A 70,127-nucleotide genomic window follows, 5' to 3' on the forward strand; every position below is an offset into this window, starting at 1 on the left:
CAATTTTTTTGTTCAGGTAGATAGTATTTGAGAATTATTCCAGTGACCCCTTAGGGTAGTAAGTGGCAACTCCCTTCCTGGCTGTGCTCACTGGGGTAGGCAAGATGCCATGTTCTTACAACATTCGTTAGCTTACTTGTAAGATTCGCTAGATTACTGCCATAGTAATCTGCCAAGATATACATTCCAAAGGTTCTCTTTTCTTTTCTTTTCTTTTCTTTTCTTTTCTTTTTTCTTGTCTTTTCTTTTCTTTTCTTTTTTGAGACAGGCTTTTTCTGTAACTTTGGAACCTGTCATGGAACTAGCTCTTATAGACCAGGCTGACCTGGAATTCACGGAGATCCGCCTGCCTCTGCCTCCCTAGTGCTGGGATTAAAGGCACGCACCACCACCGCCTGGCTCCATTCCAAAGGTTTTAACTAACAGGCACAAAGATGCACCAAGAATGTTAGAAACCAGCATCTGAGGTACTAGGGATGTAACTCAGTTGGTAGAACACCTGCCTAGCACTCGTGAAGCCTTGGTCTGAACCCCAGCCCCATTTAAACTGGGAACAAATGGCTCAGAAGAGCCCTCAACTTTCCTGACATGTTACAGATACCCCCAAAATAGTTCAGTAGAACTCCAGATTTGCTAAAAAGATCTTCCCAGCTGGCAAGTCCTGTTCTCCAAGTGGCATAATTGATAGATGATGGGTTTTTCCCTTAAAGACATGGATCACTCTAGGAAATCAGATTTCATAGACTGAAGAACTCAAGCCATGTTTCCTCCTAGAGCTAACAGGCCCCTTCTGAAAGAATTAAAATCCACATGGGTCTTTGTAGGGAAAAAAAAAAGCAAAATAAAGAAGCCCTAAGCATGTCTCTGAGAAGCTTTAGCTGCAGGAATGGCAGTGTGTCCCTCCATCTCTGTAGTCCCTGTCTGGGAATCATAGTCAGGTTCCCAGTGTCTTCAACAAGACGCTCTCTCCTCTGCTGCCGGTTGCTATGTCTCACTGTTTAACAGGAACGGCCCAATATTGCTCAAACACTGAAAGGCAAAGTCAGCCACCATATGGCAACTCCCCGAAGTGGTTCAAAAGAACCCCAAATTTCTTCAGAGAGCCAGAAGGCAAACAGGAAAGCAAAGCCTGGGGTGCTCCAGCTGGAGAGACACTTGCCAAGGACCCAGTTTTCTGGAGAATTGGAAACAGAGTTGAAACTTATCCCCCTGCCTCACCAGGAGAGTAAAGGCTGTTGAGGCTGATGAAAGCAGAGATAGGGAAGTGTCGCTGGAGAAAACTGACCCCAGAAGCTACTGGGAATTTCCCAGTATTCTCTGTATTCGGGGTCAGCTTATTTGGAGTGGCAGGCAATCCCAAAATGTATCTTTTGTCCCTTTACGGTCACTTTGTATCCAACTTGAGGGTCATAGACTGTCCCCTAATCCAGGTTCAGTCACCCATCCTTCGTAGGTGAATTAAAAGAGCCAAATTAATAGTGGAGAGAGGATATTTATTCAATGTCTGCAGTAGAAAGGGGAACAAGATCCAGAGCACACTCACCGAGTCTGTCTTGGGGTCCTGGAGTGAGGTTAAAGTTTAAATGAGCGCCAGAAGTTTGCACGTTAAGCAGTTCCAGTCACGGTGTGGCCCCATATCACCCGCCCATCCTTGTCTGGGCTTCAGTCTCGCCCAGCAAGGCTGTTGTTAGAAACCGGTGAGAACTTTCCTGGAAACAGTGTTCCCCTCTGGCTGGGGTTGTTTTCTTCCCCCAGCATAAGATGCCTCGACAAATCCCCATTTCTTTGGGGTCCACTGTTTCCAAAGTCAGATAGTCCAATTGAGAGATAGGAGTGCCCTTATAGAATGTCTTCCTTTCTGGCAGGCAAGTGTAAGGATACACAAGGTAACAAGATTGGGAAAGAACAAGCAGACACTGTGGAGACATTCCCATGGTGTGTGTGTGTGGTGTGTGTGTGTGTGTGTGTGTGTGTGTGTGTGTGTGTGTGTGTGTGTGAAGGGCAGAGCCTCGGCATTTTACCCCCTCCTGAAAGACTGATTTTTAAAAGGTTCAAGAGGTCACATGGTCTTCCCAGGACCCTGGCTCTGAGACACTGGAGTTTAGACACTTGTCTGGGAGTTTGAAAGCAATGTGCCCCCCAATAGTTCATATGTTGGAAACTTAGTCCCCAGTTGGTAAATCCAATCACTGAGAAGTGACTGGACCCTGATTTAACCTTTGGGTGGCTTCCAGAAATGATGATATTATTGGAAGGTGAAGCCTACTTCACTGGAGGTCACTGAAGGTACAAACCGGCAAAAGTCTACACTGTCTCCCAACACTTCCCACACACACCTCTCACCCTGCTTCCAGGTGGAAAGGAGGTTAAGGTGAGCAGCCTTCTCCACCCTGCCCTGCAGCCTAAGTGTTCTGCATTAGCACAGGTCCAGAGAGCTGGAGCCAGGGGACCACCATGGGCTGTGATCTTGGAGCCCAGGAACCAAATAAACACTTCTCCTTTTGTTTCCCTTGGGTGTTTACTGAAACAATGAAAATCCAATTAACACCACGTGTGAGGCCTTAACTTTGGCCTTTTACATTATAAAGAAGGAAGGGAGGGAGGGAGGGAGGGAGGGAGGGAGGGAGGGAGAGAAGGAGGGAAGAAAAGAGGGAGGAAAGGGAAGAGTGAAGAGAAAAGAAAGAAGGGGAAAGGAGGAGAGGGTGGTGAAGAGACAGAAGGGAGAGCAGGGAGGGGAGAGACCATTTGAGCTAAAGTGTTGGAGGAGGGCTCCTGCAGAGGGTATTGGAGTAGATGAAGAAATATGAGGAAGGTCCCACAATGGAAGAGCCCAGGCCTGATTGCAGGTGTTAATCCCACAGATGGGAGGAGAAAGACCACAAATCATGGCCAATTTAATTAAAGCAAGATTTTTAATTTGTTTACGTGGGCCGTCTCTCCCTAAGTCAGGGTTCAAGAGATCAGCTTTGGACATTGGGAAAGAAAGGCTTTTGATAGCTTAGGAGTAGGGGATTTCTAAGTGGGAGATCTGGTAGGAAAGTAGGCATGGTTACAGGAGCAAAAGACATGGCTGCAAGGTGATCATAACAGCTTTTTAAAATAAAGGCATGGTTGCCAGTTCCCAGAACAGGCAGTACAGAACCATTTGTAGCTAAGGTTACAGGTGGGACATAGTCCAATCCTTGAGAAACAGAGATTTAACCATAAACAGGAATGAGCCTTGTTTGTCATAACCATGAGATCACTTTCAGGCACAAGATGAAGGCAGGCTGGTTCATCACAGGCTGGACACACAGGGAGCTAGGGGCAGGCGAGAGGTACAGGTTCCATTTTGTTTGAACGTATTGACCTTTAGGCACCCTGATTCATATGAGAAAATGAGGCTGGGCCCTTGGTGCTATCAGATGGAGACAAACATTGTCCTGTGTCTAAACACAGAGAGGCTCTTGCGAGCACAGCTCCTGTGAGCCCTGAATCTGCAGGTGATGCTTGTCACATTACAAATGTGAATGGGGCTTAGGATACAGACCTTGGCCACCAGAAGCCACATCTCCTGGTTGGCCAAAGGGCACACTGTCTGTGTGGTGGTAAAGTATTGGTCACTGTTTAAACACCATTCTGCTTCTTTGGCCTGCTTCAGATGCCAGAGACGGCAAGTCTGAGGCTGCCCATCACAGTCACCTCATGAGGAGGGACCAATCGCTCTCCTCAGGCATTGGGAGCTCCTGGGCACCAGCTGAGTCCTTTGAAGTTGGCCCTCAGGGTCAACATCAGCCAGACCTCACATGCACCGTGCTTCATACTGCTTGCTTTACATGTTATCATTTTTAACCGTGCATGTACAACAGGGACTGGGGTTCAAATGCCACTGTATGTGTGGAGGTCAAAGGACTATCTGAGTGAGTCAGCTCTCTCCTCCTACCACGTGGGTCCTAGGGACAAATGGGTTGTCAAGTTTAATGGCAACCCCGTTTACCTGCTGAGCTGTCCTACTGGCCCGACTCTGCTTGCTTTTCGCTTGTGTTTATTCTTCCCCTGACAATCCTGAAGCTCTCCACATAGAGGGCTTAGGATGTTGGTTCCTCTTCCTTCCCCACACAAGCCATACTGAACACGTTTCTTCCTTGCCTTGTCTTCTGTCTCTCAAGGTGGCAGGTGTCTGCATCTGATGTTCTGGGACCCCCCAGAGTCAGGCCTCCAGCCTAGAAATCTGACGACATCCTGAAGGGGCTAAAAGAAGTAGACAAAGCAGGGCAGAGAGGAGTCCATTGTCATTGGCCACAGGAGGATTCTGATCTCAAGCAGTGTGGCCTGTTTCACAGTGGATGCGTCCATCAGACTTCTCCGTGGCTCAGGGAAGAAGCCTGCCACATGGCCATATTCCCGAACAATCTCTTCTCTCTCACAGTGCTCTAGGATTTGCAGTTCTGACCCCTAAGACTCAGAAGACTAGATGGAAAATAAGGGGGTGGGGGCTGGAGAGATGGCTCAGTGGTTAAGAGCATTGCCTGCTCTTCCAAAGGTCCTGAGTTCAATTCCCAGCAACCACATGGTGGCTCACAACCATCTGTAATGGGGTCTGGTGCCCTCTTCTGGCCTGCAGGCATACACACAGACAGAATATTGTATACATAATAAATAAATATTTTAAAAAAGAAAATAAAGGGGTGTCCTTGGTCTTGTTTGGTGGATGGAAAGGCCAACTTTAGGAAGATCATAGCCCCAGGGAGCTTCCCTGAAGGGTGAGGATTTGAGGCCCAGGTGGTGTAGAAGTTCCTGCTATTTGTATGTTGCTTTCATTAGTTGAATAAAGAAACTGCCTTGGCCTTTTGATAGGGCAGAACTTAAGATAGGCGGGAAGGACAGAACAGAATGCTGGGAAGAAGGGCAGTGAGGCAGATGCTATGAAGCTCCTGCCAGAGACAGACATAGATTAGAATCTTTCCCAATAAGCCACGATCTCATGGTGATACACAGATTATTAGAAATGGGTTAGATCAAGATGTGAGAGTTAGCCAATAAGAGGCTAGAAATAATGGGCCAGGCAGTGTTTAAATGAATATAGTTTCTGTGTGGTTATTTCGGGGATGAAGCTAGCTGGGCAGCCGGAACCGAAGGGCCCACACTCCCATCAACACCCAGGTGGAGAAAGAAGAGTTGGAGTGGGCCACACACAGAGCAAGCACATGTGCTCCACCCACACAGTGGAATATTATTCAGCCTTTAAAAAGGCAGGACATGTAGCCGGGCACTGGAGGCACACCCCTTTAATCCCAGCATTTGGGAGGCAGAGGCAGGTGGATCTCTGTGAGTTCGAGGCCAGCCTGGTCTGCAGAGTGAGTTCTAGGACAGTCAAGGCTACACAGAGAAACCCTGTCTTGAAAAAACAAAATAAATAAAAAAATAAGAATAAGTAAAAGAAGACTGGACATGATGAGGAAACGCAGTGTATAGGAGGAGGACAGTCATGAAGGAAGACATAAGCTAATTGTTTTTCTAGTTTCAGTTTCATCACGGGTTTTTATTTGGTTGGTTAGCTTTTGTGGCAGTATTTGACTTCAGCTTTCTAAGTACTGAAGTAGCAAGAACCACCTTTGCACTCCAAAAGAAGACATGTGGTAGTCCTTTGAGGCAGTGACTGTGAAAGCTGAGCTTTCTTTAGAATTCCATTGGCCTGCAGTGCAGCAGGAACAAGACACACTTAGTCACTGAAACATATGTTGACCTGACATATTCAGAAAAAGTGATCTTTAAAAAAAGTTTGAGTCAGGCGTGGCAGCACATGGTTTTAGTCCTAGTGCTTGGGAGACAGAGGCAGGTGGATCTCTATGAGTTTGAAGAAGCCAGCCTGGTTTACAAAGTGAGTTCCAGGACAGCCAGAGCCGTTACACAGAGAAACCTTGTCTCAAAAGAAAGGAAGGAAGAAAAGAGGGAGGGAGGGAGGGAGGAAGAGAGGGAAGGAGAGAGGGAAAAAAGAAGAAAGGGAAGAAAGAGAAAGAAAAGAAATAAATAAAGGTCTGTTCTTGCCAGGTATGATGGTTCATGCCTTTAATTCCAACACTTGGGAGGCAGAGACAGGCATAACTCTGAGTGTGAGGCCAGCCTGGCCCAGACAGCCAAGGTTACACAGAGAAACCCTGTCTTGAAAAAAAAAATCAAACAAACAAAAAAGTTCTTGGAAGATGGATTTTGTAACTTTAAATCCCCTACCACCTTTTAAAAAGGTAGACATATATAAGTATATATGTGTGTATATGTATGCATATATATACAAAATATACATACACATATACATACACACATATCACTCTGTGTCTCAACTATATAGAGAAAATCTTAATATATAGCACATATACTTCATATCTATAGAGAGAATATCTTAATATATAGTACATATATGATGATATAGGAATATCTTAATATATAGTATATATGTGAAGATATATGAATATTTTAATATATAGTACATAAAGTACGACAGACAGACAGACAGAAAGACAGACAGAAAGACAGACAGATAGACTCTGTGTGTACCCAAAAAGGCCAGAAGCGGGCAGAAGATACCCTGGAGCTGGAGTTACAGGTGGTTGTGAGCCACCTGATGTGGGTGTGGAAACCAAATTTGAATCCTCTTGAGGAACAAGGGCTCTTAACAGTCGCACGATCTCTCTAGCCCCTAAAGTATGGCAACATCATTTGTGGTTGATGTTGGAAATGGCAAGCCAGCGGTCGAAGGAGCGAATAGACTCCTGAAAGTTGTCCTATGACTTCCACACTTGAGATGTGGCCCATGTGTGTCTGTATTCACACACACATATCAGCCACACACAACAATCATGAATCTGGTGATGATGATGATGAAAGCCTTTTCTCCTTTACTCTAGCTCTCCAGGGATGGAGGTGAGAGGATCAGGAATCTAAGGTCAATCCTCAATTACATAGAGAGTTCGAAGCCAGACTGGGCTACCTGAGAGTCTGTCTAAACAAAAGGAAGGACGCTGTACACTGCACACAGCTCAGGACTTCATGCTGAATAAGCCAATCACTCACACACACACACACACACACACACACACACACACACGTGTGAGCCCACCGGCACAAGTGAGGATTATTACCCTGGCCTGCTAGGGCGGGTTCTTCTGTAGTAAGAACAGTGACTCTTGACCCTGGCTGGCCTGGAATGACTCCTCTGCCAACACAGCAGTTGGCTGCTCTGAGAGAAAGGACTAAGGCAAACAATCCTGCCTTGATGGTGTGTGAGTGGACATCATCTGTCCAGCACTGGCTGATCAATCTCTTATCCACACAAACATGGAATGATCACCAATGGACACATCACACTGAATCCCATCAAAGCCACTGTAGGGAAATCGGAAGCTTGCAACACAGCGGCTGATGACTTTGTCCCTCACCTGGATGAAAGAGGGCTGCCAAACCCTGGGGTGAGGCAGCATCCACCCGCCCTGCATGCAGAGTGTGTGTCAAGGATGGGCCGGTGGTGAGCTTAATTTTGTACAGCACTCGCTGTATGGTCGGAGCTCTGTATTTGGAGCTCTCTCTTTTGCCAGAACCTGCTGGGTACCTTGGCAGCCAATGTGGGAACAGCTCGGGGCTGGTTGATAAGGTCAACCAATATGACCAGCTGAGGGTTAAGTGAGGTCAGCAGACTTGTATCAGTTCATCCTCTGGTTTAGGGAAGCCTCAGGGCCCTCGAGAGAGCTGTTTCACCCTCTCTTAGCCGTTCTGTTGTTTTGTTTTTTGAGACAGTTTCTCTGTGTAACCCTGGCTGTCTTGGAACTTGCTCTGTATCGGGAGCTACTGAGTACCAGCCTCAGTATTCTCTCAGGGTTCAGAACAGGACTTGTACAACAAGTGAAAACTGACTTGGGAATGGGATCTGAGGGGTAGAACGAAATGATTGGCGTAGGCATGCTTTTCTTGTATGTTTCTTTATTTCTTGGGGGAAGATAGAAGAAGGGAAAAGAAGCAGCAGCACCATAGGGGCATTAGATATAAGGGATAAGGGGAAAGGGGTAAAGGATAAGGCATAGGGCATAACGGTTAAAAAAAAAAAAGGTGATCTCCACAAAGCCTTCAGTTTATACAGGCATACGGACAAGTTAGCAATCCCGTAGGCAGTAACAATAGTATCAAGCATGCATTTACACAGAGTCATGAGAGTGGTGGATCTGCCAAGGAGGTGCTTTACATCTCAGAGGGGGCATGGCTGCAGCTGGGAACACAGCCCCCTGCGGTTGGTAGCTATACTAACCTCTGGGCTTGATTTTTCATTAGCATCTACCTGGGTGAGTTAGGAATCTCTTCTGGGGACCTTGTTTTTGATCCAGCAGGGTGCCCAGGTGAGAATTTTTCTCTCAGAAGCTAGTTTTAGCAAGTCAGGCCTTTTTTTCTGTATAAACAATTCATTTCCTGAACTATCTTGAAACCAAGGTAAAGGGTAATGCAGAATATTAGTAGCTTGTTTAGTCAGAGCAAACCAGTAAATTACACCTTCCTGAGTCTGCTATTAGAGCAGACATACTACCTCCTTTCTTATCAGTGACTACTGTCAAGAAAGAAAGTCTGTGGGGGACGATTTTTCTGTAGATTTGGCTATGAGAAAAGGACTTGACTGAATCCTTTTCTCACCATGGCTTCATGGCGTGGGGGGAGGTATCCAGTTGCCCTACAGGAAAAGTCAGGTTTATGCATTGCTGGGATACCATAAAAGGGAGAAATACCTTGATTTCACAAGATTTCTACAGGTTTGACAGTGACTTATCCAAAAGGACAGATGTCTGCAAAAACGGGTTACTCCAAGTGGAGTGTACGTATACACTTCCTGTGGCTAGTCCGATAGATCTATCAGCTGTCCATTTACTGTATAATACTGTGGGCTCACCACAGCTCTGTAGACCAGGCTGTCCTCAAACTCACAGAGGTCCACCTGCCTCTGCTTCCCAAGTGCTGGAATTAAAGGTGTGTAGCATCACGCCCGGGCATCTTAGCTGTTCTGTAACCTATGTTTCATGAGTTTGATAAATAATGTTTAAGATTGGAATGGGCCTAGAGAGAAGCCTCAGCTGTTAAGTCCTCCGGCTGCTCCTTTCTCAGCATCCACATGGTGACTTACAATTGTCTATAACTCCAGCCGCAGGGAGTCCAACACCTTCTTCTGGCCTCCGCAGGCAAAACACTCATAGGCATAAATGAAAACACCAAAACATTGGAATGGAGTGAAGAACTCCTGAGGGGCAAGACTGCAGTTACCAAGCAAGATCAAGAGAAAACGGGGAAACTGAGGAACTGACAGACTGGTCGTTGTTCAATAATCTCTGCCATTGTGGAAAGACGGCCAATGTCTGCCTATGTTAATGTCACAGTAGTCTACAGCAGTGAAACAGGTCAGTCAGATTCGTGGGAATCCGACTGCAGAGTGATGGTTGGTGTGGGGGAGGGGTGTGGAGAATGGATTGTTGGTAGGGACAGAGTCAATGCGTGAAGCAGAAAGAGTGCTGGGGAGGGATGGTGTGTGGGTGATGGCTGTGCCGGAATGGACTCACGGGAACTGAGAGCTACATTCAGGAAAGGTTAAAAGGGGACAAAGGAGTGAATGCCTGCCAGGGCCGGTGACAAAGTTCATGGAGCAGGTGAGGGGGTGAGACAAAGTGGACCAATGGCTGGACTCCCGTACTGAGGCATCATTGGGGGCCTGAAGAAGTTGGGTAAGGTGTGAGGAGACAAGCAGCCAATCTGAAACTGAACTGTGTGGAGGACATGGGGTGCCGGCTCAGGTCACAGTTGCCCTGACTTACCCATCCATCCCAACACAATTTTATCCCATTTTTGCCCTGGGCTGAGTCAAGCCTGCCTGCCTCCCACTGCAGAAAATCTCCCTGGGATGATCCAGACATCTAGCAAGCTGGCAGGTAGCTGAGAGCCTCCAGGCAGTCAGGTCCTGGGTGCAGGGTTGGGAAACTGGGTGAAGGATGCTGGCATTCCTGTATCCGGCAGGGCTGAGTGGGGCAGCGTCGTCCTCAGGAGCCTCTAATCACCATCTGGACTCTGTGTGGTCAGAGCAAGCCATTCACTGTATATTTCCAGTCCTGTTAACATGAAATTCAGCATCTGCCTTCTTCCTTCTGAAGGCGTGTACAGCATACAGCGCTTCTCATCTCCCTCCTTCCTTTTTGCATTGGTGAAGAGTAAACCCAGGGCTCACATACACGTGGCAAGTGCCATACCACTGAGGGATACCCTCAGCACACAGTCAGTTCTGATTTCCCCTGATGAAAATTAGCCAATTCCAAATCAATACAAAGTTACATTTCTGCAAATCTCTTGTTACAAACCTCTTTTGATGCAACTATAATTTTTTTTGCTGTTCCTTTTGCATTCTCTCTCCTTTAAATATGTTTTTCTGGTTTTGTTTGTTTGTGGACAGGGCATCATGAAGCGCCCAGGTAGTGGAAGATGCCCTTGAATTTTTGATTTCCCCACCCATTTAAATGGATTCTTTCTGTAAGAAACACCCCAGGATCCCTGATCCGGGGAACCCTAGGCAGAGTTTCAGATAAGGAACAGTTTACTTGTAACAGTCAAAACACTTAAAAGAATGTCCCCAGTGTGAGAACAAGGCAGTTACCAGGCCAGAAGGACACCGTTTATAGCCAGAGAACCAAACAAGAAGGCTTGCTACTTGCCTTCTTCCAGAGATGGACGTATGTATTGAAAAGTTCACATTCATACTCATCTTTGTGCATGTCCACAGAAAACTCACAAGTGATGGCTTACGAGTTATAATTAAACTTTAGCAACTAGGCAATAAAAAAATGCAAAATCCATGACTACTAAAGGAGTCAAGTGTTTGCTTCCGAGCTGTTCTCAATCTCTGGGCCAGTGAACTGGGTATCTCCTGCTGGGTGATAGTAACCTCTGTTAGGATCTCTTGGAGATGTGCTATAGGCTAAAAATCGACCCCTGACATTTGCAAGGCCCTGAGCATGGCCGTCAGCTATCACAGATGTCTGGACTGAAGGATTCCCGGAGGCAGGAAAAATCCAGGAAGTGCCTTCATCTCTTGTCAGCTTCTTGTCCAGTGGCGGTGACAAACTAACTGATGAAAGCAACCTAAGGACAGAAAGGTTTATTCTGATTGTTTATTACATCGTGGGGCGGGGGGGGAGGCAGAGGAAGAGAACACAATGGACAACCAGCCAGAGCCATTCCTCTTCTTCCTCTGAAGGATCCTAGCATGGAAGGCAGGTCACCATCCTTGGCAGTAAGCCTCCTTATCTGTTGAGCCGACTTGCTGGCCAAGGACTTGTTTATTTCAGCAGTCTGAGGTATTCATATCTGTGGTAAGGCAGGGCAGAGAGCAGGAAGCAGCCGATGGCATTGCATACAACCAGGAAACAGAGAAAGTTGCATGCTGGTCCTCAGTTGCCTTCCTCCTTTGCAATCTGGATCTTCAGAAGGACACCCCGGGACACCGTGGGATGATGGCACCCACATTGGTCTTGGTTGTCCCTCCATAGGTAAATGGGAACTCCTCCCACGCATAGTCAGAGGAATGGTACCTAGGTGGTTTCAAATCTACGCAAGTTGAAGAGCAAGGTTAACCGCCGTAGTCATCTGAAAGTTTGTATGAAAATAGTGTTGTTGTTTTGTTTGCTTGTTTGTTTAAGTCTCTCCAATAAGCTACACAGACTCTTTGTTTTGTTTTCTTTTCTTTTATTATTTTTCGAGACAGAGTTTCTCTGTGTAGCCCTGACTGTTCTGGAACTTGCTCTGTAGACCAGGCTGGCCTCAGACTCACAGGTAACTCAAACTCTTATTTTTAAAAGATATGCTTATTTTTTTTATTTATGTTTGTGCGAGTCTGCACAAGTATATATTCATGTGCATAACGGAGCCCTGGGAGGCCAGAAGAGGGTGTTGGATTCCCTGGAACTGGAATTAGAATGGTTATAAATTGCCATGTGGGTTCTGGGAACTAAACCTCTGTCCCCTGCAAGAGCAGTAAGTGCTCTTAGCAGTTGAAGCATCTCTGTAGCCCCTCAAAAGTGAAGTTAAGCCGGGCGGTGGTGGCGCACGCCTTTAATCCCAGCACTCGGGAGGCAGAGGCAGGCAGATCTCTGAGTTCGAGGCCAGCCTGGTCTACAAGAGCTAGCTCCAGGACAGGCTCTAGAAACTACAGGGAAACCCTGTCTTGAAAAACCAAAAAAAAAAAAAAGTGAAGTTAAAACATAAATTACTTAATGTAACTGCATACTAAAATCTTAATTGTTTTTATCTAAATAAAAGTCTGTTCAAGCCTATTGTGTCTTCTCTTTCTTAGGCATTTAGTTTTTAATAGTGAAGTGTCATTACCTCATGGACTCAAAGGCAATATGAACTGTTCTACAGAAAAGAACACCCAGCTCTTGCCAGTCAATCCCACAGTGTATTTTGAGTTAAACACCAGAGCAGTGGGGAAGCAGATACCTTTTATCTTGGGAAAGAATCCTTCATTATTCAAGCTTGAACAGACTCCCTGTTATCATGGGGACCTGAAAGTCCAGCAGGGCACAGCCACAGGCCCTCTTACCATGGGCAGAGTTGTCGCTTGCTTGTTTGAGTGAACAGATGGTAAAATATGGAGAAACTCCCTAAGGCCAGAATGGGGAGTTCAGCTCAGGAGATGAGTCAGCTTATGCAAGGACCAGAGGAGAAGTATGGGCATAAGGCAGACCCAGAGACTGGGATGGGGACAAAGGGTGCTCCTAGCAGGATGCTAGCAGCTGTCTTCACACGTAGCCTCACAATGAACCACACGCATCTGTGTTTCCTCCCTAGGACTGGGAAGCAGCCCGAAGCTCGGAGTGGTTGAATGATGCTCATCAGGTGTGAGGCAGAGAGCATCTCTGTGTCAGCACACAAGGATGGCCAAGAGGGCAGTGAGTGGAGAACAGGCCCTTACATTTTTCTACAAGTTAGAAAGGAGATCAAAAGAGGGATGTGGACAATAGGACACATGAGTCACGAGAAAGGATGCAAAGCTATTTTTTTTTCCTAGTTTCAACTCTGTCAAAGTTTTCCCCTCTCCATAATGGACATGGGACTTCAACTCTGGGTACTGGAGTACCAAAGAACCATTTTTGCATTGCAAAAGATTCCAGCCTGTGTTCTTCCTTTGAGCAGTGACTGAAGAGGGATATCAAAAAAGTATTTTTAAAAGAAATTTGTTCTGTGGAGTGAGGGGTTTTAAAACTTAAACGTTTTCTCTTTTTCCTTCTGCTTAACATTGTATCAAATTATCCTACTATAGGGCCGAAAAGATGGCTCAGCGGTTAAGAGCGCATGCTGCTCCTCCAGAGGACCTGGGTTCGAGTCCCACCATCCACATAGTGGTTCATGACTGTAACTCCAGTTCCAGGGGCTCCAATGCCCTTTGCCATGGGCACCAGACATGAATGTGGTGCACAGATATGTATGCAGCCAATGGGTACACAGAAAATACTAAAAATAAATTTAAATAATAGAGTAATATGCAAATCGTATTGCTATACATAAAATAAAACAAAATATGGCTTTAGAATCTAAGCAAACTGGTCAAAGATACTTTGTGTCAGAAGCCTGAACAGGCACAGTCAGGACCAGAAATCATCTAGTTCCCTCAACTAGCTTCTAGTTCCCTCAACTCTTGCCTTTATTGACACCTGCCAATCTCAGTTTTTATTTTGAAGTGCCACTTTGACATGGAAACTTGAGGCCCTGCCAGGTGGTGCCATCCTGTTATCCTAGTTACTTATGAGGCTGAGGCAAGAGGGGCAGAAGTTGAAGTCCAGGCTGGGGTAAAGACTGAATTGAAAGCCAACCGAGTAACTGAAGGAGACAGCGTGTCCTAAGGAAAAAAAGGACGGGAGTGTAGTGGGTAGAGCATTTGCCTAGCATGAAGGAGGCCCCTGGCTCAGCTCCTAGTACTGTAAAATTAAACAAGGGACTGGAGAGATGGTTCGGTGTTTGAGAGCACAAGTACTCTAACTGGAGTTCAATTCCAAGCACCCATCTGATGGCTCACAACTGTCTGTAACTCCAGTTCCAGGGCTCTAACATCCTCTTCTGGCTTCCGTGGACACTGCATACCCGTGGTGCACAGACATACATGCAAACAGAATATTCGTGCACATGGGGGGAAAAACCCTTAGAATCTTTTTAACAACGAAAGAAAATCTCCTGCCTCTCTCTATGAATTGAAAACGTACAGAAATCAAAATAAATAACTGCAAAAACAGAAAACCTGCAAGAAAATAAAGGAAACAATCATTCCTTTTTAGATAGTGGCATCTCCCTTGTAATAAAGGAAAGGAGAGAGTGTCCCGGGCATGCCATTCAGGACCTTAAAGAAAAGAGAATGAAAAGAGCCATTTCTGTCTAGCAAGCACCCAAGCCTAGCGTTTGGGAAAGCCCACGAGGGCAGAGGCGGAGCAGGAGTCCTGTAAGCCCATTGGGCCTCTCTCTAGCTTATTTGCATGGTCTGAGTGGGGCGGGGCATCTGGTGACGTCATCCAAGGACTGCCCGAGTTGCTGCCGCTCCCTAGGCTCAGAGCTGCAAACAGGGAGCGGAGCTGAAGCTGAGCTGCAGCGCCACCCTGAGCGCCGAGCACAATGTACGACCCAGAGCGCGGCTGGAGCCTGTCGTTCGCCGGCTGCGGTTTCCTGGGCTTCTACCACGTCGGGGCCACGCTGTGTCTGAGCGAGCGCGCCCCGCACCTCCTCCGCGATGCACGCACCTTCTTCGGTTGCTCGGCCGGTGCACTGCACGTGGTCACCTTCTTATGCAGTCTCCCTCTTGGTGCGTTCATGGCCACCACCCAGGCCCCGTGCGGGAAGGGGCTTTCCACCTGGGGAATAGGTGACACCTTCCGGGGAACCTGTTCAGATATCTCTCATCCTTCCCGGTGCCGTGGAGCCCGGCGTGGGATTTCCGAGGGCGGGAGGCAGCGGGCGCGCTATGCATCGGAGACGCTTGAGCATCTTCTTCCCGCTCCGGTGCCCTGGTTTGAAATGGGTCCTGCACCCGGGTCCTGCCAGCTGGGCCATCCCGGATCAGGAGAGAACAAGGTGCAGGTATCAATGCAGGGGGCGGGGTCCTCTGGTCCCTGTCATCAGGGCCGCGGAGGGTTTGTCTTATGTGTCTCTGGCTAATGTACCATGGTGGGTGCTACCAGGGGGGCAGAAGGTACCCAGACTTGAACACCTTTGGTGGCAGTTCAGCTCTCTGGTCGCCTTGAGAGGTGGCTGCTAGGGATGGGGTGCGTGGCTTAGGAAAGTATTTGGAATCCTCCCTAGAGATTGGAATGGATTCCCAGACAGGTCCAGTTCCACCCTCTTCTGTCTTCACTGACCTGGGCCAAGCCGCCCCTCCCAGATCGATGTCACTGGCAGTGACATTCTGGGCATTTGAATCTTGGCCTAATTAAACATTTGTCCATGCACACATCCATGCGCAAGAGAAGGTGAGTTTACTTCTCTCACCCCCCAAACTATTAGTATGCAATGCCCTTCCCAGTGTCACAGCTGAATGCTTTTGAGGTTGTGGGCAGGGCCTGGCTAAGTGCCCCCCTCGAGGGGGGGAGCCGCTGACACCCAAAGGTCCCCAGGCAACATGATAATACCCCTTATTAACCTTCATTGATCCGGGCCTCTTTAATGCTTTACTCTTTGTTCAGCTGGCGGGAGTGACTTTGGCAGACACATGAAAGCCCCTGCTGGTGAGCCAAGCTCTGTCATTGGATAGAATCAGTGAGCAGACCCTGAGCTGATGGGACTCAGGGATAAGAAGACAAGTCTGTCTGGCTGTGTGCCTGCTTGCTGTCTTCCTCAGAGAGGGAGGGAGACAGGAGCAAAGGTCAGAGAGAGTGGCCTCTGGGAAGGCTTGACCAGCCTAGTGGCCATTGCACTGGGCTTCAGCACTGACCAAAGGCATTTCTTACACGGAGGCCTCTGGACCCCTGTATGAATGGATGATTATTGAGACAAGGTTTAAATGCATTGACCCCAGGAATCTAAAGTATAGCCACTTTGATATAGAGCAGTGTTTCTCAAACTGTGGGTGCAACCCTTTGGGGGGAATCAAACGATGATTTCACAGGGGTCGCCTAAGACCATCAGAAAATACAGATACGTCCATTATAATTTATAACAGCAAAATTACAGTTATGAAGTAGCAAAGGAAGTAATTTTTATGGTCTGGGGTCACCACAACATGAGGAACGATATTAAAAGTTTGCAGCATTAAGGAAGGTTGAGAACCCCTGGTACAGTGGTGTTAACAGGGACAGCCTATGGCTGTCCTATCAGGTCACAGAGAGGCCAGAGGTACAGGTTACCTCTGGTGGGGGCTGCTGAGGTACATTGCCCAGGGCTGTGACAGGCACAGGCCCTTGGGGCACCTGAGCGTTGGCTAGATTTGGCAGAGGAGGTGGTAGGATCTGCCAGTAGTGTGTAAGTTCACTCTCAAGCCAGGCTCAGCAAGCGGGTGGGGTTTGCTGGGAGTCAGGGTTAGAGTTAGATCAGGCCAGGCTGGGATATGTCTGTCTTTGTGGAGTTCAGGATTTGTACTGCTTGGTGCTAGAAGAGGTGGTCGTGGTACCAGGATAGAGTGGATTGGCCAGAGAGCGCTGGGCTGGAGAGTGAGGGCAGACGAAACACGAATACACCATGCACCCATGGTGCAATCTGGGAATTCTGGGCTTAGAGGCTCCCGTGGAGACTAGCCAGCCACTTAAGCAGCCTTTTATGAGGTGAGCATTTTATAGATGTTGTTTTACTCAATCCTTTCTGTCTCCGAAAGCAAGTAAATTTTACTTTTGTTGAAAAAAGGCAGTCTAGTGGCTGGAGAGACCGCTCAGTGGTTAAGATCGCTTACTGCTCTTGCAAAGGACTCAGGTTCAGTTCCCAGTAAGCACCTGGCAACTTACAGCAGCCTGTATGTAACTCTAGGCCCTGGGAATGTGACACTCTCTTCTGGCCTCTGTGGACTCCTGTACACATATGCATGTAAGCTTATGTACGCTCACTATAATAAATAAATCTTTAAATATATTTTTTCTTTCTTTTCCTTTGGTTTTCAAGGTAGGGTTTCTCTGTAGCTTTGGAGCCTGTCCTGGAACTAGCTCTTATAGACCAGGCTGGCTTGGAACTCACAGAGATCCGCCTGCCTCTGCCTCCCGAGTGCTGGCATTAAAGGTATGCGCCACCACCGCCTGGCTAATCTTTAAATATTTTAGAAGGCCATCTGAGGGATAGATGGGTGGCAGAGCACTTTCCTCAGTAAGGGGTGGAGTTGAGGATAACATTCAGGTCCAGGCCTGCGTTGTTTCTTCTGTACCCACTAATGTTCAGTCCATTTGTGCCAAGGTTGGGGTGCTAATGTGTTGGTGGCTTGTGACTTTATGGACACACATGTAGGAGTTTTCACATACATGGGCCACTGGAAGGCCTAGCTCAGCACCATCCATGGAATACAAACCACACGCCATTCCGGCCATTTTATATTTCTTAGTTGCTCCATTGAATAAAGTCAGGCAAGGGCGAAATTAAATTTTTTGAGCCATACCCAGAATATTATCACTTTGTAAATGACTGTAAACCACTGTTAAAGAGATAATGTCACCTAGTAAACCTCTGAAATGTAGCCTCCTCCAATGTGCTCAGTATGACCAAAATACAGGGTGTGTTTTATGGTATCTTAATTGGGATCAGCCACAGTCCAGAAGTTCTGTGTGGTTTCTGGCCTCCAATGTGGCATCCTATTCTGTGTGTTTGTCTTCTGTCCCCAGATCACATCATAGAGAGCCTCATGGACCTTGTGCGGAAAGCCAGGAGCCGCAGCATTGGCTCCCTCCATCCCTCCTTCAACATTAACAAGTGCATCCGAGATGGGCTCCGGGAAAGCCTCCCGGACAATGTCCACCAGATCATTTCCGGCAGGGCTTGCATCTCGCTCACAAGGGTTTCAGATGGGGAGAATGTTCTTGTGTCTGATTTCCATTCCAAAGATGAAGTTGTGGATGTAAGTATAAGTCCTTTGCCTCTCTGGGTGTAACCAAATGAAAAAGCTGTACAGGACTGTTGTCTCACTGGACTGGGGCCATACGAACATTGTTCATCCGGTGAATTGGATGGAGCACCTGGAAGTCCTACTATATCAGGACTTTAATTCTCTTAATTTTTCCAGAGCTGGGGATGGAAGATAGATGTAGGCAGATTTTTCTGTCCCTCTAGCCAGCTCCCAAATAACAAAACCTCTTATTAATTACAAAAGCTTGGTCTTAGCTTAGGCTTGTTTCTACCTAGCTCTTATGACTTAAATTAACCCATTTCTATTTACTTATGTGTTGTTGCATGGCTCATGACTTGTTGCCTCTCCCCTTGCATGCCCTGCTTCCTCTGCATCTGGCTGGCGACTCTCTGCATCTTTGCCCTTCTTCTGAGCATCCTCTCTGCCCCTAAGATCTTGCCTAGCTATTGGCTGTTCAGTTTTTATTAAACCAATCCAAGTGACAAATCTTCACAGTGTACCAAAAAGATTATTCCACCAGATAAGGCCTTGGGCATATCAGACAAGTGTTCTACTGTGCAACTTTACCCTTTAAAAAGTTTCTCTTCCTCCTTCAAGACTCAGAGAGTGTGCCCCACTCCCCAACCTATAAATGTTATGCAGTGAAGCTGGGTTTTTTTGAGTGAAGCTTCTCCAGGGTGGGACCATTCTTATTTGCTTCTAATCTCAAGATCAAGCATAGAGAAGATAATTTACCATATCAAATGCCATGTTGGGCCATATACACACACAAATACATATATGTCTATATGTGTATGTATGTGTGTGTATATATATACACACACATAGACTTTTTATAGTTCTTGAATGAATAACTGCATTTGACAGAATGTGAGTCCCTATGAGGCTGCAGATGTGGCCAGCAACCCTTCATGTGTCTAGTTCTCCTCTTGAATTTCTAGTCGCTTCTAAATTGCCAACTCTTATCTGTTCTCAGTGGATAGTATGCTGTCCATCACAATGATTCTCAAAGTTTGGTGTGCGGAACCACTGGGTCCATATGGCCTCTAACTGTCTGCAGGAGAACCCTGAGAGAGGGCCCGGGTCTGTGCTTCCTGTAGCCCCCTAGGCAAGATGTGTGGTTCCAGCCCCTTCTGCCACTGAGTCAACAGTGTGGTCAACCTGGGGTCAAGCACAGAAGATTGAAGAGTGCAGGCAAATGGTTATAAGGAGCTGGTGTTGCTAAGATCCAAGGGCCACAAATACTAGTGTGAGTGGCATTCGTTCACCCAGGTGTTAAACAGCCTATTGTGTGCCGCAAGCCTCTCAGTGTGCTGTCACTGGGGGTGTAGAAGGGCGCAGGGAGGTGCTAGTCCTGTGACTGCCATGCTCCTTTGTCCTCACAGGCCCTGCTGTGCTCCTGTTTCATCCCTTTCTTCTCTGGTCTAATCCCTCCTTCCTTCCGAGGAGAGGTAAGTGTATATGTTGGGGGGTAGAAGTGGGGGTGCAGCTGAGTGTCTGAGGCCTCCTTTGCAGTGACCTTGGCTCGAGCACCCATGACTCTATCTAACTGCAGAGCTGGGATCTTTAGCCTGGAGGACAGAATCCATCCCTGGTGTTCCTATAGGATTGATCCAGACTCACACCCCAGCAGTGTCTTTCACCTCCCTGTCTGCTGTCTGTTGAATACATTGGCCTGCTTCCTTTAATCTGCTCTTGAGCACCATGGGGATCCTCTTGGTGGCCTAATTAAAGTGTAAGATGCTTAGGAATTAAATTACTCTTGAAGGTAGTTGGTTTGCAGGGGGAATATAGGATGGCTCTGCATTTCATCTTTTTAATCTTTTAGACAGGGTATACGTGTGGAATTTTGGCTAGAATCCTCCTAAGTGCTGGGACTAAAAGGCAAGTGCCACCACACCCAAGAGTAGAAAAAAATCTACTTTTTTTGTGGGGGCGGGGTGTATGTACCACATGTGTGTCCTTTGTGGGCATAGCCCTGGAAGGGACCCAGGAGCATCTTGGTGACGTCCCATGACTTTCTAGAATGTTTCTCCTTAGGAAGGACGGTCAGGAGTTCAAGGCCAGCTGTAGCTACCTAAGACTCTGTCACGAACACGGAGACTTGCATAGGTAATCCCAGCAATCAGGAGACTGAGGCAGGAGGAACGTGAGTTCATGGCTCATCCCCTCTCCCCGAAAGAAAAGTGTTACAAGAAAACAGGCTTGATTAAATGCCTTGTTCTAGATCTCTTTCTTTTTTTTTTTTTTTTTGGTTTTTTCGAGACAGGGTTTCTCTGCAGCTTTTTTTTTTTTTTTTTTTAGAGCCTGTCCTGGAACTAGCTCTTGTAAACCAGGCTGGCCTTGAACTCACATAGATCTGCCTGCCTCTGCCTCCCGAGTGCTGGGATTAAAGGCGTGCGCCACCACCGCCCGGCTGTTCTAGATCTCTTAAGCAGCAAAGGGAGTCTGGATTTGAACTTGTGGCCATGTGTCTCCTTTGAGGCAGGGTTCATATCGCACTCTGTCCCCAAGACATATAGCACCCCTAGTTTATATAGTCCCATTATACACATGATAGCAACTCACCTATGGGTATCCACCTAGCCTTGGGACTTGCCAGGCACAACAACATGGGGTGCATTCCCATCTGCACATGTCTCTCTGCTGGCACTTTTGCACAGCGGGTATCCTATGCAATAGTACACAGCGACCTTGAAAGCCAGTAAGAAGTCTCTGAAAAAGTTGTTCCTGGGCCACCATCTCGGCTGCAGTGTCTCGGAAAACAGCATCATCCCTTCCCTCTTCCTTACAGCGGTACGTGGATGGAGGCGTGAGTGACAATGTCCCCCTGTTGGATGCCAAAACCACCATCACGGTGTCCCCTTTCTATGGCGAGCATGACATCTGCCCCAAAGTCAAGTCCACCAACTTCTTCCAGGTGAATGTCACCAACCTCAGTCTCCGCCTCTGTGCCAGGAACCTCCACCTGCTGACCAGAGCACTCTTCCCACCTGATCTCAAGGTGAGTGGGGTGCTAGGGTGCTGCTCTCTGCTTTCCAGATAGCTGGGGATCCCTGTTAGTCCCTCCACGAGCAAACAGGATTAGACTGTGCCATGACGGTGACTTAGAAAGGTTGCTGTCCTAGAGCTGGTTGGTCATTCCCTCTGACAACAGCCTCCACTGGGGATCACATGGATTGACCCAGAGTTCAGACTCCAATTCTAGGAACTGGGGTCTAAAAAGTCAGGGGTGGGGGATGGTGTCTAAATTTTTTTTTCTATTATTGTGATTTAAAAAATCCTGACAAGAGCAGGTTTTCTGAAACAATTTATTCAGGGAAGTCATGCGGCAGCATCTTAACACAGTTGCTCATATTAAGTCCACAATCAGGAAACAGAGTTGTTGCAAGGAACCATTTGTTTGCCTGGCTGCCCAGAACCAGTATAACCACACAGAAACTGTATTAATTAAATCATTGCTTGGCCCATTAGCTCTAGCTTCTTTTTGGTTTTTCGAGACAGGGTTTCTCTGTAGCTTTGAAGCCTGTCCTGGAACTAGCTCTTGTAAGCCAGGCTGGCCTCCAGCTCACAGAGATCCATCTGCTTCTGCCTCCCAAGTGCTGGGATTAAAGGCGTGTGCTGCCACCGCCCGACAGCTCTAGCTTCTTATTGGCTAACTCTTATATTAACTTAACCCATTTCTAGTGATGAATGCATGCTGCCTCCCAGCTTCCTTTCCACTTATAAAATCTACGATCCCAGCCTAGGGAGTGGTGCCACCCACAGTGGGCGTGCCAATTAACACAGTCACTATAAACCTTCCAGAGGTCCTGAGTTCAATTCCCAGCAACCACATGGTGCCTCACAACCATCTATAATGATATCTTCTGGCCTGCAGGGACACATGCAGGCAGAACACTGTATACATAATAAATAAATTAATTAAAAAAAAACAACAACCCATAGACATACTCAGAGCCCATCTCCTAGGTGACTCTTGATTCTCTCAAGTTGACAATTGGCACTATTCACAGTAGGGTAGGTGGGGTGGTACATACCTGTATCCCATCACCCAGGAGACTGGGGCAGGAGGATGGAGACCTTGAGATCAGTCTGGGATACCAAAAAAAAAAAAAAAAAAAAAAAAAAAAAAAAAAAAAAAAAAACAAAAAAACCTTTAAAGAAAAGAAGAGAACTGGAGAGAATGGCCTAGAGGTGAAGATCATACTCTTGTGGTTCTTGTGCAGGACCTAAAATTGACTCCCGACACTCACATCAGGCACACAACTGCCGGTAACTCTAGCACCAGGGAACCCAATGCCTCTGGCTTCTGTGAGCATCTGTATTACATGAACATACCTACATAAATAATTAAAAACTAAAAATGAATCTTGAAAACAGACACACAAGCAAGGCATGGTGATGAGCCCCTTTAATTCCAGCTCTCAGGAGGCAGAAGCAGGTGAATCTCTGTGAGTATAAGCCCTGCTTGGCCTATGTATGGAATTCCAGAACTACAGAGAGAGACCCTGCCTAAAAAACAAACAACAACAACAACAAAAAAAAAAAAACATGGGACCTCAAGATGACTCAGTGTGTAAAGGTGATTGCTGCCAAGCATGAAGACTGAATTCATTCCTGGAACCCATATGGCAAGAGAAAGAACCCATTCCTATAAATTGTCCCCTGACCTCCATATGCATATGTGGACACACACACACACACAGAGAGAGAGAGAGAGAGAGACATAGAGAGAGAGAGAGAGAGAGAGAGAGAGAGAGAGAGAGAGAGAATTTTAAAATGAAGCAGGGGCACTGACCCAGACATTTGTGTTTTCTTTTTTTTTTTGTGATGCTGAGGATGGAAACCAGGCAAGGATCACTGCACTGAGCCACGTCCCCCAACCCTCACTGTGGGATTATGGACGAGGTGTCACAGCTGAGCCACGCCTTCTGACCCTCACCCTCACTGGTGGGTTCTGGGCAAGAGCTACACTGCTGAATCACACCCCTAATCCAGAACTTGTTTTCATTTTGGTTCCTAATGTGATTCTGATTTTCACCCTGGTGAGGAGCCACCACACTTGGAGCTCCCTTTTCTGACTGGTGTTTTAGTTCAGTCACCATGTATCCGCAGGTCTCCGGAGAGAACCAGGCTGCATGTACCCACTTTGCTCACTAAGCATGATTCTCAGCCATGACTGTCCAGGGACACTTAGGGCAGTACCATGTTGGCTAGAGTGACGGCTTAGCCCCAGCCCCAACCTGCCTGAAACACAGCTCCTGCTGGCAGAGTCTCTGTGGAGAGGACATTGGCACTGAGACCTAGGGAAGCGCAGAGTCAGGCAGAGGGGCCCTCTAAGCTTTGGCTGTCTTTGGTCCTCAGAGGACATGGCAGTCATGGTCCCTGTGGTTCACCTGCCTGATTTGCTCACAGGTGACGGGAGAGCTGTGCTTTCAAGGCTACCTGGATGCCTTCCGGTTCCTGGCTGAGAACGGTAGGTCCTGGCTGGGAGTGACTGCAGAGTCCCTCAGTTCTGTCACCCATCCTCATGGCCTTTCCCGGAGTCTCGCTCTGCCCTCCTCTCCCTCACCTCTGTGGGACAGGATGCAGGCTGGAGGGGAGAGACCAGCAGATCGGAGGCAAACATCCTAAGGCAGAGCTGGGATTTGAACCTGGGCAGCCTGACCCCAGCATAGGGCCCCTCCTCTGCAGGCAGCTTCTTTCTTTCCTTTTGTGCTCTTTTGTGGGTCTTTAGCATAATGGGCTCCAGTTTGACAAGGTTTGGGAGCAGTTTCTGGTCCCCAGGCCATTATGGGTCCCGCCCCTGGATGAGTCTTCTTAGCAGGAACCTGTACTTGAGTCATCCAAGCTCACCTGGGTGACCATGGATATGTAGTCACACAGTGGAATGACATTTTGACATCAAGTCTATCTTAGTTTACACAGGTATGATCCACGGTCACACAGTAAGGAAAGCTGGCTTTCTTTAAAAAAAGAATATGTGCCCTGTCATAAACTGGGCCTAGTAACATCGACCTGTCATCTCAGCTACTCAGGAGGTTGAGACAGGAGGATTACGGTTCAAGACCTACTCTGTTTGCCAAATGAGTTCAAGGCCAGCCTGGGCTACTTACTGAGACCCTTTCTCAAGAAATATAAAAAAAAGAATTTGTATTTATTTATTTATTGGTTTTTTTGAGACAAAGGTTTCTCAGTAGCTATGGAGCCAGTCCTGGAACTCTCTGTAGACCAGGCTGGCCTTGAACTCACAAAGATCCGCCTGCCTCTGCCTCCCGAGTGCTGGGATTAAAGGCGAATACCACCACCACCACCTGGCAACAAAATGTTTTAAGAAAGAAAGACAAAAGGCTGAGGCTGGGGCTCAGTGCCAGTGTTGCTTACCTAGCAGATAGAAGTTACTAGGTTCAGTCCCCAAGCCCATCAGAAAAAAGAAAGGAAGAGAAGGGACGGGAGAAGAAAAAAAAGAGGGTTGGTGGAACATTTGCCTAGTGTGTGTGGGTTTGAAGCACATTTATGGAGACAGGAGATGGTGCTTTTGTAAGGACAGATGTGTGTCCTTTCACTCAGAAAGCCACAGGGCCGTGACCAGGAACTCTGGGTGATTGTCCAGGCAACAAGATGTCCCTGTCAATTCTAGAGTTTTGGAAGTTGCTTACAATGCACTTCCTGTTTACTTAGGTAATATTATATCCTTCTGGAGTCTTTGATGAGTTGAAGAATTTATAGTTATAGTTTTCCTTAGTTATGATAAAAGATAAAGTAGATATAAATATTATGACTGTGATTATTGCTTGATATTTAGTGAGACCTTGACTCAAAGGAATGAGTCAAAAAGCATGAGAGAGGGAGAAGGACAGACCAGGATTCGATATGGCTCTGCCTGCCTCTCAGTACTTGGAAGTCATATGGTGGAAGGGTGTCATCTTGGACACCAGACCGGCTCTGCCAAGTAGTGGCTGTGTGACTTCGGATGAGTCTCTGTGCTTGTGATTCCTCGGGCGACATGGAATTGATGATTCTCATAGCTGTTGAATGGCCACTGTGCTGTCGTTCAGGGCCTGGAATGTAGAGTGCTCAGCCTGTGGGAGAAGAGTTATTTCTTCACTGTAGTGTTTGGCTCTGAAGCAGAGAGAATCCCACATAGCTAAAGCGTGAGCGAGCACACGAGGCAGGGACTACACTCCCATCTGCTGGGCTGCACGCACGGCACTTCTAGCTCTGTGGGTCCACCTTCATCCACGCCTCGCGTTGGGTGGTAGCAGGCATGACGTTGCTGTGCTGGCTCACCTCCCCTGCCATCTGGGTAGCTGGTAGATGACGACTGTCTCTCATCTCTGCCCTCGTGCCAATCTCCTTGTTCTTTGCAGGCATCTGTAATGGGCCACAGCCCAGCCTGAGTCTGTCCTCAGAGGAGATGGAGCCAGAAGCCACGCCTCTCTGCCTGGAAAACAGCAACCTTGTGGGGGACCAGCTGCCAGTCAGCCTGTGCCTTACAGCTGTGCCCTGGGATGACAGCATCAAGGAGACCCTGTCCCCCAAGCTCAGCACAGGTACTGCTGCACTGAGATGGAATGAGGACAGGGCGTGCCAGGCAGCGTAAGCAACTGGGCTGCTTGCTGTATGTGACGGGTAAAGGTGACATTTCTCCAGCAAGAAGCCTCTGGGGACAGGCCATAGGGACATCATAGAGATCTACTGCACAAACTGGCCACTGCCACCTATCCCTGTACCTAGAATTCATGACCAGGAGGAACGCTGATCCAGTTGATCCAGGTTACTCACATGGGCTCCAGCCAGGCAGCCAGGCCCAGACCCACCCTGCCAGGCTGCCTCCTTCCTCGTTCCAGCTCTGATCAGGGCCGTGGATATGAGAGAAGACCTGGGGTCCAGCCTGCCTCCCAACTCTTCGTTCAGAATGCCTTTGGGGTCCCTGCTGTCCACTTGTCTACTTGTCTCTCCTTAGCTCCCTTTTTAGCTTAGCTCAGCCACCATTTTTTTTGCCACCATGTGATATATTTTATGTCATTGTCATTGGCTGCTGAGTAGACAATGACATGTTCTAAATGTTTGTGTCCCTCAAAATTCCTATGCTGACAGCCTAATGTGGTATTTTCCTTAGGAGGTGAAGCCAGGTGACTCAGGAGTTCAGGGCAAGCCTCGGCTACATAGTGAGCTCTGAGTCAGCCTGGGCTACATGAGACCTTAGCTCAAGAACAAAAATGACTCTCATCCTGAAATCCAAGCTCCCGAGGGGATGGTATTGGCAGGCAGGCACTGGGACCACTCCTGAGGGCAGAGTCTTCCAAATGAGATTGGTGCTGGAAAGAGGCCCAGTAAATACGTAAATACCCTCCAGTCCTTTGGCCGCAGTGGTCTATCTGTGACCTGGCTCTCACCGCACACCATTGTCTGCTGGAGCTAACACTTGGTCTTCCAGTATCCAAATCTGTGAGGAGTCAGCGCTTGTTGTTTCTAGGAGTTGCAGGGTAACTGTAGCATGTGACCATGGTCTGATCTGCCACGTCAGGCAGCCTAGTCCACAGACAGCTTCCAGCCAGGCCCAGGAGAGACTCAGGCATGAACTGAACCCAGTGTCTGCCCTCCAGGCAGTAGCTGTTCAGTGGGAGGTGTCAGGAGGTCATCAGGGGATAGAGGGTGAAGAGGCAGCTGAGGGGTGGAATGTGGCCAAGGGTGACTGGAAGCTGTGTGTGCCCTCATCTGGAAACATGAGAGAACCTTAGGCCTAAATATGGGCCAGCAGAGGGAAGTGGGGAGGGAGAGATGGGGCTCTTCCCTTTGTTCTTTTCTCTCTGAGACCATCTCACTGTGTAGCCCACACTGGCCTCAAACTTGAAATCCTCCTGCTTCAGCTTCCCAAGTGCTGGGATCAGAAGCCTGAACCACCAGACCTGGCTAGAGTTTGACCTTTGCATCCATCACCTTTGCTATGAGAGGAACGGCTCACAAACCTCAGTGTGTCCCATCTGAGCCCCTGCCAGTCCTTAGGCTCCAGGCTGGTCTGACCCCTACAGACAGAGGGGCTTGGATCCTGGTATTCTCGGGAGCCATACAGATAGGAGGTTCCAAATTGCCATTTTCAGCTGTGAGCGAAGCGATTAAGGACAGGGACGGCTATCTGAGCAAAGCCTGCAACCTCCTGCCCATCAGGATCCTGTCGTACCTCATGCTGCCCTGCACTCTGCCCGTGGAGTTGGCCATCGCTGTGGTCCACAGGTAAGCATGGAGGCATGGTGTGGCAGTTCAGGGAGCTGACAGCGGCTTTGGCCCAGGCTGGCTGTCTGCGTTACAAGATGGAGCCCCTGGGAGAGGCCCTCTTACCTCCAGCCATGGGTATCTGCTGCATGGTGTAAGTTCTGAAGCTATCTGGTGGGTTCTAGAGCTGGCAATGGCTTTAACTAGTCCCTAGTTCAGCCACTCATGATCCCCTGGGGAAACTGAGGTAGGGAGAGGTGAGGCCACAACACTGCAGCCACTGAGCTGGTGAGTAGGAAGGCCAGGTCTAGAAACAGATCCTGCTGTCCTTGGGCCTGTCTATAGAATCACACGCAAACAGTATTGAGCTGAGAGCCCCATTCCCTCTGGTCATGGCTGGATGGTGTGAGTCAGTCAGCTGTTAGGAGACAGAAACGAGGTGGTCCTGGAACTTGGGAAGGGGGCTCCCATTCAAACAGCACAGTGAAGAGGCAGCTTGGCTCATTCACCAGACTGTCCTGGTTTAATACCTGGCTGCACCCCCTTATCACAGCTGTGTGGCCCTGGACTAATGAATGTACCCCTCAGCTTACTTCTGGAACAGGAAGAGACGAAACCGTCTGGGGCAGAGGATGATCAGGAGGCCCAGTAAGGTTCTGTGTGTGGCATGTGCACACATGTCCAGCTGGCAGCAGTACTTTGTTGCTAAATTGACATCCCTTACCCAAGAGTTTGACATGCCTTATCCATCGAAGGTTTGGATTTTTTGTTGTTGCTTTAGAATTCTGGGAATCTGCATAGGCTTATAGTTAAGCAAGTTCAAACAGGTTTTTAAAAAATCAGAAATGTTTTGAGCATCATGCCAATGCTAGAATGTTTCAGTTTTTATACTGGGCATGGTGGTACACACCTGTGGTCCCAGTACTCTGAATAGAGGCTGAGGCAGGAAGAACAGTAGTTCAAAACCACCCTGGGCCAGAGTTAGTCAAGGATAGCTTGGGGTACATGTAGAGACCCTGTCCCCAAAACTGAGTGTTATTGGGCATATAGCTCAGTGGTGGAGTGGATAGTTAGCATGGTTCAATTCCCCAGTCCCAGTCCCATGAGGAAGGAGAAGGGAGGGAAGGAGAAGGAGAAGAAAGGGAGGAAGAGGATAGGGGACAGATGTGTTATCTGGAGGTTCTGGCTGTGCTATTTGCCTTGGCCCTCCTCTCCTGGTGTCCTTGTCCTGTCTCATCTGGACTGGTGCCTTAGTTTGTAGACCAGGCTGGCCTTGAACTCAGAGCTCTCCTGCCTCTGCCCTCCGAGTGCTGGGATTAAAGGTGAGCTCCACCCCAGCTGGGCCTTGTCTCTTTTTCTCGGCATTCTCCCTTGTTTTGCTGGAGCGGAGCCTTACCGAATCCCTAAGGGGAGTGTTCTGCTGGCCTCCTGGAACCTCACTGGTTTCTGCATCTGACTGCTGGGCAGCTGCCCACAGAGAGACCTGCAGGCGCAGAGTCTGTCCTCTGAGACCTACGCCAGGCTTTCCTAGGATTGCTCAGAGGGGTCCACTTCCGCCTGCTTCTCCTCTCTGTGGCTGAGTGGCTTTTGGTCCTTCTGCCCCTCCTTGGTTAGTATTTCACTTCACAGACTGTCACTTCCTCAGCCAAAGCCTGTCTCTTCTGTGGTTTGGGGACTGGGCCATCTGTAATAATGTCTGTAACTCCTTTTTCATGGCCATTTCTCCCCTTTCCGGGCAGCTCTGTGAGAGCTTTGCCTCTGGCTGGATTCTGGCCTTGAGAACCTTCTCTTTTTTACATTTTTCAAATTTTTGACTTTTTGCCTCCAAGCTAAAGTCTTTTCAAATATACCTTCCAGTCCCATTCTCTGGGTTATTTTTTTTTTGTTTGGTTTGGTTTTTTGAAACAGGGTTTCTCTGTGTAGCCCTGACTGTCCTGGACTTACTCTGTAGAGTAGGCTGGCCTTGAACTCAAGAGATCTGCGTGTGTCTGCCTCCTGAGTGCTGGGATTAAAGATGTACACTACCACTGTCCAGCATTCTCCCTGGATTAACATTTAACAGCATAAATGAACTTCTAAACTCTACCAGGTCCTTTCTTCCTGTTCTTTTATGTGAGCATTCTTGGTGTGTGTGTGTGTGTGTGTGTGTGTGTGTGTGTGTGTGTGTGTGTGATGTTGGGAAAAGGGCGTGGAGGGGCATGTCTGTGTCTGTAAGTACAAGTGTAGGTGGGGGTGGGATGTCTGTATGTTGGGGGGTATTTTTACATTTTTTTATTGTCTTATGTGTTGATTTTGTGTGTGTGTGTGCACACGTGTTTATCTATATGAGCACTCATGAGGGCCATAGCCTGTGTGTGGCGGTCAGATGACAACCTTTTGAAGTTGGTTCTCTCCTTCCATTTTGTGGGTCCTGGAAATCAAACTCCAGGTGTCAGACAGAGCCAAAAACATCTTCACCCTGTGAACCATCTCTCTGCCCCATGTGTCCACACTTCTGAGCCAGAATTTTAAATCCGTAGCCCAAGCTGACCTGGAACTTACCGCGTAGACCAGACTGACCTTAAACTCAAGTCAAACCTCCTGCCTCAGCCTCTCATGTGCATTCAGGGTGTCAGGCCTGATTCACCGCCTCCCACCCATGCTCTTGGTCTCTAGCACAGCTTCCAGGCCGTGGCTAGTGCTGATCCAGCTCAGTGCTGCAGGAGACAGGTTCTCCCTGGACTACCCTGCTGCCCTTCCTGGATGCTTGCATAAGCCACCACGGTTCACGGTTCTACCGGTGCTCTTCAATGTCTGGCTTCCTCCCGTCTGGCTGAGTTGTGTCAGCTGCTCACAGTCGCCGCCCAGCTTCTTAGGAAGCTAAAAAGCCCAAGGGGTCTAGGCTAGACTGGCAAGAGAACGAAACCCTGTCTGAAAAGAAATAAATGTATCCCAGCCTGCCTCCCTGCTTCTCTCCACGGCAAACCTGCCACTTGCATAGGTCTGCTCCGGAAAGGACACGTAGCAAGCTAGTCTTGTGCGCAGCCCCTGTATTCCCATCTCAGCACCCTGCACCAGTCCAACCTCTAATTTCTCCATCAAAATCCCCGGGCAGCTTTACTGATTCAGTGTCCCCTATGGAGTCAGCCTCCTGCTTTGGGCTGGCACCGACCAGCAACCTGCCTCTTGCCAGAGCCTACCAATGTTTTTGGTCCCCGTGGTACTACCCTTGGATTCGTAGTGGCAAGGCACAGCTGGCCTCGGTGGAGAGCCTAGGCCTTGGCCAGCACTCCTCATCAACCCTTGAGAAATTATGTCGACTGACCTCACAGAGCTGAGGCATTCCCCATTCATTCCCAGGGGCTTTCTGAAACCCTGAATGACCTGGTTCGCTTTAGGGGTTTTAGAAGGTTCACTGTTGTAACTGCAGCCTAGATCTGCCCTAGGGAGCTTATCGGATCAGGGTCAGAAGTGACACTAACAGCTCATGTGGATGGAGGTTACTGTTGGGAGATGGCTGCTTTTTATTGACTCTTCTTCTGGTTTATCTCCAAGCTGATACAGTGAACCCATGTGCGTGCGTGTGTGTGTGTGTGTGTGTGTGTGCGCGCATGCATGTTTATATGTGCAGTACACATGCACAATGTCATTGGCTTCCTTCCCACAGGTTGGTGATATGGCTCCCTGACATCCCTGATGATATCCACTGGCTACAGTGGGCAACATCCCAGGTGTATGCCCGCATGACGACATGTCTGCTCCCCTCCACAAGGTAAATAATTTGGCCTAGGTTATGTGGGCCAGATGGTCATACCTGCTGATCCCAGAGCTTGGGTCGTGACTTCCCTAAGAAGTCAGGCTCAGCCACCTGTCCCCCACAGGACAATTAGAGTACTAGTAAAAAACAGAGAAAGGAGATTTATTCACAAATAAGAAGGTTCAGGGACTCCCTGCTCCCCACGTTAACCTTTGGGGAATTGATGGGAGATTTAAGTTTCAACAGAGATATGCTAAATAGTCCTAGTCACAGCATGGCCCTGCCCACCCTTGTCTGGGCTCCAGGCTCTCCTCCAAGGTTCAGGCCGGGCCTTCTCTCCTCAGCAGGAGCCTCCTGGGGAAATCCCAGTTCCTTGCCTCAACTGTTTCAAAGGTCTGAGAGCCAAAAGGAGGGAGGGACACAGCTGTCTCCTTCTCTCCTGCCAGAACCACTGCAAGGTTTGTGCTCAGGCCATATGCAACGGTCTAGGAACATCTGACTCAGTGTCAAGACAGTGACAAGAAGGATCCTGAGGGCGACCCTGAGTCCACCAGAAATCCCTAGGCTGTGGAGGGAGAGGAATGGGAGGGTGGGAACAAAGGAATTGTAGACTCAGGGCACAGGGGAAATTAGGGTACTGAGCAGCACTAGTCTTCCTGTGGGCAGGAACCCTGGACAGCCTGGCATGAGGGAGAGCTTGGCGGGGGGAGTGGCAGTTCCAGTGACTCATGGGAAATGGTCCAGGAGGTGGTAGGGCATCTTGATGGGACAGCATGTTCCTGTGGAAGAAGCCCATGGTTCAGTTGAGGGCTTGTTGGTGGGTGAAGCTGTGGCTATCCACTGGGGGTGTTCAGGTAGTGGAGAAAGACACAGGCTTAGGGGATGGGGACTGTCATCTGCACTGAAGGCAGGAAGAAGCTGTGGCTCTGGGCTGCACCCCTGCAACGACCAAGTACGTGATGGTGGCTCAGTGACTGGCGCCACCCTCCCTGTACCTGTTAGGTTTGGGGTGAGGCGTTCAAGAGGACACTGAGCTAGATTACTGGGGATAGCTTATTAGAAGCGTTATTAATGCCATGGACAGACAGATGGACAGAGGGGCAACGGTGTGGTGGGGCTTCTAGGCTGTTCAGGCCCCAGCACCAGAGATAGACAGCATGGAGGCATCTTTGAAGAGACTCAGTCCACATGACAGAGGAGGGAACCCCTTCTTAGACCTGCTGAGGCTGAGGGAGGTTCACAGTAATGTGCAGCCAGGCTTTCTGACTGGCAGGCAGGAGGCAGGAAGGGGGTGGGGAGCAGGATTGACACACCTTTGATGATGGAGACTCACTTCTCAGGTGGAGTATTGTGCACAGTGTCCCGGGAGGTTCCTGGGAGGATCTGTGAGGAGACCTGGGCAGAGGCTGAGTTCTAACCACATTCCTACAGTACTGAAGACCTGAGAGCCTTGGAGGAAGGGCCTCCAACCTTACTTCCTTCTTTCCCTTCAGATCCCAGGCACTCAAGAGTGAGCACCAAACATGCAAGCGTGGACATCACCCATTGCTACACAAGTCCCAGTGAGGCTCTGCTTGTTTGTAAATTGCTGGCCTCCTGGCTTCCTATGAACTTGGACATTCTCCCTGTGGGAGGGTCCTGGAGGGGCCGAAGCTGAGCCACCCTGCCTTCCACCCCAAGCCCAGCCTGACCTTCAGCTGAAGCACAACATCTGGATGGTGGGTGGTGGTGGTGGGGGGGAGGACTATATTCTGTTTTGCAGTGGGAAGGGTTCTGTTACTTTTGGAGGCATCTAGGAAATCACTCTCTGAGAGCTAAGCCCCTGTGCAGCTGCCCCTGGGTGCTGTGCCGTAACCTCATGTCTGTGACCCCAAAATCACAGAATCTGGGCTAAGTTGGTAGTTTGTAGACACCAAAGACGATGATTTGGTCTTTAGGAAGCTACTTTTGGTCTGGGTGAAGTCTGCTGCTTGAGAGCTAACCCAGAGAGGAAGCTCCAATCTCTCAGCCTGTGAATGGTGGGGATGACAAGGCGGCCGTGTTTGGAAACAGGAATCCAAGCTGGTCGATCTCATAAGGAAAACTGTTCAGAAGTGTGATGGGATGGGTGTGGCTGTCCCTGAAAAGGGCCTGCCAGTTGAGGGTCAGACAAGGTAATTTATTACATTCAAGGACACTGTTGGCTCTTACTAAAATAGTTTATAGGGAATTTTATATGAGCACACCAGGGAATGTGTAGTGAGCTACATGTACGGTCAGTGAGCTGTGAATAGTATTAACCTTAAAATCTCTTGTATGTGGGGGCAAAACAACACAGGTAGGAAGCACAGTGGACCTCTGCCTCCTCACCCTCAACTTGAATCTGGCCTGTTTTCTCCACTGTCTCCAAATCTCTGTACTGTCATCAACTATCACTGCCTCTCTCTGTTCCCGTCTACTCCACGGGACTTAATGGGGATAAGCATCCACTTTTCTCAGGTGAATGTATACAGCTGTGGGCGTGATGTGTTTCCTGTAATTCACACATTAGATTAGAACATAGAAAAAAAGCCGCAACAAGGACCTGCTCATACTCCTGAGCATTGGCATCGAGGTTCATGTCTCCAGGAGTCCTCGTGAGCTCCAGGTTCACACACACACACACACACTTCAGGAGGAATCCTCAACCCTGGTGCATATAATCTTAGCAGGGTCGATCCTGATTGGATAGGAGACGACTCTGGGGGAAGAGAATGTGGTTCCAGAGATAAAGCTTCGAGGCTACACAGAAAGAAAAAAAAAGACTGTCTCATGGAGAAAACAAACCGGGAGTGGGGACGTAGATCAATTATTGAGTGCTTGTCTAGCACGCTGAAGCTCTGAGTTCAGTCTCAGCACCATATAAACTGTGGTGTGACTGGCAAGCGTATGCCTGCAATTCCAGCTCTCAAGCAGTTGAGTAAGAGGATCAGAAGTTCAAAGTCATCCTTGGCTAAATGAGACCCTGCCTCAAAAACAAACACAAAAAAATGGCAAAAGCTTCTCATCAGCAGCGAAGACTATTCCTGCCACCATATCAAATACAATTTCTGCTGGTGTGGAGCCCTCCACTGTCAGGAACACCTGGAAGGGAAAAGTTAATACCAGGGAGCAACTTCCTGAACCTGCTAATCAGGTAGCAAAGCTGGTTCACTTGGTAAAAGCCAAGCATGGGTGTCTATGCAAATGGTGTGTCCACAGAAAGACTGAATGCATACATCAAAAGTACCCACAACTGTCAAGGGAAAAAGGTTCATAATCAATGTGAAAAAAAAACCAATAAATATGATCTTTTAAAAATGCATTTCCAGTCTCTTCCTCTCTCCTCCTACAGTCAAAAGGGCCTGTGGGACAGCTTTCTCTATAGGTTTGCGTCCTCTCCTCTAGGCCTGCCTGCTAGATTCCTCCACGCTGCATAATAAATGACGGGGTTATTGCTATATAGCCCAGGCTGGTCCGGAACCCTCCACTCTCCTGCCGCAGCCTTCCCAGCGCCATGTTCACACTCACGGCCACACCAGCCTAAAATATGTATTTTCAGTAACCACTGGGAAAGGACAATGGTGTGGTCTCCAGAGCACACTGAGGGACAATGCGGTGATAAAGGGCTGGGTGGGCATGACTCTCTCAGGCCCCACGCATGACTCTCTCAGGCCCCACGTGAAACTAGTGTGGACAGCCTTGAAACCTATATGAGCACTCCCAGGTGGCACAGCCAAGAAAGACATCCAACAGAGGGACAATCGGAACGAAAAGTTTGGATCATGGGCAGAGTGCTCCAAACTGAGTCACCCTCAATTTACCTCAACGTAATGATGACATCATAGACTTATTTACTGAGCCAGACTCTGCTCTTGGGAGGCAGAGACAGGCAGATCTCTTTGAGTTTTGAGGCCAGCCTGGTCTACAGAGAAAGTCCCAGGACACAGGATAGCCAGGGCTACTGAGAAAACAAAACCTGTCTCGAAAAACCAAAATAAAACATGAGGCGGGGAGAAGTGGGGAAATGGTGTAAATGTATTTTAATTGAAAGATAAAGTAAAACCAAACATGTTTCTGGGGCGTCTGCGAAGGCAATCTTTATTGACTCTTAATTTTATTATATGTGAGGAGATCAGAGGACAGCTTCCGAGTTTGGTCGCTCCTTCCACCATGTGGGTCTGAGGGACTGAACTTAGGCTGTCAGGCTTGGCGTCAAGAGCCTTTACCTACTGAGCCCGCTCGAGATGCCCCCACCCCCACACTCACCCTTTTTACGGGATCTGATCGAAGGTGTTACGGTGCTGACCCAAGCTAGGTTCCGTGCCCCGTTCCAGGAGTCTCTCATCCCTACGCCCTTAGGTCACACCTTAGATGAGGCTCCAACGACTAGACCGGTGTAAGCCACTAGGGAACGAAGGCCAGGTTTGGGCACTCAAAAAGGGTGCACGCAGCCCGGTACTCACCCCGTGGACCACTCTGCCCAGATCAGCAGCTTTCCGGGCTTTACTACGCGCTCTACGCTTGCACAGGACTTCCCTGGGAACAACATCCGGGTCACTGTCTCATATGGACCAATGAGCGGAGGCTCTTGAGCCAGGGGGCGGGCCCGCGGCTGTGCAATATGGCGATGATCGGCGCGCAGCTTCCGTGACCTGTAGCCTCGCGTCTGTGCCTGTAACTGAGCTAGGGTGGGCGCGGACACTTCCGCGGGGCAGCTGCCGGAGAGGGAGCCATGGGGACAGTGCACGCCCGGGTGAGAGGCCCCGCGGCGGTCGGTCGGGACACGCGCGCCTCCCGGGGCAAGGGCAGCGGGGAGGGTGCGGGAGCCGCTTGGGCCTGCAACTGTAGCGGTCCTGAGGACGGTGGTGACTGACCCAAGGTCACTCCGCGGAATTTTCCCGGGTGGCCTCACAGCACCGGCCTCTACCGGAGCGCGGCGGGGAAGAAGGACTTGTCAGAAGACAAGATTCGAACACGTTATTTAACAGACTTGTTTTAAGACTTTATATTATGGTGATGACGACGATGTCTGAGAGTGTTTGCCTGTGTGTATGTGCACTTTGTGTGCAGAGCCTGTGGAGACCTGAAGGGGGCGATGGATCACCTGAAGTTGTAGTCACGGAGGTCTGTGAGCCGCATTGTAGGTGTTGGGAATCGATAAGGTCCTCTGCAAGAGCAGCAGATGCTCGTACCTGCTGAACCATCTCTCCAGCCCAGTGCTCTTGCTTTAAAGATGTTTCATGCATTTATTTTGTGTGTGCCCTTGTAGAGGTCAGAAGACAACTTGCTGCAGTTTTCTCCTTCTACCATGTGGAGTCTAGGGCATCTAACACAGGCATCAGACCCCGGGGGCAACTCCTGTATTTGAGCCCCCAGTACTCATGAATTGGCTTTTACTTGCCTCCTGGAATTGGGCTTCATTTTGTTCTCTACAGCAGAATGAGCTGTCCTCCTGTGAGTGGGCAGAGCAGAGTGGAGAAGAGATGTGTCCTGACTCATCATTTCCTCCTTCCCTGTCTATTTCTGCCTGTGGTATTGTAGCTCAGGCTGGCCTCACATTGGCAGGTGATGTCTCAGCTTCTGAGGGCTGGGATTACAGGCATATATTAGTTATGCTTGACTTAATTACTGCCTTTGAGTGGGTTTTTCTTTTTGAGGTTTTTGCCTGTTCTCTTCCTCATGGCTTCTAAGGTCTGATGAACAAGTTAGTTTCTGCTTAGCGACCAACTCCATTTTTGGGGGGAGGGTAGTCTTTTGGGCCCAGTGCCGTACCTTAGCTCCAGCCAACGGCCTATGATAGTGTTATTGAATAAGTAGTTGACTACTTACTGCCAAACCCTTTTATTTTGTAATTGTTCCCAAAGGCCAGAGTCACAGAGCCTTAGAATGTCCTCAAATCAAGACCTTTGGAGTCCTGGAGCCAGCAGCACAAGTGCTGACCGCATCCCTTGCCCTGTGACTCATTTTCTGGTAGTGTCCCTTTACTTCCAACAGCACATAGAGCAAGCCTACCAGCCTGGCCTCCAGACTGGGGCACACCACTCACACACAGCTGTGTCACACACCATTGCACTCTGACACACTCTTTGGACTATGCTCTTGCCCTGGGCTCATTCCTTGTCCTATTGATCATGTCTGCACTCGGCTTTACCTGCCGAAATAGTCATTTCAAATTCCGGCTCCAGTGCTCTCTTGAATACTGCAGGAGCCTGTTAGGCAAGGTCCTCCCCTGCACCATGGGTACCCTCCAGGCAGGCACTCCCTAAGCTACATCTGTAGATCTCTTTAAATATTTCTAACACTAGGTTGTCAGGGCCTGCCTTGAGCTCACTCCGTGGGCCAGGCTGGCCTTGAATTTGGAATCCTTCATACTCTTGAGTAGCTGGGATCTATTTGCTAGGCATAGGTGGTGCATGCCCTTAACCTCAACACTCAGGGGGCAGCGTCAGTTGGATCTGTTGTGAGTTCAAGCCTGGCCCTGTCTTCTTATTGAATTTTATTTAGGACAGCTGGGGCTACATAGTGAGACCCTGTCTAAAAACAAAGCAAATAAGATGTGGTGAGTAAATCTCATTAGAAAACAGGTCCTCGGGGCACCACACTTTGGCAGAAGCATATACTGTAGTGACATTCTATTTTGACATCTGCCCTCCGATTACGGGGCTGGTGGTCTCTGATGAACTTTGTCCCACGCTTTGACATTTTGGGACTTTTTAGAATAATAGAATGCAAACCCTGCCCAAACAAGGCGTTTTTGCCAACTGTTGGATTAAGAATGGATCCATGTACACATTCCTGCTTTGCCTAATAGTTTCCATACTTACGAGAAGCTAATATTGATTTAGTTTTAAAAACACTTAACAACAAAACCAGTGGATAGTGACATGAAATGATGCATTCTTTATCACCCTTGGTAAGCACTCCAGGCTGGCACTGAAATCACAGCCCTCCATCTGCACGAGTGCTGGATTGTAGGCACGTGCCTGCTTTTCTTTTTTCCCTTCATCACGGAGACTTAGTGGTTTTACTAAGTAAAAAAACAAAATTGTATTTAATCAGTATCCTGTGAATAAGAATTGAGTACAAAAAAAAGGAAACCAGTCTGAAGCCACAAATTTTAACATTTAAGAGGTGTCCCTTTGGACTCAGGCATAGTGGCCATAATCCCAGGAATTTGGGAGTTGGAAGCAGGAGGGTCAGGAGTTCAAGACTCTACTTGCCTGTGTAGTGAGTTTGAGGCCATCCCTGGGTATATGAGACCCTGATTCTGACCTTGCACACACATACAAACACACAGAGTCAGTCAGTCAAGATGGTCTAAGAGGTGATATTTAGCCTGGTGTTGTGGCTTAGCATTCAGAAGGCAGAGGCAGGAAAATTATGGTAAATTCAAGGCCTCCTGCCTTAGTACCTCCCCTCCCCCAAAAACAGAAGGCATTTAAGGTGGATCTTCAGACTATTCAAGGAGCCAACATGGTCTCATGATGAAGGTGCTTATGTTAGATGGGAGTCTGAGGACCAGTCTTTATGGCAGGTGTGGGAGGAGACAGGATCCACTTTGGCTCCATATCCTGCTGCAGAGCTATGATGTGACTCACCTAGCCCCTGCCCCCAGAAAGCTTATTAAGAAGTTGCTCTTGGCCTGGAGAGATGGTTAAGAGTTTAAGAGCACTGACTGTTCTTCCAGAGGTCCTGAGTTCAATTCCCAGCAACCACATGGTGGCTCACAACCACCCATAATGAGATGTAATGAGCACTATATACATAATAAATAAATAGTAAATCTTAAAAAAAGAGAGAGAGAAGTTGCTCTTGTGATTGTTTAGTGGTAGAATCCCTTCTGCCCTAGCCTAGTGCTGGGGTTCTAGCCATGTGCCACCATGGCTGGCTTTTGTTGTGTTTTGAGGTGGTGACAGTTCATATTGTCACTTGGGTTTTTTGTTTGTTTTTTGTTTTTGTTTTTTGAGGTAGGGTTTCTCTGTATAATAGCCCTAGTGGTCTTGGAACTAGCTGTTATAGATTCACCTGCCTCTGCCCCCAAGTGCTGGGATTAAAGATGTGTGCCACCACCACCGTCTGCCTTATATTGTCAGTTGAAATCAGGGGCAGACTCAGGAGGGAGTTCAAGGGGATCCTTGGCTGCCCAGTGTGTTTGAGGAGAGACACTGTCTCAGAAAACTAAGGAAATGGAAAAAGCAAGCTCAGAAGGTTCAGGTTTAGAGCATTTGGTCAACGTGTGCGAAGGTCTAGGATCAGTCACCAGTGCCACACAACTCAGGCTGTGGAAAGAGCCTGCTTTCTGGCCCATTGATGAGCATGTGTAAGCTATTTTGAAATCTTTGTTTTACTTAACCCAGTGAACACGGTTATTAAGCACTGCCCCTAGGGCCTGCACCTGCCCATCAGCTTACCCGCCTTCTATTTTCCATCCTGTCTCCACCCCACCTACCCCACACACCCAAGGGAGCAGCTGTGCTGGATTTTGTGGCACCATCTGAAACTGAAAGGTGGAGAGGCTTGTCTTGTCTTCATTGTAAGTTCCATTATCTCCGGTTCCTCTATCTCCTGCAGAGTCTGGAGCCTCTTCCGTCAAATGGACCTGACTTTGGAGCTTTGGGGGAAGAAGCCGAGTTTGTGGAAGTTGAACCTGAAGCTAAACAGGAAATTCTGGAAAACAAAGATGTGAGTATTCTATGGAACATCTTGATGTGGTTGTTTCCGGAATGTTCTCCTGGTAAGCCCCTATGGAGAAGTAAAGGAGCTCTCCTGTCACCCATTGCAAGCAGAGACACTTGGCTTTAAGACAGTAGCTCCTTGTGTCTCAGGTTTTCCTGGGTGGCAGTTGGTGTGGCTTAGTGGGTAAGAGCACTGGTTGCCCTCACAAAGGTCCTGGATTTGGTTCTCGTTACCCATAGGGTGGCTCAAAACCATCTGTAACTCTAGCTCTAGATCCTAGCGTCTAGAAGATCTGGTGGCTTTTTCTGGCTTCCCCGGACAGTGCACACATGCAATACAAATACATGCGTGCAGGTAAACACTCAAACACATAAAATAAAATTTTTCAAAGATAGACTCAAATTATGCTTAAGTTTACATGCATATATGCATTTTTGGTGGCACTGGGGATTGAACCTCTTGATCCTCTTTTGGTTTGTTTGATTTTGCTTTTAGAGATAGGGTTTCTCTGTCAGTCTAGCCCAGGCCGGCCTTAGACTCACAGAGATCCACCTGCTTCTGCCTTCTGCCTGGCAACCTCTTGCACTCCAGGCAAGTGCTTTACTACAAAACTGTAGCGCCAGCTTTTGAGTTCATATTTCTGTTCCTTTCTTCCAGAAGAGTCAAGGATCATTTTGTTTCTCAATTATTTATTTATTTTGTATGGGCATTGGTGTTTTGCCTGCATGTATGTCTGTGTGAGGGTATCAGATCTTGGAGTTACAGACAGTTGTTAGCTGCCATGTCAGTCCTGGGAACTAAACCCCGGTCCTCTGAGAGAGCAGTCAGGGCTCTCCACTGAGCCATCTCTCCAGCCCTCAAGGATCATTCTTTATCTGCTTTGTGGCATCTCTGAAGGGTCTTCATCCTGCATCAGAGGCTGGGGGTGGCCATGTGAAGAGGGTTGGGCCTCACTCTTAAGTGTACAGGACCCACATGATCTCGGGTTCTCTGGCTGGAGAGGCCAGAGCTCATTCACGGGCAGCACAGACTTGGGAAAGGCTAGATCTTAAGAATACAGGGGCTCAAAACAAACAAAAATACAGGGGTTGGAAGAGTGTTGCTCTTCCAGAAGACTCAGGTTCAACCCCAGCATTCTCATGGCCGGTCATAAACATCTGTAACTCCAGTTTCAGAGAAGCTGATGCTACCTTCTGTCCTCTTCAGGAACCAGGCACTCAGATACTGCACAGGCATACATGTAAGCAAACACCCATACACACAAAATTTTAAAAAGAGCCTGTTGGTGGTGATGCATGCCTTTAATTCCAGTACTCAGGAGGCAGAGGCAGGCGGATCTTAGTGAGTTCAAGGCCAACCTGTTCTACAGAGTGAGTTCCAGAACAGGCTTCAAAGCTACACAGAGAACCCTATCTCTAAAACCAAAACAAACTAAAACAAGAATTTAAAAAAGAATGAAATAAGAATTCCAGATTATTACACTTGAAAAGACTTTGCCCTTTGTCTCAGACCCTGCCTCTGGCTTCACTCCTATGCTGGGGTGGTGACCTCTATCCCCGTTATACATTTAGGTGGTGGTTCAGCATGTTCATTTTGATGGGCTTGGAAGGACTAAGGATGACATCATCATTTGTGAAATTGGAGATGTTTTTAAGGCTAAAAATCTCATTGAGGTAAGTTTGTTCTTCGCATGGCACTGTTGGCCTGAAACTTTAGAGGAATCTGAGGCTACCCCCAGCTCTGCCCAGCCTCTGACTGTAGGGGGACCCAAGCCTGCAGAGCACCTCCATAGCTCACACAAGCTTCCGCTGTCCTTACCTCTGTTCATCCCGAGAAAGGGTGAGTCTGTTCTGTCTGTTCCACCTGCCCTGTACTTCTCCTGAGTCTCAGTATCAGAGCTGTCCTCAGGTCCTGCTGAATGCTCTGGGAACCCCCTGGAGATGATCACTGCACATCACCCAGGCCTCAGGATCCTCCAGAGATACCCACTGCATACAGCCAGATCCTGGGATCCCTGGGAATACCCACTGCATGTCACCTAGGCCCTTAGGATCCTCCGGGGATATTCACTGCATGTCACCCAGGCCCTTAGGATCCTCTGGGGATATCACTGCACATCAGCCGGGCCCTGGGATCCCCAGGGATACCCACTGCACATCACCCAGGCTCTTGCTCTGTTTGTTGCACAGACTCTTTCCTGTGCTATAGTAGGAAGCTGCCTGTGGCTTCCTTCTGTCCTGCTCGTGGACGACACTGACCTGCCTAACGGGTCATCAGTGGTGTGCTTCTGGCCAGGTTGACTGGCTCCTCTCTGCCTCCTCTTGCTAAGCTTGAGCAGTGTCGGCAAAACAACAAACAAAAGTTTGTGTTTTTAAAGCTTAAGTTTATGTTTCAGGCCAGTTACATAAAGGGGTATAAACTGTCAGGTGGAGTGCATATTGGTGTGAATGTGCACGCTGTCTTGCCACTGCTTAACAACTCTCAGAGACCAGCTCAGGTTCCACCATGTCCTTCCGAGTGTGTCATTGACTGGGATGAACCCAGGTGGCAGGGAGCACAACATTCTTTTGTGTCATTGTGAGGGCAGTCCTTTCAACTGTCTGGGAAGCCTCGCCTCCAACACTATTGTCACTGTGTCTCTGTTGGTGGACATTAAGCTGACTTGGCTCTTATGATGGCTGTGGGCTCGTAGTGTGCACAGTACAAGTAGGGTTACTAGGTCAAAGGGCACATGCTCTGTCACTTCAAGGGTCAGCATATTGGTCTTCAAGGAGATCCACCATTCCATACCCCTGCATGGGGAGAAGGAAGGTCCTCTCCACAGAGCTGAGTGCCACACTCTAAGGTCTTGCTGTCCATTAGACAGAGTGCTGTTTCATTATTTCCATTTGTATGTATGTCCCTCCCTGGGATCAAACTAGGGCTTTGAGGCAAATACTATAGCTCACTGAACCATCTCACCCTTTCTCAAATACTTTTTAAAATTTTGCCATTTCTCTCCCTGTGTTTTGTTTTGCTTTGCTTTTTTGTTTGTTTAGACAACATCTCACGATGTAGCCTGGGCTGGCCTCCATCTTTAGCTCTTGCAGCCTCAGCCTCTGAGTGCTGGGATCATAGGCGTGTACCGGGTTCTCACTGCAAGGCACCTGTTCTCGTATGGTTTCTCAGCGTCTGTTCATTCTCAGGATCTCTTTGTGTCACTTTGTCACCAGGGTTGAGCATTTTTCCTGTGTGTTATCTTTTTCCCCTGTTATCCTTGGCCTTTTCTGTGTCTCATACTCGCTCTCTTGACTGGTTTCTGTGTCTGGCACTCGCTCTGGTGGCTGCTTTCCATCTCAGTCAGGTTCACCTTGCAGCTCCATTGTCAGCTTTTCCCCGTGTCCATCCCCAGAGTGTGGCTGTCACATGCTGTGGTTTCTGCTCAGTGCTCAGGGCACCTCAAGCTCAATCCCCTCTGCTGAGCCCCAACTGTACTCCTATCCACTACACTGTTCCTCGTGGAATTTCACAGGTATTTCCTGCTACACGCACCTCTCAATGCATGCACTTACAGGTCACATGGCTCTCAGTGCTCCTGGGTCTTAGGAGAGCTCATTCTCTTTGGTCTGTCCCTCTCCAGGTAATGCGGAGAGCTCATGAAGCCCGTGAAAAACTGCTTCGCCTAGGAATTTTTAGGCAAGTGGATGTTTTGATCGACACGTGTCATGGTAGGTACCATGGGAGAGTATCTGGATGTAGCCTCCAGGGTCACAGAGCAGTCATGTGGGTAGATGCAGAGTGCACCCAAAGGTTCCTCAGCAGGTCTTGGAGTTAGCCATCTCTAAAGATACACCTGTGGGTTTCATCACAGCAGAGGAGTGGGTGGGGGCCCATGACCTAATTTGTGTAAATCTCAGGACCTACTAATGAGTCAGATAGGAGATGGGCGCTCCTGGGGACACTGGTGAGGGTTCTCATACATTTCACTGATGGAACAGAGGCTCTGAGCCTTTAGGTAGCTTGTCTTTGGCCCAGTAGTGAATGATAAGAGTTCGACCTGCAGGCCTGCCCTTCCTCCCTAGGGTCAGTTCGGTGCCCATTAGTTGGCACATGGCTTCAGCTCTCTCTCCAGTCCCTCTTAGATATGGCTTTGCACTGGTCAGCTCTCCTCTCTGGCTGTGACTTCAGCTCTTTACTCTGACTGCACAGTGGAATTACCTAACATCAGAGACTGGCTTAGGGCACCATAAACCTGTCATTGTGCACATGTTACACTGCGTGTCACTGATCTGCTGCGAATTGTGGGTTTGACAGTTGTCACAGATGAACCTTGTGAGGTGTTATTCGTGGGGATATACGCCAAAGTGGCAAGGGTTGATGGGAACTTTGCTTTTTGTTCTGTCTTACACCAAAACCACCCTGAAAAGTAAAGTCTTCTAAAAAAAATAGTTTAGTGTGGTGGCACACACCTTTAATCCCAGCACTCAGAAGGCAGAGACCGGTGGTTGGCTCTGTGAGTTTAAGGCCAGGTTGGTCTGTGTGGTGAGTGCTCGGTCAGCTAGGACTACAAAATAAAAATCAGAACAGTCCCAAGGCTCCACCCGTGCCTCTTGCCCCAGCCTGTGGAGATCATGTGGACATCTCCATTCCTGATGTCTAGTAGAAGCACCCAGCAGGTGCCCTGGGCAGAAGGCAGAAGTTGCCCTCTCCTCTGAGACCCCAACCCTGAAGGTTTGGCCTCCTCTGCAGAGCATCCCCAGCCTTGGTGGGCTGTGAGGTAGAAACCTCCAGCTCAGACACTGCTCATACCCTGCTGGATGGAGGACATTTAACTGTACTGTGTTGCTCATATCCTTTTAGGGTGATAAAGTCTTTACCATGTGTGCGCATATGTGTATATGTGTGGTTACTTATGTGTCAGTTGGAGGACAGCCTGCAGGAGTCAGTTTTTTTCCTTCAACATGTGTGTCCTGGGAATCAAGCATAGGTTGGCAGGCGTAGTGAATGCCTGTACCCACTGAGCCATGCTGACTGCTGACCCTTTGAAATATTTTCTTTTTAGGTGATGATGCACTGCCAAATGGACTAGATGTCACTTTTGAAGTGACAGAGCTAAGGAGGCTGACGGGCAGTTACAACACCATGGTTGGGAACAATGAAGGCAGTATGGTAGGGCATCACATCCACTGTTGTTTAGAGTCCTTTGAGTGTAAGCTTTTGAGGTGTGCCTGTTAGGAAAAACAGCGAGTTGCTGTGGAGCCTGCCGGCTTATGGGCTTGGGTGTTATCTACAATTTCCCTTTAATCTCACTAGAGCTGGTCAGCATGAGGTTGTTTGTATTGATACTAACCCTAGTGCCCACCAGATGAGCACATTAATGCTCTTGTTTAGATTCCTTTATGCTTCAGTGGAAGAGGTTTGGAGTTGAGGTGGAAGACTTCTGCCTTCCAGTTTCCTAGGTGGTCAATGTGGCTGTCATCCTGTATGGGATGCCGTGTGCTTGGCAGGGGCGCCTTGTGAGAAACAAAGGCTGTGTGTGCTTGAGCCTTGTTTACCCTGGTCCAGTGCCAGCTCTATCCTTTTCCCTCCCTCAGGTGCTTGGCCTCAAACTCCCGAATCTCCTAGGACGTGCAGAAAAAGTGACTTTTCAGTTTTCTTATGGAACCAAAGAAACTTCCTATGGCCTCTCCTTCTTCAAACCACAGCCTGGAAACTTTGAGAGAAAGTAGGAAACCACACGGGTCCTTGAGCTCAGTGGCCTGATTTAAAAGTTAAAGTAGATGGCTTGAGTGTGAAATGCCACCTGGCTGCCAGCCGCCTCTGCCGCGGCTGCTGCTCTGAGGATGAGCCCCTGTGTAGTCTAATTGGGCCTGTGGTTTAGCTGAGTGCAAGTCCTTTGCACAGACCCACTGTTAAAGCTCTGTCCCATTGCCTCCTAGTTTCTCTGTAAACTTATATAAAGTTACCGGGCAGTTCCCGTGGAGCTCACTCCGGGAGACCGACAGAGGAGTGTCTGCCGAGTACAGTGTGAGTATACCTGGCCCTGCATGCAGGGTGGGCACAGTGAGCTCATTGACTAGAGAGGAATGGGTGGGTGAGTGCAGACTTTTCACCCCTTGGTGGCTTTCTCCTGGCTAGATGCCTCCTTCCTAGCTAATGCAGGGAGCTGAGGGCAGAGCTGGCTGGTGTCCACTCTGGACTGTGGCGTCTGTGCTCCTGACTGACTGTAGCACCCAGTGCCTTCTCCCATCATTCTCCTTTGTTCTCCCTTTTGTTTTTTTCCTAAATTTTTCAAAGAGCTCACCCTGAAAGGGTCAAGCTTACTTTCCACTTGGAACAATGGATGCAAAGGGGCTGAAGTGTGGGATGGCATGGGGTTGGCATGGATTGAAGGACGAGGTCTCAGGCCACCCTAAGTGTAACTGGGCTCTATGGGTGCACAGTCTGGCCCTGTGACTCCTGATGGTTACTATGGAGACAGCAGTGTGGCTCCATGAGTAAGTGGTTTGCTCTCTAAGAGCTGCCCTGTGTTCATGGAAAGAAGAGTTGATTAGGGAGCTTTACTGGCGGCAGGCGTCTGGGAAACACCTGAGTTATAACACTCCTATAAAGTGACTGACTGCTGAGCCTGGCTGCTGCCTCTGCTGCCCTGCACAGTGCCCCTGTGTGCTGAGGTGGGCAATTTGGTCCACATTCTTGTACACCAATTTTGTGTACTGGGCTTGGGTTGGTGCCTCCTTACCCTCTGTGGTCTTGTATTTTCTCCAGGCCTACAGGCCTGTGGGGCAGGCCTGCTGAAAGGCAGACCGTGGGGCAGGCCATGGCAGATCTGCTGAGAGGCAGGCTGTGGGGCAGATCTGCTGTGGGGCAGGCCATGGGGCAGACCTGGACCTGGCTTTGCTTGTTCCCTCTGGCAATGGGAAGAAAGTCCTTGACCCCATACGGCTTGGTCTTTTTGTTCTTCTGGGGCTGATCCATCCAGGTGACAGGTTACTGAGTCTGCCTTCAGCGAGTCATGTGGGCTGAATGGATATGTCATGTCATCTGTGTGTCTTACTGTGATGAGACTGACACCTGCTGTTGACAGTCACCCCTGGCTTTTAGGTGTGGCTCTGTTCCTTCACCTGCAGCTCAGAGTAGCACTGCTCAGGTGCAGTTTACAGCCTCCCCATCTTCCTTCCCGTGTCCTCTTCTGCTCCTTCTCTTCCCCTACTTCCTTTCATTTCAAACTGTTTATCTTGGGGCTGGGGCTGGGGAGGATCAAGTGCCAGCAAGGGCCTGATCCATCCCTTCCCTGGTACTGAGAAAAGAAATTGCCAGTTGTGTTACTCAGTGATGCCTCCCTTCAAAGGATGCTTTGCAGCACCTTGTTCCAGTGTGAAGGGTGCAGAACAAGGTTTCCTTCTGTGCTGTTACAGTTTCCCATATGGAAGACCAGTCACACCATCAAATGGGAGGGCGTGTGGCGGGAACTGGGCTGCCTCTCAAGGACTGCATCGTTTGCTGTGCGGAAGGAAAGTGGCCACTCACTGAAGTCCTCTCTCTCGGTAGGACTTGCTCTCTGTGTGGAGACATGTGTGGACAGAGCCCTTGACTAATTGGTGTAGTCTCTGCTGATATGGGGCTGAGTGAGGTGACATTGAGGGGTCAGCTGGGTGGTTGGGACAGTGGCCTCCAGTTCCACTGTGGAAAGAGATAAACGTCATCAGTGGGAAGAGATAAACATGTGTTTAAGAGCTAGCTGTGGAATCTTACCTTCCAGAAATGAAAAGAAATGGAGCGAGCTGGCAGGATGGGTGCTGGGCTCTCTGAGGGAGCAAGGCTGGTCAGTGTCCGCGGGAAACTCTGGTGTCTTTGGGTCACCATCATAGACCTTTATGCCCTCGTGGGAAGGCAGGAACAGGTGAAGCGCTGTGGGCATGCTCAGCACAGTCCTCAGTGCACAGCAGGTGTACTGCCCTTGGAGCTGCTTGAAGTGAAAACACGCTCCGTTCATCTCTTTCAGCATGCCATGGTCATTGACTCTCGGAATTCGTCTATCTTACCAAGAAGAGGGGCCTTGCTCAAAGTCAACCAGGTAGTGTTCTCGCCAGAGCTTCTGGTTGGGGAGCCAGTGAAGTGTGCACAGGACTGTCGCGGACAGTGCTGGGGCTGGTGTCCACAGGGTGTAGTGTTGATTGCCTTAAAAGCAGTGCAGTCAGCTGCCCTGAAGGTACAGGGTAGCTGGGTGACACACTGTAGGCCAAGGTGATCCAGCCGGTCTCATCCTGCTGCTCATGGTGCAGGCAGGACCCGGGGTGCCCAGTCTACATTTTTAGAGCGGCACCGAGTGGTGAGGTTTGTAGGTAAAATGTCCCTGAATGTGTTAATGTAGGTAAAATGTCCCTGCCATGAACGTGGCTCACTCTCTCTAGATGCTGATCTGGCCAGGGCCTTGTGAAAGGCACAAACAACAAAACTGTCATTATAAAAGGCAGTCCTTAGTGACCCCTGTGTCTTTGTGACCTGTGGCTTCTTCCCTCAGGAGCTGGCAGGCTACACTGGAGGGGATGTGAGCTTCCTCAAGGAAGACTTTGAACTTCAACTGAACAAACCACTCATGTTGGATTCGGTGAGTCTCCAGCCTGTGCCATGCCTTGTGGGGGTCACCCTTCCCCTTGGGGTCCTGAGTACCTGAAGCACTGGTGTTAACCAGTGCTGTGATGCTTTCACCCAGAGGATTTAAGATCCCTCTGGTCAACATGTGTATGGCCTGCCAGGCTGTGCTGGGTCCTCACACTCAGAGCCGTCACAGAGCTCCTCATGCCTTACCTCTCCGCCTCGCTGCAGTGCCTGCAGTGTGGAGCATGCTCTGAGTTCCCTGCATTCCTCCCCTTCCCGGCTGAGCTCCCCCAGATGCATGCCCTCCTGCTGCTTTCTTGGGAGTCTGCTCTAGAGTGGTGCCTGGAGGGCCCCGATGTTCACTGCTGCCCTCCCCTGCCCACACTGCCTTCTCAGGACACTTTCTGAGGGACAAGGCTCTTCCTTCACAGGCACTTGTCCTTCATCTGCCTTCTGCTGTAACATCCTTTTAGGAATTTGGCGCAGGCATGTCTCCAGCCCCCTTCTCTTATCTTCCTGTGTGGAGGCTGAGGGGTAGAGGGCTCCACTGTGCATATTTTGTGGAAGCACCCCTCTGTTGATCCGTTTACCTACCCATTTACCACCTACCCACTCATCTGTCTACACATCTGTCCACCCACTTGTCCTTCCTCCATTCACCTATCCATCTATCTCTTCTCTTAGCCACCCATTTGTGTGCCCACCCACTCATCCTGTCCGCTCATCCACTCCCCCACCACACACCTGCATCCTGGCTGCCAGGCACTCTGGGTGCTTGCATCAAGAGCTGGGAGCATGAAGGTAGAACCCAAAGGGAGCAGAAGGATTGGTGGTTGAGATGGGCAGAACTGGGGGAGGCAGGGAGGAGAGGGCAAGAGAGGGACAGTGACTACTAATGAAGAAATGGCTTAGTGCAGGTGGCACCCCGCTGATTCCTGGAGGAGGAGGAGGAGGTGGAGGAGGAGGAGGAGGAGGAGGAAGAGGAGGAGGAGGAGGAGGGAGCATCCATCAGTGGAGAGCTAGTGTCTGCGAGGTCAGAGTTCAACAAGTGAAGATCAGGATGGTCCCTCAGCTTTGTGGTGTGACTGACTGAGGAAGAACCTTGGAATCTGGGCCATAGCTCTAATTCTGAGGCCACGTCAAAACAAAATGCTTATTTTAGGAGACAGAGGAGAGAACAGGGACAGAAATAGCTGAATGGCTTTTTTGAGGCATTGACAAGTGGCATGTGATAGGAGAAGGGACGGGGTGAATAGGATGAGTCCCTGCATGGATGGATGGATGGATGGATGGATGGGTGGGTGGGTGGGTGGGTGGGTGGGTGGGTGGGTGGGTGGATGGATGGATGGATGGATGGATGGGTGGATGGGTGGATGGATGGGTGGATGGATGGATGGATGGATGGATGGATGGATGATAGATGGATGGGTGGATGGATGGATGGATGGATGGATGATGGATGGGTGGATGGATGATAGATGGATGGATGATGGATGGGTGGATGGATGGATGGATGGATGGATGATGGATGGGCACACAAATGGGTGGGTAAGAGAATATATAAATAGAAGATAGGTAGAAGGATGAGTAGACGGACAGAAGGATAGGTAGGAGGAGGGTAGAGGACTCAGGATGTTTGGCTCTGGTAGGAAGGAACTGGGACCTTGTCTGCGGGTAGGAATGTGGAGTATAGATGCCTCTGAGTAGGAGGCCGTGCAGGGCTACAAAGAAGGAAAGTACGGGTCTGCTCTTCTCAGGAGCCCAGCAAGCTGCCTTCCAGGCAGAGGTAGTGGTGGTATGTACAGGTGGGGCTATAGGCAGGTCTGGGAGTCTGCTGAGGCCCTGAGGTCTCCAGGCAGCAGAGGCAGGCCTCAGCCCAGAGAAGGACCAGGAGTGGAAGCAGCCTCTCCGTGAACAGGTCAGAGCCTTATCCCCATGCAGCCAGCACTGTCATCAATGTTTGGCTCCCACTAGTTTGAAATGTCAGTGGAGCATCCGTGCTTCTTGACTTATTTTCTGATGGTGTCACTTCCCAGCAAACCTACTGTTGAAAATGTCTCAAGTGAGGTAACCTGAACAGCTAGCTCAGCCTGACCAGCCTTCATCAGACCGGAACACTTTCTCTTACCCTTCCAAAGTCTACCACAAAGGTGCCTTTAGTCAGTGTGGTGTAGCTTGTGTGGCTTCCAGAATGCCTTACCAACAGATGGGCATATGAGTGTGCCATCAGACAATGGTGAAGTTGGGAGATTTCATCCTGTCGCCATGTGGGTACTGTCTTGTGTGTGGTCCGACTGTGCACTCTTCTACTCTGTATCTATAATCCTTCCCATTGAGGCATCCAGAAAAAAGACCATCTAAGCTGTCTTGCATCAGCAAGGACAGGACAGGCAAAGGACCCAAGATGAGCAGAGACCCTGGCCAATCCAACACCATGAGGGCCTGGGGCTGCTGAATGAGAGGGCCTCCAGCTCAGCAGTGATACTCAGTAGTACTGGGGGTGACCATCATGATTTGAAGAGTGTGTCACTGAGGCCCCTTACTGGGTGGTGATGCCCCTGGAAGAGCTAGTCACACATCTTTACACTGTGTGATTACAGGAGCATCCTAGCCTGTATAGACCTCCAGCCTGAGGAGCTGCATACCTCAGTTCCCTCACATCTGGGGTCTGAGCAGATGTAGGAAGGGTCCTGTGAGTATGACTTCTCATGTAAGAGGGTCCTGTCCTGACTGGAACACAAGCCAAGCCCTACTGCACTCTGTATGACTCTGTTGGAATGTAAATTTGCCTCGGAGTTCTTCAAACTCTCAAGACCTGGTCCCCTGTGTCCCTGCTCTGCTCTGCTCTGCTCTGCTCTGCTCTGCTCTGCTCTGCATGCCTAGGGCATTCAGAGTAGAGCAGCCTCCTGCTGGTGCTCATGGGACAGAAAGAAACACGGTTTGCTTTGCACAGGTATTCTCCACATCTCTCTGGGGTGGAATGTTGGTGCCCATCGGTGACAAGCCATCCAGCATTGCTGACAGGTCAGTGCCCAGCAGAGGCTCCCCATTTTCCTCTGGACTTCGAATTGTCTTTCTTTTTTTACAGATGAGAGCAATATTCAGATTGCTCTTGGTTTTCATGTGGAAACCGATTTTTAAGTACCCCAGTACTTTAAAAAACAAGTACTGCATGTTTTTTGTTGGGATGCTTTATTGAATTAAATTTTTTCTCAGCCTGGCGTGGTAGTGCATGCCTTGAGGCAGGTGGATCTCTGAGTTTGAGGCCAGCCTGGTCTACAGAGTGAGTGCCAGGACAGCCAAGGCTACACAGAGAAACCTTGTCTTAAAAACCAATAAATAACTAAATAAATAAATAAATTTCCTCTCTTTTTATTATAAAAGAATTTGATTAGCACTTGTAGAAGTGAAAATAAAGGCACATTTATGAAAGTACTGCTCATCCTCCTAGAGGATAAGCCTGCCTTAACTCTGGTCTGACTCCTTTTGGTAAATTAGAAGTGTGTTTATGTGTTGTGCAGAGTGAGCTGTGAAGACACTGTATTTTATATGCAGCTTGTGTTCTCATTTGTTAAATGTTATAGAGAGAACATAGAGTGGTTGTCCACTGAGTCATGAAATGTCTTTATAAGTAACATTTTCTGCGTGTGTGTGCAGGTTCAGCTATGCCGTGGTTCATGTGGTGGGGAGGGTCAGAAGACAAACTCGAGTTGATTATCACCTTCCCCATTGTTTTTAGTCAGAGTCTCTTGGTTTTGCTGCTGTGCTGCAAACTCCAGTCTGGCTGCTGCAGCCTTCCACGTGACTCTCTCCCCATCTTCCATCTCACTATAGAGGCACTGACATTGCATTTGCTCGTTATGCATGTGGCTCTTCATGTGGGTTCCAGGGATATGTCTAGCACCCACAGAGAGATTACAATGTCTGTAACTCCAGTTCCAGGAGATCACACACCCTCTTCCTGTCTCCTCAGCCACCAGCCATGCATGTAGTACACAGGCAGACATGCAGGCAAAGCACATAAAAATAAAGAAATTTTTTAGAATCACCCAAGCACAGAGTTTGCCATTTGTCTGCATTATTAATATCAGCAAACTGTTCAGGAAAACTTAGCAACCAGACAGTAAAAACATCTGTGGACCTCATGTCAGAGCAACTTGTGTGGGTCAGGAAAACTAGACCCTTGCTCCCTGTGCACTGTCGCAGCCCCTTGAACCACTCTTCCTAGGGCACAGAACAGCTTTGCACATGGTTGACCACTGAAAATTAGTCCTAACTGGGCATAGTATTGTGCACTTTCCGTCCCAGTACTTGGGAGAGCAGAGTCAAGTGCATCTCTTAAGTTTGAGGCTGTGAGGGCTACATAGAAAGACCTTCTCTAAAATATATCTTTATAGATATAGATATAGGGAGATATGGATAGATAGATATAGAAATACCTTAAAAATTAGAATACCCTCCCCTAATCAAAAGGTATTGTAGGAACTCAAAGTCATTGTGGCAATAAGGAACTTGACTAACGTTTGGGGAGACCCTGGTTTCTATCATTGGCAGTTAGAACATAGTACAATTCACTGTAGAAAACCATAGCAATGCTCTATGTGGTCTGTTTCCCTCTGGTATCATCTGGCCCCTCTCGTGGTGCGCCACACTGTTATGTGATGTGGACTCTACCTTCTCAACCTAATATGGCTGGGGATGTCTGCCACATAGGATGCCTGGTTGGTAGGAAACTTTGTGGTGGGTCTCTTAGACAGCTGCCCATCCTTTATAAGGGTTGTGTCTCATTGCTCATATCCCCAGCGTGAGCTGCTGTTGGGTGTCGGGTAGATTTTGATGGGTATCATGTTCACTTGGCATATTACCCACCTTCTCCTAATGTTCTGCTGTGTAGAGACGATGTCATTCCCCAGAACCAGCTGTGACCCTGCTGCTGTCTCACCTGCTGTGGGTCTTATGGGTCTTCACCTAATGACCTGACACCTGTCACTTTACTGCAGGTTTTACCTGGGCGGTCCCACAAGTGTCCGAGGATTTAGCATGCACAGCATCGGACCCCAGAGCGAAGGTCAGTGAGTTTAAACTTGAAGACATGAAGTTCTTTCCTTCTGTATGAGGGGCCCAAAGCAGTGGAAATACCAGTTTGCAACAGTGCGAGCATCAGGATCTCCTGTGGCTTCAGATAAGAGCATTTCCAGCAGCCTTGCCAGTCCTGTTCTCTGGGGGTGACCTCTGTTCAAACCAGCTATCCAAGTAGCCCTGTGTCTAGGACACAGCCCCTTTCAGAAGACTCGGCAGGCCTTGTCTCCTATGCCTTTGCTCCCAGGGGCTGCAGAGGCATACACTGCCATATCTCCTGGCATCGAAGGTTTCCTGAATAATGTCTTAACCAGGTAGAAGCAATGTAGATCTGTGACTGTGAGTCAGGTGATTTTCCTGAGGTTTGTCGTCTGTTTTAAACTGACAGTAGCGCTGTCCACTGATACTGGAATCCAGGGCAGACGCTGTCCTGAAAGCACCTGTGTGTATACACATGCACATTTGTTCACGTCTCTCGGAGTTAAAAGACAATCTAAAAATTAGGAAATGAAGGATTTGCTACTGTTACTTTTGGGCATTGGAGAGGTAGATTAAATTTGGCCCTGTATTGTTTTAGGTGTAAAATGACACATGAAGGCTGTAGAGATAGCTCAGCCATGAAAGAGCACTGAACTGACTGTTCTTCCAGAGGACCTGGGTTTCTGGTACCCACCTGATGGCTCACAACCCTCTGTAATTCCAGTTCTGGGGATCTGATGCCCTCCTCTGGTGTCTGCAGGCATTGCACACCTATGGTGTAGACATACATGCTGACGACAAACACATACATACTTTTGTTTTGTTTTGAGATAGGGTCTCACTATATAGCTATGGCTGTCCTGGAACTCACTCTGTAGACCAGGCTGACCTCAAACTCACAGAGATCCACCTGCCTCTGCTTCCTGAGTGCTGGGATTAAAGATGTACTACCACACCTGGCTCTCATACACTTTTTTTAATTTTTGGTTTTGAGCCTATTCTTTAACAGCTGAGCCATCTCTGCAGTCCTTATACACATTTTCAAAAATTCATATGACAACTATATGCATTTGGAATACACTGGAGGGTAATTGGCCACTTTTATGGGTGCTGGTCAGCTGGAATCCCCGGCAGTACTCCCCAAGGCTGAACACACTGTAGTAGTAAAGGTCTCCCAGGCACTCTTGCTTCTCGGCTTTTGTGCATTCCCTCCCTGTGGTGACCAATGTGAAATTAAGAAAATTGAAGCTTTTCTGCCACAATGTCAAGAGCCCCAAAGCAAGGAACCACAGAGCTCAAAAGAGCCACGAAAGTAGCAAGAGAAATGGAGGGCGAGGGTGAGGCACACGTGGGGAGAACTTACCAAGGCTCAGACGTGGGCCCATGGAGTACAGACACTTCCTGACTGGTGGAAGCAGCTGGTGCTGACTGAGGAAAGTCAGCCCAGCAGATGTCCTCTCCTGGGTAGCTTAGCCGAGGACTGACTCCAGAAAGGGACTTTTCTCCAGGCCTGGCCTGCCAACGTTGAAACCACGGGTTTTTGGGCAAAAGCCTGGGTTCTGGCCTCACCAGCAGGCTGGGCTTGGACACTGTCCCAACATGCCAGATAAAGAGAATAGTGCTGATGGAAGACACAGAGGCTCGGTGGGGCCACTTTAGAAGGAGGAGCGCTGCAGGCACTGCGGACAGGGCACAGGGCAGCCTTGTTCTTTGGCAGTGCTCTGCCCTCTCAGCTGTGTGAGTGTGGAAGGACACTGGAAAGGAGGGAGGCGGGGCACGCCTGGTTTGTGCAGCAGAACTGAAAGCAGGAACCCACAGTGCTGAGTCAGCAGATTCTATTCTCCCTCCTTAGGAGACTACCTGGGAGGGGAGGCATACTGGGCCGGGGGCCTGCACCTCTACACCCCGTTGCCCTTCCGACCAGGCCAAGGTGGCTTTGGAGAGCTTTTCAGAACCCACTTTTTCCTCAATGCGGGCAACTTGTGCAACCTCAACTATGGTGAGTCTCCCTCAGCTGTCCTTATGGTGCGGGTGGTGCCTTCCCTGATGCCATCATGTAAGGGGGGGAGGCAGCTGCTTCTTACTCTACTAACGAGCTTCAAGTGCTCTCCGGTGTCATTAGGACCCAGAGCTCAGAGGTGCTCCCAGAGGGAGCTGAACAGTTTGGGAGCCTCGAGCCCTCTCTGAGGTAGGGCGTGAGGCCTCCCAGCTGCTTTGCTGAGGGTTCAGGATAGCCAGACCCAGCGAGTTGACACTCAGCTTGTTCTGGGAGAGTGGGAAGCAGATACCCAATCCTATACCAAGATCCAGTAGCTCGGCCCAGCTTGAAGGTGCCCTTTCGGGTAGGGAGCCACACATCACCTTTGCTGTTTCAGGCGAGGGCCCCAAAGCCCACATCCGGAAGCTGGCTGAATGCATCCGCTGGTCCTATGGAGCGGGCATCGTCCTCCGGCTTGGCAACATCGCTCGGTTGGAGCTGAATTACTGCATTCCTATGGGCGTGCAGACGGGTGACAGGTATGTGGGCTGTGTCAGCTTGGTAGCTCTGGGGAGTTGCAGTTTGCACTGGGCTGCTCACTTCGGTGGCTTTAAGGTCGGGGACTTGAAGAGATATTGAATAGCTAAAGTTGACTATAGCTGTGGGGGAAAGGGAGATGCCCAGCCATTCCCTGGACCTGCTCCTCTGAGCAGCTAACCAGGGGGGAAGTATTGACTCTGCTTACTGGAAGTGTGCAGTAGCGAGGGCTTCCCTGTGCCACTGCAGCCTAGCCGTGGACTGGAGGACTCCACCCATGGACGTGGAGCAGTGGCTGTGTTACACGAATTCGGTCAAGTGCTGCTCCGGGTTGTAGAAGTTACTCCATCTCTTATATTATCTTGTGGGCATTGTGCAAGTGTCTGGACACTCAGAGGGATTATTATACATAGGAAGCTTGAATGACAAGGCTCTGGGGTCAGAAGTCAAGACAGGTGCTGGTGGGAAGTTCCTGTCTAGGGCACTTTCCTGACAGGCAGTCTCATGGGGGACGATACAAATGCTTGAGTGAGAGGATTAGAACTTTATCCAAGATGGATTACTCCCCCAGGGCCACATGCCAGGTGCCACCCTGCGTTGTGGAAGGTCTGGACTAGGTTGTTAGCTACTCTGGGTCTGTTTTGCTAGCCAGAAAATGGAAGGTGATGTTTCCTGCTCTGCTGTTGCGTGGTCTGGGATGTGGTGGCTGTGACTCCCGAGACCGCTGGTGTTGTATTAGCCTGTCCTTCTTGTCCCTGGGTGGTGTGCCCTGTTTACATCGTGTCTGCTGCCTGCAGTTTGACATGGCCACAGTTGCTGCTGTCAGCGCAGTGTGAGGAGAAGGGGCTAATGCTCCTAGGTCCCTGGTGCATAGTAGGTAGCTCCTCCGCAGCTGCCTCAGTCTTCAGCATGGAATTAACTGCTCTGTTCAGCCTTCCATGAGGTGGAGCTGTAGCAGCCAACTAGCTGCGAGGCCCATGTCCCTGGGAAGCCCTGCAGGAAGCATTGTGATTGCAGGTTGGTGCCAAGTCAGAGCCAGAACTCAGTAGTTGCTTCTCAGGTGTGCTCTGGGCCAGTTCACCTGCTTTGAGAGTGTGGTGTGGTGGCCTATAGTGGGCACTGCGGTTGTTGCTTTTAGCGCTTCAGCCTTTGTGACCCATGCAGCTGTAATACTGACAGCAGCCACAGGGTGGCATTGTGCGCCAAGCAGTTGCTTTGCTTTTGAGCCTCTTACAATTGGCCCTTTCTTTATTAGTTTGTGCCCTTTACAGCTCAAGACCCCTCAGCTGTGCCTCTCTTAGTTAAACCTGAGACACATGTTTCAAAGATTAATCCAGAATATAGTCTCCATAAAGAGGAAGTCGGCTGTGGCAGTGGGGGAGGTCCTGGCTCAGGCTGTTAAAACTGTTTGCCTGGATGGCAGCAGCTGTTTGCTGTGGGCAGTGAAGTTTGGAGTCAGCCTTGAACATGGAAATACCATTCCCTGGTGTGGTTTGGCTTGCAGCTTTGTTAGCAAGGGTGGAATTTGGTAACATTTGAGGGAAATGACCTCAGTTTCATCTTGTTTCTAAAATTAGGCAGTTGGCAGGTGGACAGCTGTAGCCCCGCCCCCAGGGTTAAGCCAGGTGCTCTGAAATTGGCAGTTGAGGCCTTTACAAAGAAGACAGTTTGAAGTGTTTTGACTTCCATCCCGAATGATTTATGGCACTGTCTTTTCCGGGACCCTTAGAGTTCTGTCACAGCAGGACTCCCCAGGCTGGGTCTGTGGAGAGCCAGCAGTGAGTGAGGGCTGTGCCAGCTGCTCACTGAGCTGCAGGAAGGACACCATCATTGCAGCTAGGGAGGGCCAGAGGCCCCAAGATGGGACCTTGCTGGACTTTCTGAGGACAGGGTGGGAAGGGCATCCTGACTGGGCACAGCTGTCCCGGGGAGGGGTGTAGTATTGGTGGGCAGAGTACACATGGTCACAGAAGCCTCAGGGAATGGCTGCTGACAAGCGAGCCTCTTTATTCTTCCTCACCCCTCTCTCCAGCCACCTTGATGTCTTCCTCTTTGCCTGCCAAGGACTCTGGGGCCTGCGAGCGCTGTCCCCCACACTTAGCGCACCACCCAGGATGAAGAGCTCTGGGGGTTAGGAGCAGGCATCAGTGGGCTTTCCTGATGACCACTGCAGGGGCTGGTATGAGGGGTGAGCATTGCCACGGTGGGGCAGGAAGGCAGCCCAGAGATAGAGGCTGAGGAGGCCCACAGGGTATGCAGAGGCCTGGCCTTGTGACTGTGGGTGCCATCTTGAGTACCCACCCTAGCATTGCTCTGTGGTGTGTGTCACAGCACAAACATCTTCGCTGTGTTTGCAGTTGTGGTAGCAGAGCTGTTCTGAATGCCTGTGTGTTCTCTGAAGAGCTTGGTATAATGATCTCCTCTGGGTGCCTCTAAAGCATTGACAGCAGCCGTGGTCTCTTTTATGGACCTTAGTCTAAAGTTATGGAACTGGCAGCCTAGGCCCATGGCTGAGGGTACAGGAACATTGCTGCTTGGGCTCAGATTCTCAGCCTCAATGGGAGCTGCTTTCCCCCAACCGAGGGCTCCTCAGCAGGGGAGTGAGAGACTGCTGCCCAGTTCATTGTGGGAGCACCTAGGAATCTGCGCCTTGAGGACCCTGAACTGGGTGCTTGGTGCCAATATGAGAAAGGCCACACGGGATTCCCCAGAGCTGAGCTCTCCAGAGAGCACACCTGTGGTGACCCTTTTTATCTTCCTTCCTGGATCAGGAACAGGTCTGGCTTACTGGGTTGCTGGGTCATTGTGAGCCCCAGGATTATCCTGTGTTCTGGGCCAACCCCAACATGTAGGCCTCCTGCTTTGGCTCCTTCCTGTCCTGACACCAGGTGGATGGGCGGACCTTGGGTGGGATGGAGCAGCAGTGTCTTATAGGCTCTATCGCTCCCTCTTCTCTCTCCCAAAGCTAGTGCTTACTAGCCTAGGTGGAACTGTGGGGCTAGCCAAGCCTCATGATGGCATGATGCGGGGAGCGCTTTGTTTGACTTTTCCCTTTCTTTTTAGGATTTGTGATGGCGTCCAGTTTGGAGCTGGGATTCGGTTCCTGTAACTTGAGTCTCCCAGAGCAGCTTGGATGAGCATCGGGTGTCTCCCAGGCCACAGGCCTGTTTGGAGGTGACACAGTTGAGTGCTTCTGGGCCGTAAACCTTCTGGGAAATCACGTTAATAAATTTGAAACACTCAGCTGTGTCCTGGATGTGGTCTGTGTTTCAGGCCATGTGTCTGTCTGGACACCTGCTTTTCCTGAGGACTTGTGACAGTTTGACCTGCGCAGTCCTGGGCCTAAGGGCTTTCAGGTGACCCAAAGTGCCTTTTCCTCACAGACCCCTAGAGTCTGCTGTTGGGCTCTAACCTACCAGAAGTAGGGCTGAGCTGTGGGTGACCCCAGAGGACGCAGACCCTGTCATTACAGGCCATCAGTGGCAGCATGGCCTCCAGTGCTGATGTGAAGGTAGGACACTGAGGCAGAGGGGAGTATGCTGTCGCCTGTCAGCCGTGGCTGCTCTGCACGTCACATCGTGACTCAGGCTGCACAGCCATCAGCATCAGAGGGTCTGTGGGCCCAGGTACCACTGGGTAAGGCTGACTTCTAAAGATGCCCATGCTCCCTCTGCAGAGCCAGCAGGCCTGACTTCTGCCTCTGTCTCTTTTAAGCACCCTTTTGACAGCATCAGGTCCCCAGATTGTCGATATAACCTTAGTGCAAGGCTAGCTGAAGAGCACACTCAGTTCTGCCTGCCACCTGCTCCTCTCTCGCTCTGACTTCATATGGTTGTTATCCCTTAATCTTTAAAAGGGGATCAGTTGGAAGCCAGCCCCTTCCTCTGCTTGGATACTATTTAGTATCTGCAGATGCTCAGGGCTGTCATAGAAAATGTTATAGTCGGGGGCTGGCGAGATGGCTCAGTGGTTAAGAGCACTGACTGCTCTTCCAGAGGTCCTGAGTTCAATTCCCAGCAACCACATGGTGGCTCACAACCATCTGTATGAGATCTGATGTCCTCTTCTGGCACACAGGCATACATGGAGGCAGAATGTTGTATACATAATAAATAAATAAATCTGTAAAAAAAAAAGTAAAAAAAAAAAAAGAAAATGTTACAGTATTAAAAAAATAATATAAGCCAGGCAGCAGTGGCTCACACCTTTAATCCTTGCACTTGGGAGGCAGAGGTAGGTGGATCTCTGAGTTTGAGGCCAGCCTGGTCTACAGAGCTAGCTCCAGGATGGCCAGAGAGAAACCCTGTCTCCAGAAACAAAAACGAAAAAATATATATGGGGAAGGGGGGCAGAATTAAGCCTCCTCTGAAGTCATTGAAAACACAGGATGTTAGCTCCGGCCTGTTCTGCCCTCCTCTCTCTTGCAAAATTCTCATTCCCCATCCAATCTTATCCTCCCTGTGGCAGTTTTTGTATTTGCTAAATGATTTTGGGTCTTGGGGGTCTGCCTGTACACACACACACACACACACACACACACACACACACACTCGCCTCTGAGAACTTCCCTCTCCTTACACCTGCAGTGGGAACTGGTATTTGCTGAGAATAAACTTGTTCTTTCAATGGTTGGGAATGTTGTGGCTGTTCTCACTTTTTCACTGATGGCTTTTAACAGAAGAAGGAACCCCTTTAGGGCCCTGAAGTTGGGAGCTGTGGAAGCTGTGACACAGATTTGCAGACCCCATGACCTTTGAGAACCCAGAGAAGGCACTTGTGAAAGTCTGGTTTTAATCAAGGCTGTGCTGTCCCGGGAGCTGCCTCTGGCTCCTTAATGAAAGCAGCCTGGCTGTCTCCTGCATGGCCCAGTTTTGATTTGCAGGCTGCCCTGAGGGCCCCTCTTGGGTGAGGGGAGGTGGGCCAAGGTGGAAGCCTGAGGCCTGAGGGTAGTAAGGTGAATTCTGTCTTTTCTCAGAGGGGTGTGGTGGGCTGACCAGAACCAGCTGCCAAAGAGTCTCAAAAAAGACTTGGCTAGAAAGCTATGGAGAGCAGGCAGCTCCATTGTGGGCCTTGGCCCAGATTCTTTGCAGCTTAATGCTTCATTTCTCCTCAGCGTGTGGAAGGAGCTAGGTGGGGACAGAGTTTGAGATGTGTTTAATTAACCTTTGCTCCACTCTGTAAGGGGCAGTCTTGTTCCTACAAGGACACTGGATCCCTGGCTTGGGGTGTGCTGGCTCAGTTATCTGTGCACCCCCAGACTGATTGTCCTGAACCTTATCTCATACTTAAATGGGTGAGGGCGCCCATCCCCCAGCCAAGGCTACTGAGGAGGCCTTTCCACCTTGACTTTCTGTCCTGAGCTTGCCTCACATCTGATCCCCACAGAAAGCTCTTCTTGAGGCTCTGGTCTCCCAAGCATGATTCTGTGTCATTGCACAGTGCTCACTGGGGCCAGCATGTTACAATTGCCCAGAATAAAAAGATGCCATTAATACCATTGCTGATTGTGTCGTGAAGCTCTTTGGGGATTGGGAGACTGCTGGTCTCCAGGTGATAGCTGTGATGCCTCCTTTTCTAGCCTGTAGGAGGCTGACTTTGATTCCCAGCACCACAACAGACCAGAAGCCTTTTATTATCAAGTATAAATTTTCTACCTCCCTCCCAGTCCTGTAAAATAGGGATGGATGAGTATGTTTATTACAAGAAACAGAGTTGAGGGGTGGAGGCAGGAGGCATGACACCCAGTGGGTGCCCAGAAGCCCCAACAGCCAGTTGGAGAGACCAGAGTATTGGCAGGAGGCAGAACCAGTCATCTGCATGGGACCTGGATGGGGGTAGAAGATGAGAGGGGAATAGATACCTCCTGCTCTGATGAACTCCAAAGACTGAAGATTGCTACTCAATTTTGAGTTAAACGTTGGCATGTTTTTACACTCTCCAGAGCAGTGAGAAGGAGCAGTAGGAGGCTGTCTTAACACTGCCTTCTCTGGTAGAAGCAGTGGTCCCAGAAGCGATGCTCTACCCTGGAGAGGAGCCGGGCTAATAGTAATCACTAGCAACTTGTCTCAGAGCCCGCCAGAGTGTGGTTCAAACGTGGCACTTCCCTGACAAGTAAATTGCAGGATTCCTCGCCAAAGCATTAGATAACTTTTAAGAACAAAGAACACACGGGCAAAGGGAGATGCTGCGTGATCTTGCTAGAAAAATAAATAGCAATCATTTTTGAAAAGGAAGTACATTCGATGAATTTGACCCACTGAGAAAATTATAGCCCTGCTTCGATCCGGCAGCCCCTAATGGAGGAAGCCTTTCTGCGTTTATCGCAGTCGAGATGGGCTGGTCAATTAAAGTAGTCTGCCTCGTCTAGTGGAGATTATAGCAGGCCTGGACCTCTCCATCACCATGGACTGAAAAGTGACCTCCCTATATTGAGTCAGAGCCCTGAAAGCAATCTCTCCCACTCATTATCATAGCCAGAAATTACTGCTCTGAACCTGATTTCCCTGAAATACCAAGCCAGCAGAGCGACTGCTGGACATATTAGAACACAATGAAGTGACACCGTGGCCTTAATATTGGACTTGGGAGTGGAAATAGATGTGTTGCCTAACAGGGAAGAAGAGAAACCAGATGGGACGGGAGTTCCTGCAATGACACGACACCTGTCTGGTTGGGTTGACCGTGATTGCCACTTGATGGTAAAGCTGAGACATCAAGGCACGTGGTTTGCACAGCCATCCCAGAGCTAGGCCACGTCAAATCTGACTCTTCCTGCCAATTTCCACAGACCCCAGTCAGGGTCGTTAGTGTTTCCTGTCTGTCTGCAAAAGCTCCCTCGCAGCTTTTCCAGGGCAAGAAATGGAAACCATGTGGAAAGGGAAGGTCAGGTGCTTGGGCACCAGCGCTACTGAGCCTGGATTTCCTTAGGTTGTAAACATGTTCTTTCCATACAGGCCAGACACTGGCCACATGGAGGATGTGCCTGTGGCGTCCTCCCTAATTCCAGAGCAGAGGGGCCTCCTGTGACCTCAGGCCCTTGCGCACATCTTTGTGTACTTCCTCTCTCTAGTCCTCCTGAGTGAGGCAGCTGGGGTGCAGCCTAGGGAGATGCGATATTTGCATGGCACAAACAAGCCCTGTATCCAAGCCCAGCACTGAAAAATAATTAGTGTACATTTATAATTTGAAGACATCAGTATTATCTGAAGATATGATTTATTCCAATTTCCTTAGGTTTTTCTTTTGTTATTTTATGGGGTTGTATAGGGTGTGTGTGTGTGTGTGTGTGTGTGTGTGTGTGTGTAAGCCAAGGTTTCATTCATGCAACTCAGGTTGTATTTCAAGTTACTATGCAGCTGAGGAAGGCCGTGAAGTTCTAACCCTTGAATCTCCTCCCGAGTGCTGAGATTACAGTTGTGTGCCACCACCCCTGGTTTATGGGGTCCTGGGGATCAAGCCCAGGGCTTTATGCATGGCAGGCAAACACTCTATCAACTGAGCCACATATACCCCCAACTTTCCTTAATGAAGACTCTGAACACTGTGCTAGTGACCGCCCCACCAGCCTGCCGTCTCACCACCCGGTGTGTGTTAAGGGACTGATAGGCAGAGAACTTCCAGCTGTCCAGGGGCTTCAGTTAAGCATGGCGAGATCTGCTAGCACTAACTCCAACAGCCACCCCTCATTCGTCCGTCTGTCCTTCATCATCTGCATTTATCGTCCATCTATCATCCACTTATTCATCCATCCATCCTTTTATCATCCACCCACCCGTCCGTCCATCTGTCCATCCGTCCTTCTGTCCACTCATCCACCCATCCGTCAGCTACCCATTTACCCATCCATCCATCCATCCATCCATCCATCCACCCATCCATCCATCCACCCACCCATCCATCCATCCATCCACCCACCCACCCACCCACCCATCCATCCATCCATCCACCCACCCACCCACCCACCCATCCATCCATCCATCCATCCACCCATCCACCCATCCATCCTCGTCCATTTGTCTGGACCCAGTCCTTCACCTCATCTCAGTGGTTCTTAGCTTGTGTAGCCCAGCTTGACCTTGTAACCGCACAGCAGGTCTGAGCACAACCAGAAGTTCACCATCTGGACTGTTGGTATCTTGCCTGCCAGCTTCAGGGACTCTGTGGGGCTCTCTCCATCTGTAGCAGCCCCCCCCCCAGGAGGGCCTTGTTAACCCTTTGTTGTTATTCTGCCACACAGACTTTACTGTGCAATGTGGGGCCTGCGCTCTGCCAGCATTACGAAGCTGAGAATCTGTTTGCCCATGGCCAGCTGTCGAGGGAGATTGGGACTAGCTGGCAAATGCTACTAGTGTAGCTGTGGAGTTCATTATTATTTAATAAAATCTGAGGTGTAGAAAGATTCTTACCTGTTTCTGGCTTGTAGGATTTATAGGCTGTGCCAGCAAGCCTGGCTCAGAAGGATACTGGTTTGGACCTGAGGACGTGGACCCTGGACGCTGGCTATGCATTCTTCCTTCCTCCCTGGCTCTCTGACTCCCTAGTGAGTACTTCTCAGACTTCACTCAACAGCCTTTCATTGGGGGGGGGGATTTAACAACTGATTTATCTTTCTTTTTAGAACTTTTTATTTTTTGTGTGTTTGTATGTGTGTGCAGGTGCTTTCAGGAGGCCAGAAATGGGAGTCCTGTTCCCTGAACTTTCATTTACAGGTAGTTCTGGACCACCTGACATGGGCTAGGTACTGCACTCTACAGCCCTCATATCCAGGACTGTAGTCTACACCCCACTGGACCACAGCCTCAGACCACCCCCACTGTCTGCCTCTCTTTCTTGTCTTATTATGGTAGCAGTTGGTCCTTCTGTGACAATCTTTTCGTTCTTGCTTTTTATAACTGAGCCCAACTCAGTGGTTAAGAGCACTGGCTAAACAGGGCAGTGGTGGTGCATGCTCTTAATCCCAGCGCTCAGGAGGCAGAGGCAGGGGATCTCTGAGTGCAAGGCCAGCTTGGTCTACAGAGCACGTTCCAGAATAGCCAGGACTATACAGAGAATCCTTGTTTTGAACTGTCCTGCTCCAAAAAGTACACTATTTACCCCCAGAGGTCTTCAGTGTGATTCCCAGCACCCACAGGACAGCTTACAACCAACCATCTGTAACTCCAGTCCCCAGAGATCTGGTGCCCTCTTCTGGCCTCAGTGATCACTGCAGGCACATGTTAAGGACATTTGGCAAACACACACAATATTTATTTATTTGTTTTTATTTATTTATTTTTGGGGGTGTTTTGAGACAGGATTTCTCTATGTAACAGCTCTGGCAGTCCTGTAACTTACACTATATACCAAGCTGGCCTCGAACTCACAGAGATCTGCCTGCCTCTGCCTCCCAAGTACTGGGATTAAAAGCGTGTGCACGGCCTGGCACAATTTAAAAAAATCAAAAATAAAAAACAAAAACCTGGGCCCAAGCCATACAACATGGGTCAGAATCTCTTCTACATAAGATGTAGGTGCCACATTTGGTTTGTCCTCCAGGTGTCAGGGTGTTTGGGTTGGCTGTCCCTCAGAGGCAGACTTTTATGGTCTAGTGACCTGCATCCCACAGTGACCGAGACATAAAGCCCCTGAGCAGTAGTGGTCTTTCCTTTGTGTTCTTCCAGGCCACAGAGGAAGTTTCTGTCACAAGGTGGTTTGGGTTGTGGCACAGTTTGGTCATCTTCGGCTACACAATTGGGGACGATACTGCTGAGGTTTGCACGGTTTGTGGCCCTAAAGCCACTCTGTCCAATGTTCCTTGAAGAAAATACTAAGCCCATATGTTAAGCTCAAGATAATAAATATTCAAAAATCACTCATGTTTGAATAGTCTTCCCAAACCTTGCGTTTTACTGATTGCCTTGTGAATCTGAAATGTTGACAGCCCTGGGAGAATTCCCCGCACCGAGTCGAGCTGTGTCACGCACTTCTGATTCAAGAGTGTCACTCGCTTGCAGCTGCTTGGCACTCTGGTTCCCCGTGGGGTGTGTGTGTGTGTGTGTGTGTGTATGTGGTGTGTGTGTGTGTGCGCACGCGTGTCACTGTGGAGGAGAAGTTGACACCCTTCGTCTTGGGCTGTGCTTTTAGCTGTGGTCGTGCTGTGCTTGTCTGAGTATTCATTTTCTCAATCAAGACAAATTCTAATTGGTTTTGAAATCAGGCCTGTTTACACTTTATAAATGTGTGGGGTTTTTTTTTTTTTTTTTTTTTTTTTTGCATCAGCAGATGAAAAGGACTCAAACCAGCTGTGTCACACAAACTGTTTCAAGGTGAAGGGCAGAGCTTTCAGATCCAGGGGAAGGTCAGCATGCAGGGTGCCCCGAACTACACCCCAGTAGCCCCTCCAGAAGAGTCAGGCTTCCATCGAGATACACATATGTACATTTAAATCTTATTGTTACAGGTTGGAGAGATGTCTCCGTGGCTAAGAGCACTGGCTGCTCTGTCAGAGGACCCGGTTTGATCTGCAGCAGCCATATGGTGGCTCACAACCATCTGTGACTCCTTCCAGGGATCGAATGTCTTCTTCCAACATCCGAGGACATCAGGGACCCATGTGGTACACAGCCATACATGCAGACAAAGCACCCTTACATATAAATATATCTTTTAAAATGTTATTAATGGGGATGTATGTGTGCCACAGCCAGCCTGTAGAGATCAAAGGGCAATTTTCTGGGTCCTGGGGTCAGCCTTTACCTCCTGAGCCATCTTTCAGTCATTCATACACACACACACACACACATATACACACACACACACACACACACACACACACACACCACATAATACATACTGAATGTATCTGAACACACATAAGGTTTACGCAGATACATAGGTTCATTAGTTGAAACTTACTTTCCTTGCTGTTACAATGAACTCCACAGAGCTCTCTCTACCTCCCTCTGTCCCTCCCTCCGCCCCTCACCCCCCTCCAGGGTCTCATTCTGTACCTCCAGCTGGCTTGGCGTCTTCCATGCTTCTCCTGTCTCTGAGTGCTGGCACACAGGTGTGACACGTAGTTCTCAACTCCCCCATAGCAGGTCTGGCTGGATTTGGTCACAGGTGGAATCACATACAAAGCTTACAGAGCGCTCACTGAGCATGGGGCGCTGGGTGGACCATCACAGATGGAGCTCTGCCCTGCCTCCTCCAGGCCTTTGGCAACAGACTAGAACAGCTGAGGCAACCAGCCTCATGGACTGAGCAGCTCTGGGGTTCTCAGCCTGTCTGGTGTGAAAGAGCCTGTTTGTGCCGTGTAAGCCAATCCAGTGACTCCCATGTCAATGTATATCTATGCTATTGGTTCTGGCTTCTCTAGAGAACCCCAACTAATGCACCAGGCAAGGGCTTAACCGTTGAGCCACACCACAGCCCTTGCATTGAGTTTTGGAGAGTCTCTTCAGCTCCATGAGGTGGGTCAGGAAATGAGGCCTGTTTGGGGTCCTCTTTCCCCAGATTAATCCTGTTTGTCATGTGTTCCTAGTTCTAACCTTTGGGACAAAAACGTGGATAGCTTTTGTGACATGGGAAACTGAAATGAACCCCCTTTCTGTCTTCATGAGTAATTTCTCTGTATCCAGCCTGTGAGATTGTCCTGTTCAGGCTTCCATAGTGGAGATGAATGTTGTACCAGACTGGCCCTAGCAGGTCCTGCCCTAGCCTCTCTTCCAATGGCCCCCAGCGATGGCCTCTCAGGGTGCTTTGGTTGCCTGATCTCCAGCAGCAGAGATTGAGCTCACACCCCAAAACTCACCACCCCTCAATTCTCCCACAACCATTCCATCCCTCCTTTCCCCAGAACACTGTTCTCAGGTTAGGTGGGAGGGGCAGCGCTCTCAAGTTCGGTGGGAGCATGAACAGAGCCTTTTATTTCACAGACAGGTGATACCGTGTGGCAGGTGAAGGGCGAAACAAACTCAGACAAAGGTGTGCCTGGTGCACAGGCCTGGCGTTTGTCTGTCTGCCCACACACAAGGCATTTGCTTTTTCACCCTTCTTATTGGAGGAGAGACTTCTGGGGACGAGAGAGACACAGTTCAAGGAGCTTGCTCATCTATCCTCTGGTAAAAGCCAGAAGTCTCTTTTCAGGATTGCCATGGAAGACTGGGTGCCAAGTTATTCACACAGTGCTCATCTATAAAATATTTAGGAGCACGAAGTGCGTTCGTGACTTCATTTGCCTGGTTTGCAAAAGGAAAACTCAGGGGGCTTTGCTGCTAAATGCAAATGCACGCTGTCTCCTTGTGCCAATGCTTTCTAGAGTCATTTGGATGAAAGGCTGTTGGTCTCCGCAGCTGGTGAGAAGTGCCCCCCCCACCGCAAGGCTCACGCTTGGTGGGGGAGAGTGTTGAGGCCCTTTGAAGATTCCAGGCTGGGTTGGTTATCTTTTCATGCTCTTAGCCTTTACAGTGAAAATCACAGATGACTCTCCTGCCAAATCACTAAATTAGCAAACTGATTAAATAACATGGCTCCAAACGCTGGTTCACAGAGTCTGATTACAGAAGGCTCCAGAACGCCACCCCGAAGTGCAGTTAAGATCGCTTCCACAGTGTAACCTGGGGAACCAAGCATTTTCTCCATCAGCAAATCCATTAGCTCTGCCCGACCCTTCTCGGTGCACTTCTGGTGCTCCCAAAATTGCTTGGAGGTTTGGAGGTGAGCAATGCAAACACCTCAGGGGCTTGGATTCCCCAACTCAAGGCTCTTCCCTCTCCCCAGATCTTCAAAAACTGTATAAGTTTTTTTTTTTTTTTTTTGAAGATATCAACTTTTTGGTCATAGGAAAAGGAAACAAGACGAACTTGTAGTGTGATGGGGTGTGATGGTTTGAGTGTGAAACCTCCCTCACTGGCTCGTATGTGTTCACACTTGATCCCCAGCTTGTGACCCTGTTTGGGGAGTTGTGTCTTTTGAGAAGCGGGTTCTAGCTGGTGGAAATGGCTCACTGGGGGCAGGTTTGTGCAGATTTTCAGGTCTGGTCTAGCTCCTCGTTAGTTCTAGTTGGCTGTGGTGACTGGATCTTATGCTGTCTCCAATATGGACAGAGCATCCTCCCTGCCATCGTAGGCTGAAATCCCCTGGAATGGCGAGCCTTAACAACCCCCCCACCCCGTTCAGGCATTTTGTTGCAGCAGTGAGAAAGGTGGGTGACTGATGAACCAGACACATAGTAAGAAAAAAGCCCAAATGTGAGGGCAGCAAGCCACAGCTGCGCTGAGCTGGAGCATGTGTGTATGTGTGTGCGTGCGTGTGCGTGCATGTGTGCATGTGTGAAGCAGTTCTGCCATAGGCTGCAGGTTATCTGACACAGGGATGCCACTCTCTGAGCTGTTTGCAGCAAGGCATTGTGGAGATTAATGTGTGTGTGTATGTGTGAGTGTGTGTGTGTGTAAGCACTAACATGGCATGGCAGGGCACACCTGCGTCATTTCTCCCTTGAGTATATACACCTGTGAGATTCTTGATCGCTCACTGGTGCCCACCCGGGGAACCACCTTAGCCGAGAATGGAAACTGCCGGGTGTGAACTGCTTGCTAGTGAGGGTGTTGCTGCAGGTGACACTCTTGTGTGCACCTGGCTTCTCGTCATCTGTCATGGTGTATATGTGGCCTTGATGGAGGCTGTAAGGTCCTGAGGGTGGGCTCCACCGCTGTGGGACCATGAGACCAAATGAACTCTTCCATAGTTGTCATGGACCTGGTGTTTTCTCCCAGCAATAGAAAAGTAACTAAGACACACTCTCACCGAGCTCCGCCCCAGCCCTGACACAGCTTATTCGGTCAGTAGGATTGCATGGTATGCAAAATCTGGCTGGCTGCTCATCCTCCCTGCCCCCATCTCTAATCGCTATTGGAGCCAGGTGGAGAGGTGCTGGGGTTTGTCCCATTGCCATCCTGGGGTTCCTGTTCTTACAGCATAGCTCTTGTTAGGTCCCAGAGGGACCATACCAGACCCTGGGCCATCTGCGTGCATTGCCCTGTGACTTTAGGTGAGTGGGGAAGGTGACAGGAATGTAGGTAACAGGTTGACAGAGACTGCATAGCGTGGAGCCCAGTGCAGGACCCGAGGCCTGTGCACTAAGAGCTCTTAAAGTGTGTATTCCTGTCCTTCGCTCAGCTTATAGGGACCCAGCATCTCTGGAAGCCACAGATCAAAAGCTAGTCAAGTGGCTTCCATGACAGGAGCAGCTGTGCCTAACCCGATTTTCCTAATTATCCTCTAAATGGGATGCA

At 49.2% G+C, this 70,127-nt stretch overlaps 2 protein-coding genes across 4 annotated transcripts; both read left to right on the forward strand.

Annotated features, from left to right (window-relative positions):
* Nucleotides 1-14,573: 14,573 nt before the first annotated feature.
* Nucleotides 14,574-34,347, forward strand: Pnpla3 (patatin like phospholipase domain containing 3). 3 transcript variants are annotated; one of them, XM_038342616.2, is made up of 9 exons: nt 14,574-14,839; nt 17,829-18,061; nt 19,456-19,521; nt 20,991-21,074; nt 23,489-23,549; nt 25,444-25,626; nt 27,178-27,310; nt 30,936-31,040; nt 32,519-34,347. In XM_038342616.2, exons 1-9 carry the CDS (start codon nt 14,653-14,655, stop codon nt 32,589-32,591), a joined length of 1,125 nt encoding a protein of 374 aa, XP_038198544.1. In that variant the 5' UTR covers nt 14,574-14,652; the 3' UTR covers nt 32,592-34,347. The 3 variants fall into 3 exon arrangements, with proteins under 3 accessions (XP_038198544.1, XP_038198543.1, XP_038198545.1); XM_038342615.2 differs by having other exon boundaries at nt 14,575-14,839; nt 20,865-21,074; XM_038342617.2 differs by lacking the exon at nt 14,574-14,839 and adding an exon at nt 15,228-16,790 and having other exon boundaries at nt 20,865-21,074.
* A 1,283-nt stretch (nt 34,348-35,630) lies between these two features.
* Samm50 (SAMM50 sorting and assembly machinery component) lies at nt 35,631-59,097 on the forward strand. The gene is made up of 15 exons (XM_038342814.1): nt 35,631-35,778; nt 39,597-39,707; nt 41,273-41,374; nt 43,321-43,408; nt 44,743-44,849; nt 45,275-45,405; nt 45,620-45,707; nt 47,099-47,227; nt 47,686-47,757; nt 48,205-48,291; nt 51,235-51,305; nt 53,282-53,349; nt 55,192-55,338; nt 55,715-55,856; nt 58,918-59,097. The coding sequence occupies exons 1-15, from the start codon at nt 35,758-35,760 to the stop codon at nt 58,961-58,963; spliced, it is 1,410 nt and encodes a 469-aa protein (XP_038198742.1). The 5' UTR covers nt 35,631-35,757; the 3' UTR covers nt 58,964-59,097.
* Nucleotides 59,098-70,127: the final 11,030 nt, after the last annotated feature.

This window comes from Arvicola amphibius, chromosome 9 (genome assembly GCF_903992535.2).
Source record: "Arvicola amphibius chromosome 9, mArvAmp1.2, whole genome shotgun sequence".
NCBI classification, from domain to species: domain Eukaryota; kingdom Metazoa; phylum Chordata; class Mammalia; order Rodentia; family Cricetidae; genus Arvicola; species Arvicola amphibius.

Bases quoted from the DNA above. Each gene is read 5' to 3' on its own strand.
- Pnpla3 (XM_038342615.2), top strand. From the start codon at position 14,653: ATGTACGACCCAGAGCGCGGCTGGAGCCTGTCGTTCGCCGGCTGCGGT. The intron at 21,075-23,488 runs GTGAGTGGGGTG...ATTTGCTCACAG, and splicing joins TCTTCCCACCTGATCTCAAG to GTGACGGGAGAGCTGTGCTT. The intron at 23,550-25,443 runs GTAGGTCCTGGC...TGTTCTTTGCAG, and splicing joins CCGGTTCCTGGCTGAGAACG to GCATCTGTAATGGGCCACAG.
- Samm50 (XM_038342814.1), top strand. From the start codon at position 35,758: ATGGGGACAGTGCACGCCCGG. The intron at 45,708-47,098 runs GTGAGTATACCT...GTGCTGTTACAG, and splicing joins GAGTGTCTGCCGAGTACAGT to TTTCCCATATGGAAGACCAG. The intron at 48,292-51,234 runs GTGAGTCTCCAG...TGCTTTGCACAG, and splicing joins AACCACTCATGTTGGATTCG to GTATTCTCCACATCTCTCTG.